Source organism: Lissotriton helveticus, chromosome 4_2 (assembly GCF_964261635.1).
Source record: "Lissotriton helveticus chromosome 4_2, aLisHel1.1, whole genome shotgun sequence".
Classification (NCBI taxonomy): Eukaryota; Metazoa; Chordata; class Amphibia; order Caudata; family Salamandridae; genus Lissotriton; species Lissotriton helveticus.
Genome location: NC_136064.1, coordinates 148954466 through 149026554, shown reverse-complemented (window position 1 = coordinate 149026554; position 72089 = coordinate 148954466). Strand labels below are relative to the sequence as shown.

The 72089-nt window shown below is 46.7% G+C and overlaps 1 protein-coding gene across 1 annotated transcript; it reads left to right on the top strand.

Moving 5' to 3' along the window:
• The first annotated feature begins 12869 nt into the window (after window positions 1-12869).
• On the top strand, window positions 12870-54445 carry LOC144751998 (vomeronasal type-2 receptor 26-like). Its single transcript, XM_078639957.1, has 3 exons — window positions 12870-13082; window positions 34753-34876; window positions 53535-54445. Exons 1-3 carry the CDS (start codon window positions 12870-12872, stop codon window positions 54443-54445), a joined length of 1248 nt encoding a protein of 415 aa, XP_078496083.1.
• Window positions 54446-72089: the final 17644 nt, after the last annotated feature.

Here is a 72089-nt window from a genome sequence, read left to right as displayed (position 1 = left end):
CAAATGTTCTACCACACAGTGTTGCAATCAGTCTCCTGGGTAACCCCATTCCCTTAGGTCCACTTGGGTTTAAAAGGGAGAAGAGGTTGCATGAGTTCACCCTCTCATGCATTTTTGAGGCCCTGGTCATCCCATCCCGAGATTTCGAGAATTCGTTAGCAAATGTATCTTTTTTTCACAAGCTTCATCTAAACACAGTGCTATATACAAGAATCATCTTGATAGAGAAGACGAAATAAAATGGTTCTAATTAATATTTTCACTCGATTCCTGTTGATTCTAATTTCAGATGCTGCACTATGTGAAGAGTGCTCGGTTTATCGTCAGCTCTGGAGAGGAAATCTTCTTTGATCAGAATGGTGATGTGCCGGCGGTGTTCGATTTTGTAAACATCCAGATCTCCTCAGAAGGTACCATCGGACTGGTGAAGGTGGCAACCTGTGATTTCACCTCTCCTGAAGGGAAGCAGATCAGGATAGAGGACAATGCCATGATGTGGAACACAAGAGACAGCCAGGTGAGAATCTTTGGGCAAGTAGTACCACCGGACACAAAGACCATATTGATGTGAATTATGATGATAAATCTATGGCGAGCGATAAGATGCATTTATTGTTTTCTTTTCTCACTTACACCTCTCAAGGAGATGTTCTTTTTATTTTAAAATGTCTTAAGCTGTCAAATTAGCAGGATATGATACAGTTGTTACTTATGTGTAAAAAGGTTATGGAAGATAAAGTGAACATCATGACCCATAAAGATGAAGAAATGTGCTAAGGAGGGATTTCAATGTGTTTTTGAATCTCATCCTGTTTCCTCCTTCACCGCTGGGTTTCCAGGTGTGAGAGCCAACATCAATGTTGTGGTATCGTATTATCACAAACAAATGGAGTGTAGGTTGCGACCATTTGAGGCACTGCATTTCCTTGGCCATGCAGTGACTGATTGTTTTTAACCATGTCATGTTTTTTACAAGCCACTCACTCAGGGAGGGATTCAGGTGTGTGGTAGAATGCTGTTCATCAGAGAACATGTGCTAGTATTAGGTAAGAACCATGTTTATAGAAGTGTTCTAAAGATGCTTAGGATGTGAATACAGTTCAAGTGTTCCTGCAACAAACTGCAAGTCTTTGGAGCCAAACTCCCATCCGCTCCTTGGTGCACTTTGCAACCACCACCAAAAATGAAATTGAGGATTTAGAAGGATAGTGGGACCTTCTCTAAAGAAGCTGTTGCTGCTCCACTTGGACTCCCAAATATATATATTTTCCCAGAGCCCTTGTGTTGTTTGTGTTCCAGTCACGGAGGAGCTGGCTTGGAAGTTCAGGCTTTACTCTTCCAATTGGAGGTAGATGAAAGCCGACTTCCATATGGCGGGAATTAATACGAGGTGGTATGGTAGACAAAAAAAATAAGTATTGGGATGCGGTTCAGGTTTGGCTGAGATTAATCCAAGTATTCCATTGGTTACTATTTGTATTCTTTATTGTGATGCCCTAAGTGTGATGAGTATTACAAGGGACCCATGCTCACTGTGCTGCTGAAACCCAGCTGTACTTAACAGAACAACCTAAGTAGGCTGTAACTGGTCTTTCATTGGTTGTATTCAGGTTCAGAGAGGATGACGAACTTTGATGCAGTTCTGAGTAACCAGCAGTGATTGAAATGTATTCAAGCCCTGTTTTACATTTTTCACTGTGGCACCCTTATAAGGCTCCCTTGTACAACACAGAGCCTTCTACCCTGTTGCAGATGTGAGAATGGACTATCTATCATAGGATATGTAGTAGAAGCATCCCCATGCACTACAAATCCCTAAGTCTTAACAATTTCTGAAACATCCCACAGATTAGATGTGTATTTAGATCATTACACATTAACTTTTTCAAAGAAATGAACAAGTTTCTACTTTTTACTAGAAGTGGGGGTAATGTTCCATTCCCCCCTTAGAATGTATGGAATTTGGCAACTCTGCAATGCTCCTGTAATGCTGAGTTCCACCCCATCATGCCAATCACCGTGTGGTGGAATTCATTCCCGCGAGGCTCCAGAAATGTGAGTGCAAGTGAGATTTACTATCACCAGATAGGCAGTGGCAAGCGCGTAGACTTGCTACCGCTCGAGTAGATTTTCTACTCGAGTGGCAGCAAAATCAACATGAATGGCCGCACGCTCTCGCAACCTACACTCGCACCTTTTGCTCCAACTTTGTGCTACTGACACTAAATTGCATATTTTCTAACTATCGCAGAGTTTTTTTTTAATGAAACTCTCTGAGTTGCACTCACCACTAACCTTCTTCAAGTAGGAGTTATTTTTGCAATAAATGCTGGTATGGCTATCTTAGGAAATCAAGAGTTGCACCAAAGCCTATCGGTATTCCCACTGGTCCATTCCATTAACACCTACTTAACACAAAGCATCAACAAGCTGATTGAGGTGTTTTATGGCTAAGAAAAGCACACCTTTCAAGCATAATACACTTTTAGCACTGGAAAGCACATACTGTGCACTGTTTGCATAGATTTCTGCCAGTTCCAATCACTCGAATCAGTAAACACGCTCTGGAAGAATATAATAATGAATATTATTTCCTACATGTAAAGCAGAATCACCACAATTATCACAGCAAAATTAGCAACGCAAGTATTAATAGTCTGAATAAAATGAGCATTCAAAACAATGTGTATCTCACAGTACTATGCACAAATATACTGCTATGAATCTCTAACTCTGTAAAGACTGTCCAAGCGTGCATGCTGACACCTCTAGCGGCGTTGTTTACTAGCACCTACAAAGCCGGCTCACCTATACTGTGTGCCCAAAAGGGCTACAGTTATAGTCTCTTCATGCTGGTGGATTTTTTAATGTATATCATCTCCTTTATAAGATCTTTGGGGGTTTTATGGTTATTAATGACCACCAACAACCCCAAACTATGATCACACTTCAGTGTTGTGAAAAGTCAAAGAGCCACTTTTCTAAAGATCATCATAATGCATCAAATTGGACACCCTTAGTTCACCCTTACCATAACCCAGCACCTTCACCTAGAATCATTCTCTTGCATTACAGCTCCAACCCCCTCACAGCTGGCTTTTGTACATGTTTTCGCTGAGCCATCCCACATATATAGACACACACATTTGTACTTGTCGTTTTTATTCCTCTCCAGAAGGACAGCTACACCCTCTCTAGAATACTGTTTGTGTGCTGACACCACCTGACAATTCCTGGCACTAACAAGCCAAAGCAATAAAGTAAACAAGCTCTGGCAAAACCAATATGCTTGATGTTGTAGTGTAGTTCCTATATTCCCAATAGGCTCTGCGCATTGGAATAATATATTCAGCAGTGTAGACGTAGGACTGAGGTTATCTAGGTCTCTACTGACTATATTAGACTTAAGGTTTGCCAGCTAGCTCAGAGGTCACTAGAAACTTTCTCGAATAGGCGAGGAGGAGTTTAACCTCCCTGGATAGACAAGAAGGGATTAGCTTCTGACAACCATAACACATGACAACTTTGCTCTCCCTGAATAAGAGTGTATCTCTAGAGTCGTGTGAAAACAATAGACAGCTATTTCACTCAGTCAAATGTGCGTACTTAGTTTCACCAGAATGCAGAGAAAAGAGAGACGGGCGTTTTCAATAAAAGGTGTTATTTATTGAGCAGTCTTCTTCCTCATACAAGAGAAATGAATTGCCACGATTGTAATACTCATGGTAAAGTAAAGTACGTACAGTAAAAGGAGGATTATAAAATAATACTATAAAAGCATTGATATGGTTTCTTAGCCATATGATACTTTAAAATAGATAAAATATATACATACATATATACATTGACTAATCGTACTCAACTGGTCCGTCTAACTATGCCTACCCCGGTGTACCTGACCTAAGCCTAATACGTGGGAAGGAGTAAGTAAGTAGCAGTTTAAGTTAAATTGGTTTTGCCAAGAATCTGACTCAAGAATTTTCTGTAAGGGTTTAGTCAGTTCCGTACCTGGGTAATAGAAAGCAGGAGGTTTGGTATCTCTCTCTCAGGACTCGATATCCCAGCAACCCGCAAGGGTAGGCTGGAAACGCCGGAGCTGGATTTCTCGGCAGGAGAAAAGACAGCGTCTTTCTCAGCGCGTCAAAGAGGAGGGGCAGCGTCCGTGGGCTCTCGCATCAGCTGGGCTTACGGGCAAGTAGATAGCTGCTCTGCTCCAGAATCACCACCGTGTGTTTGCTTAAGGCAACGTTGGTATATTTATACCTGAAAGGTGCCTGGGTTTGACGTAAGGTTGGACATAAGACGTCCCAGGTTGCTGGAGGCTTGGCTTTGTTTAGAGAACTCGGTGTTCTTTCTAGGGGGCCGGAGAAGTAGTCTTGCTTAATGTGACAGCATGTGCTACGACTGAATTATGGATATGATTATTATGCCGTTGTATGGATATTATTGATTATAACCGGACAAGGGCATAAAATAGGAATATCGATTCGGGTTTCCTAGATAAAACACTACACCCACTCCACGAATAAATGTCCATCATTACTAAACTAAGCAATAGTAAACATTTAAAAGGTGCATGTGTATACCCTCCCACCCCAAAATACATTTTTGCATTTGAAATGGTGTATGCGAAATACATGAAAATGATTATAGGTACTGTACGCTATTCAAGCAGTGTAATCATTCAAAAAATATGCATATATATAGCGGCATGGATGAATTGCGAAATTTACACATGAAATGGCTCTTAATACAGAAAAAAAGTGCGAGACCATTCCATCACATATAAATACAGTCATTTGTAAATATGCTAGAGGCTGAGGTAATATATTGTCTCTAGAGTTCCTAAAATAGAAGCTCTGTTCTCTAAGAATAGTTCTACTTCAAGCAGAGTACATGTGCCAAAAAAAGGTAAATATTTTGGAATCAGGGAAAAAAATAATTTCGCTTTCATGGGAGAGAGAAAACAATATAGTTCCAAATATGTTCAGTAGCTTTTGTTTAACAAAGCCGAAGGCCGAATTCAGAGTTCAGGGAACACTGTGTACTAGTTTGCTTTAAAGGTATTCTTTTTGTTCGGGGGAAAACATCATTTTAGACAGACTTTCAAAAAAGTGGTCTACCGCTTCAGGTGAAAGTTCGACCAAGTTGGAAAATGCCGCAACTGTGCAGTCGTGAGAATGATTGCTATCATCGATGGCAGGATCAGCAATGCTCACAGAAGGTCGTACCTGGGTGTTGTTGCTCTCATCTCGTACTTCACTACCCTATCGCAGTTGTGAAGTCTCAACGAATGCCGTCATCAGGATTGGTAACCGCTGGGGACAACACGATGCATGAGCCGTTACAGGACTTACAGGACTAGCAAAGTATCTGTATCCAATGGTACTGCTGATTGTAGTGTAAGACAGACGTCCAACACGCATTCTTCACCGCACAGCATACATCGTAGCACAGGTAAGATACAATTCTGCCAGATGGGTCTGAATGAAAGAAACCAGGTCATATTCAGATCTCTTAGCCGGGCTAATCCAAGGACTTTAGTTATGTGTTCCCGATAGCGTATAGCTAGGATCGTTTCTTCCATTGTTGCTGGAGTCTTGTCTGCGTTATGGCTTGCCATAACGAAGCAGGAGAATCAAAAATAAAATGCCTGCTACGAGTCCCAACAGGAGTGGTAGGCCGCCAAAGACAGAATGGACAAATTTAGGAAAAATGCCCAGAACTGTTGTGAAGGGTGTCAACAGTCCCGAAAAAATTGTCTTAAATATATGTGGGATACCGGTCGTATCAGACATATTTAGGATTTGGCTTAACATTTCTGCGAAATGTAGGAGGCAATTTGTTGATAAAAGTGTATGTATCTCTGCCGTTTTCCTTGCAACTTGAAGATCATACGTTTCTTTTGATGACGTCAAGGGCACAGTTGTCTGCAAAAGGACAGACTTCATTCTGCTTAAAGTATCAATTCGAATAGAAGAGATATTGAAAATGGGCAACATTTTTGCCTCCCTGTCTGGAGTGCTGTTTGGAAACAATACTTGCATACAGCAAGTGACCATGGAACTAACGCTAACTAGATAAGCTTTTCCTGGCACCATGCCACAACATCTGTGGTCCACTATTAGAATGTAGCTCCCGTTAGAAAGCCGTCTAAAGAATGGCTCTATTCGAGTTGCAGGTGTGCCATGCTGGTGACATGAAAGGTTATTTGAAGTCCCCCTCACAGGCCCCATGCAGGTTAATACCTTGACACAGAAGTATACCACCTAATGATTTTTTACAATTATTACCACTAAGAAATACATTCTGTTCCTTTTCACTATAACATGTGTGTGTGTAAGGTAATTTCCATGATGACTTAATGTACCCTTTACCCAACCTTTCATACTGGCCTGCTGGTATATATTCTTGACAGAATTTAAATTTGAAAGTTGTTATCGGAATAGTTATTATTCCGTGTATTATCCATTCAATGACAGGTCGTTCTGACATTGTCAATGGTAATCTCTCAAGTTTTTCAATGCTTAGAATTGTAATTTCCGCTCCTTTCTGTTCCAAGCTGATTTGTGTATCAGTAAGGTAAAGATAGAGAATAATGATGTTGTGTTGATTAAACGCCATGGCACGTAGCCTGCACGCAGATTTTGTAACGTCCAGCCAAGCAGTACAATAAAACGTAATTGGGACTGACCGTGTTGTAACATTATTAAGTCCTGCTCTATTATATCTATAGCAGATGATACAATGCTGTCCAGTGAATATATTATGGAAGACAGAGTCATTAACCCATTGTCCACAACAGAAAGTGATTTTTCCAAATTAATACGGTCAATTTCCCGTATTTTTTCTGTTGTTTCAATTTGCGTTTCTTTCCAAGCTTCGTTGTAAGCTGCGTATATACCGGCCGCTATGAAACGTTTTTGACGCTGTTTGCTTGGTCCCATTATGAAATCACGCAAGTCAGCACCTTCTTTAAGTAAAGTCAACTGTTGCTTAATTTCTGTCAGTGTGGATTTCTGTAGCCATTCGAGGCAGAGTTTTCCTACACTGTATGTTGTAACTATCCCTGGATGTTGTCTCTGGGAGTATCTAGGGTCTGGCCTGGTCAATTTGAACCCCTGTAATCTGTTCAGGAATCTATCTTGACAGCTATTTGTGTCTGTGGGCCAGATCAACAAATTTTTCCAATCAGGATGTGTTCTGTTTTGGTTTAAAATATGTGATACGTCTATCTCAACATCTGTAGTGCTATTACTGTCACGTGTTGGCTTTGGAATAGACGGTTTGTTTAAGTCTTTAATTTTGGCTAGGCCAAGACAGGTTGTCTGTTGAATTGTGTCATTCAAGAATATAATTTGTTCTGGGATCATGCAGGCTCTAAATAATGATTCTATACCTTGGACCTGCCAATCTCTGGTACCCCAGATGGTTTGTTTCAATATTGCCATCTTGGAGTGCCGGAGTCGCATGCATGCTGACCAGAAACCTCTTCCTTGTCGTGCATTTTCTTTCAAAGCATGTTCCATAGTAATCGTGTTCAAACGAGGGGTAATGGTTCTGACACTCAGTGATCATTCGGATTTTTGAGGAGTTGGTTTCTGTGCTTATGTGTCTACTCTTGAGTGTGTCTGCTCTTGTAATTTTCTTAACTCGAGTAGTGGCTTTGTGTAGTAATTCATCTGAGTAACCTCTTTTCTTGAAACGTGTTTGCATTTCCCTCAAGTTGAGATTAAAGTCTTTGTCATTGCTACAGTTTCTGCGTGCTCTTAAGAATTCACCATAGGGAATGGTGTTGATCTGGTGTGGTGGATGGGCACTGTCTGCATGTAGGATTGCATTGCAGGCGGTGCTCTTTCTAAAGAGTCTGCTGTTTAGTTTATTGTCGGAAATATATATTTCCAGATCGAGGAATTCTACTTTGTCTGAACTGGCTACAATGGTGAAACTCATGTCCCATGTATTTTGATTCAAATGTTTGTGAAAGTCCATTAAATGGTCATGCGTACCAGACCAGATTAAAAAGCAATCGTCTATGTATCTTCCCCAAAATACTATCGAATCTACAAATGTCGCACCTTTCGTTCCCCAAATCAGGTCTTTTTCGAGTGCACCCATGAACAAATTTGCGAAAGAAGGGGAAAATTTAGAGCTCATGGCTACACCTTTTATCTGTTTGTACCATGAGTTGTTAAACATTAATACATTGTTTTTGAGAATAAGTTCCTTCATGGAGGCCAGCATGTTAGTGTGTTGCCACATAGTGGCTGGTCGGTTTTGTAGGACCTTAGTTACTGTATCCAATCCTAACTCAGGTTTGATGCTAGTATATAAGGCCACCACATCCATGGTTGCTAGAATATTGCCTGGTTGCCACTGCAGATCGGAGAGAAGGCTCAAAATGTGCTTCGTGTCTTGGATAAACGACGGGAGATTGCGAACAAGGGGCCCTAAAAAAAGGTCTACGTACTCTGCTAATCTTTCAGTTGGCCCTCCTATACCGGATATAATAGGTCTGCTGGGAAGGAAGGGGAGGTTTTTGTGTACCTTTGGCAGGGTATAAAGCTAAGGGTAAGAGGGTTTGAAGATTTTCAGATAGAGATATTCATCCTCATTTAGTAAACCCTCCTCTTTCCATGTGAGAAGGAATCTGTTGATAACAGTAGTTAGTGAAGCAATGGGGTTGTGACCTAGCGGTTCATAGCATGTAGTGTCTTGTAGTTGACCCTGTATTTCTTCATAGTAGTCTTTCTTGTTCATGACAACAATGTTGCCCCCCTTGTCCGCTTCTCTAATGATTATGTCTTGGTCTTTGGTGAGGGTATTCAGCGCTGCCCGTTCCCCAGGTGTTAAATTGTCTTTGTATCTAAAGGTTCGTTGGTTTTTCACGTTGTCCAGTTTGTCTATATCTTCCAGTACTCTTTTGTGGAAATTGTCTATTGAATTCCCTCCTGGTAGGGTGGGGATCCATTTAGATTTTGATTTGAGCCCACTTACAATACTAAAATCAGACTCAATATTGAGTTCCTCTAGTAGTTTTTCCATATCGTAAGGAGTTTGTTCTTGGTCAGTTAAAGACAGAAGAAGTTGAGTGGTTTGAATATCGTTAATTGTTAACACACCAGGTTCAAACTGAGTCGGAATGTTTGTAGAAGTTTTCTTAGAAGTATCACAATTTGAAAAATGCTTTTTTAATTTCAAATTTCGCACAAATTTAAACAGATCAATTTTTAACTTGCATGTGTCAGTGTGAGCGTAAGGGTTAAAGTTCAAACCTTTGCTGAGCAGGGAGATCATGGTTGGGGATAATGATTTAGATGATAGATTGATTACTTGTACTTCCCCATCCTCATTGTCAACTATTTCTGGTTGTTCCCAGACCTGAGTTTCCTCCTGTAGTCTTCTACGTTTCCCCCTCGTGCCCCTGCGGGTTTTGGATCTTGGATGCGGTTGCCTCTCCTGATCCGTTGTATCTCGCATAAAAAAGGTGTGGTTTCACTATCTGTTCTGTTGGCATCATCTTCACTTACACTGAATGTGCTAAGAAATGTAGTGCTCGAAGAGGCCGAGCTAGCCTCAGTTTCGTTAGGTTTGTCTTTTCTTTTTTGTATTGGTTTCTTAATCATATAGCCATATTTTTTGTCATAGGTAAATATTCTGCCCTCAGTGTAATCAGCCTCGTCTCTTTTTAACTGTCTTGCTTTGCGGCTTTTGATCTCGTTCTGATGCTTCAATAGGACTTCATCTAATATGGTGTAGTTCTTTATCGTGGATTCAGGACGATTCAGATCTTTTATCTCCTGTTCTAAAGTGGCAATTTCGGCTTGAAGTTTGGTCAATTTGCGATCCGAACTCTAAATGAGAATGTCCATGAGGGTGTAGGAGTTGGTAGTGAGAGCCTCTTCCCATTTCCCTAGAAGATCACTATCTAAATCGTCATAGGTGGGGAAGATCTGTGCCCTTAGACCTCTGGGTATGCGTCTAAGTCTTGCATATTGTTTCAAGGTGGTGCCATCCCACTATTTTGAGTTTTCCTGTTTTTTCAATTTTTCAAGTCTTAGGAATTTATCCCTGAGACCTTCCTGCTTAGTGACACTAGGCGTACCTCTAGTAGTTGCTCTGTGTGTTGACATACCTTTAGCAAGGTTGTCGAAAAGCTCTTCAGCAGCTTTGTCTCGATTCATGATGAGGATGCAAATGCCTATCCTCAATTCTAGTTATGCAGTACTGCGCGGCGGCAGCCCTCCTCAATGACAGTATACAACAACAAAGAACAGGGTTTTAGGTAGAGGGAAATACTGGGCGCACTGCTCAACGGTAATGCGCAGGAGATATGTTGTTAGGCAGAAGGTGCATGCAGGTGAGGGGCAAATCCCTGTAACTCCTCAGAAATGTGTTTTGAGGACACACCGAATACAATGAAAGCAAAACCTGCTGCACACTAAATATAAAGTATCAGAAAAACAGATGTCTCAATGGACATAAAAGTTCAAATTTTCATAGGCGAAGAAGGGGACCACCAGTGTTTCGGCTCCTCTTTTATTGTTCATAGAAAGCCAGCCGACACGTGTTTCGTCTCAAGAAAAACACACTATTTCCGCGACTCCTCAGGGCTGGGAAGGATACAAAGTCAGGGATGGAGTACATGGCAGTTTGACAATGAAATAAGGTTTATATGGTGACTGTATATGGTGCAAAAGTGAAAGTGGGTTAATTGTGAAATGGTACACAGTAACACAGTAGTGGATGCACACAAACACCAACCCTAGTACCGGTGTGATCGTCGTCATAGTTGGTGCAGGAGAGGAAGTGGGTGGGCGGTGGGTATAAATGTGTGGTATCTTCAACAATTATTAAATTCACATCTTAATAAAACATTTTTAAAGTGACGCAAAGAGGGGTTGGTCATCAAGGCATGCGTGTCCTAAAAGCAAGTAAAGGTCATAATGTAGGGGAAATAGATGGTAAAGGTGGAGTGGAAACAAGTCCATGGGATTTGACTGGGAGTGTGCATCCTACCTGTAGGTTATGAATATCAAACCACAGGTCTGTAATGTCACAAAAGGGGAAGGAAACAGAAGAGAAAAGGAACATAAGGCTGAGTTCTACAGGGGGTAGTTGGAGAAATTACACAAATAGACCAATGCGCCCAAATTGGGAGCATGGTAATGGCGGCATAAGTCTAAAAGAGGGAATCTCACCGCAGTGCCGGTGATAATTCCGACCCGGCTCCGCTCGAGACCGGGTTTAGGTATTCGTCAGGTTACGTGTTGCGTATTTCGGAAGTACTGTTCTCCAGCGGGTATGTGGAGATACTGTAAAGAAAAATCAACCGTGTAAGGTTCTAATCAGGTGGAGTTCAAGGTTAACATTCTTTTTTTCTCTAGATCCTCATAACCCCAAAAAGTGGGTTGTTGTGTGACTCATCTTGGATCTATGGTATTGCTAAATAAAAAAATCTTCAGGGTGAGTTACTCAGGACTGTGTCTTTGTCCACATGTGTCAAGCGCGGGCAGAGTGGAGAATTCTAAGAAACATGTATCCCTGAAGCGGTAATCAATATGCCAGGTCGTAGTCCACGTAGAATATGAGTATAAAAGAAGAAGGGGGGTAATTCTCTACTCTGCCCGCGCTTCACACATGTGGACAAAGACACAGTCCTGAGTAACTCACCTGAAGATTTTTTAATTTAGCAATACCATAGATCCAAGGTGAGTTTCCTCCTGTAGTCTTCTACGTTTCCCCTTCGTGCCCCTGCGGGTTTTGGATCTTGGATGCGGTTGCCTCTCCTGATCCGTTGTATCAAGCCGAAATTGCCACTTTAGAACAGGAGATAAAAGATCTGAATCGTCCTGAATCCATGATAAAGAGCTACACCATATTAGATGAAGTCCTATTGAAGCATCAGAACGAGATCAAAAGCCGCAAAGCAAGACAGTTAAAAAGAGACGAGGCTGATTACACTGAGGGCAGAATATTTACCTATGACAAAAAATATGACTATATGATTAAGAAACCAATACAAAAAAGAAAAGACAAACCTAACGAAACTGAGGCTAGCTCGGCCTCTTCGAGCACTACATCTCTTAGCACAGTCAGTGTAAGTGAAGATGATGCCAACAGAACAGATAGTAAAACCACACCTTTTTTATGCGAGATACAACGGATCAGGAGAGGCAACCGCATCCAAGATCCAAAACCCGCAGGGGCAGGAGGGGGAAATGTAGAAGACTACAGGAGGAAACTCAGGTCTGGGAACAACCAGAAATAGTTGACAATGAGGATGGGGAAGTACAAGTAATCAATCTATCATCTAGAACATTATCCCCAACCATGATCTCCCTGCTCAGCAAAAGTTTGAACTTTAACCCTTACGCTCAAACTGACACATGCAAGTTAAAAATTGATCTGTTTAAATTTGTGCGAAATTTGAAATTTAAAAAGCATTTTTCAAATCGTGATACTTCTAATAAAACTTCTACAAACATTCCGACTCAGTTTGAACCTGGTGTGTTAACAATTAACGATATTCAAACCACTCAGCTTCTTCTGTCTTTAACTGACCAAGAACAAACTCCTTACGATATGGAAAAACTACTAGAGGAACTCAATATTGAGTCTGATTTTAGTATTGTAAGTGGGCTCAAATCAAAATCTAAATGGATCCCCACCCTACCAGGAGGGAATTCAATAGACAATTTCCACAAAAGAGTACTGGAAGATATAGACAAACTGGACAACGTGAAAAACCAACGAACGTTTATATACAAAGACAATTTAACATCTGGGGAACGGGCAGCGCTGAATACCCTCACCAAAGACCAAGACATTATCATTAGAGAAGCGGACAAGGGGGCAACATTGTTGTCATGAACAAGAAAGACTACTATGAAGAAATACTAGGTCAACTACAAGACACTACATGCTATGAACCGCTAGATCACAACCCCATTGCTTCACTAACTACTGTTATCAACAGATTCCTTCTCACATGGAAAGAGGAGGGTTTACTAAATGAGGATGAATATCTCTATCTGAAAATCTTCAAACCCTCTTACCCTTGGCTTTATACCCTGCCAAAGGTACACAAAAACCTCCCCTTCCCTTCCGGCAGACCTATTATATCCGGTATAGGGGGGCCAACTGAAAGATCAGCAGAGTACGTAGACCTTTTTTTAGGGCCCCTTGTTCGCAATCTCCCGTCGTTTATCCAAGACAAGAAGCACATTTTGAGCCTTCTCTCCGATCTGCAGTGGCAACCAGGCAATATTCTAGCAACCATGGATGTGGTGGCCTTATATACTAGCATCAAACCTGAGTTAGGATTGGATACAGTAACTAAGGTCCTACAAAACCGACCAGCCTCTATGTGGCAACACACTAACATGCTGGCCTCCATGATGGAACTCATTCTTAAAAACAATGTATTCATGTTCAACAACTCATGGTACAAACAGATAAAGGTGTAGCCATGGGCTCTAAATTTTCCCCTTCTTTCGCAAATTTGTTCATGGGTGCACTCGGAAAAGACCTGATTTGGGGGACGAAAGGTGCGACATTTGTAGATTCAATAGTATTTTGGGGAAGATACATAGACGATTGCTTTTTAATCTGGTCTGGTACGCATGACCATTTAATGGACTTTCACAAACATTTGAATCAAAATACATGGGACATGAGTTTCACCATTGTAACTAGTTCAGACAAAGTAGAATTCCTCGATCTGGAAATATATATTTCCGACAATAAACTAAACAGCAGACTCTTTAGAAAGAGCACCGCCTGCAATGCAATCCTACATGCAGACAGTGCCCATCCACCACACCAGATCAACACCATTCCCTATGGTGAATTCTTAAGAGCACGCAGAAACTGTAGCAATGACAAAGACTTTAATCTCAACTTGAGGGAAATGCAAACACGTTTCAAGAAAAGAGGTTACTCAGATGAATTACTACACAAAGCCACCACTCAAGTTAAGAAAATTACAAGAGCAGACACACTCAAGAGTAGACACATAAGCACAGAAACCAACTCCTCAAAAATCCGAATGATCACTGACTTCAACAGCCAACACAGATCACTTCGTAGAAGCTTCACTAAGCATTGGAGCATTTTAAGAGCTGATAAAAGCATCCAAGAATATATAGGAGAACACCCACAAATCACTTACAGAAGAGGTAGGACACTGCGAAATAGGCTCAGTCCTACTATTCCTCGAGACATAACAACTAACATTTGGCTAACAGCAAGAAACACAGGTTTCTTTAAATGTGGATTCCTCTCCATGTGCCGTTGGGCCAAACACAAGACAAAAGAATTTCACGACACAAAAGGAGCTAAATTCATTATCAAGACAAACATCAACTGCACTACACGTTTTGTAGTATACATTATTGAATGTGTCTGTAAGAAAATATATGTGGGCAGCACCATCCGCCCCCTGAAAGACAGAATAGCGGAACACATCCGAGCTATTCAAAAACAAGATCCCAGATATCCAGTGGCATTGCATGCGGCTGCGTGCTTTGACCAGAGTCTGGACAAAAGAGTATCCTTTTACGGGATAGACACAATACCACCAGGGATAAGAGGTGGCAATAGGGAACTGAGACTCAGACGGTTAGAAGCTATGTGGATTCTCCGTCTCCGGAGGGTAGACCACGGCTTGAACTTTGATCATGAGATGCAATATTTTCTAGGTGAATAATTAATACGTCTTCTGTTCAGGTCCCCTTTCCCTCAACCTGAGTGTAACTGAGCATTACTCACCTCTGAGAATTGCAGAATATACAAATGTATATGTCATTGCTACACTGAGATACCAGTAAGACATTGAGAAGTCCTTATCCAGAGGTAACTTAACTTATGAGGACTCGATAAGAGACTCACATGAGGCAATGCATAATGCATATATTGTACATGTTTTGATAAGAAAAATCTTCAGATCCTCATACATTCGCCTCACTTGGCATTGTCTGTCCACAATGAATGAACCATCATCTGCCATAAGTTCTTTAATGATGTTTGCTGTAAATCATGATATGCTCTATGGCAATAATGCTGTCATAATGTTGAAGAATTAATATATGCTCAATAGGAATAATGTTGTGATAATGTTGTAACTTTTAGCCTGTATGATCATTCAGATACACAATCAGAGACCTTTTTTGCTTGATCCCCTTTTTCTCTGTTCCATATTTAATCTAATCTCACATTACTTTGCATGCAATGACAATTATAGATATCTCACAAAGTCTGTGCATCCCCTCGCCGCTTTCACACTAAGTTTCATTTTTCCGTAACTTGTCTTCCAAGTCCAAGTTACTGAGTACCTTCGGTAAAACACGGCCAAAGTTTACGCTCTAGACTCTCTAATCCGGGTCCTTCACTAGGTCTATTTATATCACTTCCGGGTTATCTGACACGTGACCGCACCCGGAACCAAACCGTGAGCAACACCGCTGTTGGCGTTCTCCCGCACTACGGGTAAGTTAACGCTGCCGAGCATAATCGTTTTCTTGACAAGATAGAGGGAAATAAGCATTCAATATAGGTGGTAAGATACTTTCGTACTATTTAGGAAGTGGCATGGGTCATGCACGCTTTTCCGACCAGGCTCATCTACGGTACACTACTGTTGGCGTTTTTCTTCCCGCACTACGGGTAAGAAACCCCCTTTTAAGTACTACTCCTTTCGCACTACATAGACTAAGTAATACGGAGTTATTCTCAGTTAAACGCCCTACTAAGAAGAGACAGATCAAGGATCATTCCAGCCCTACCGATCACGATCGCATGCATATGCATAGATTTGAATTGGGCTAATAGCAAGAGACGCCAACCACCAACGACCTGGCTCTCTTCTAGTATATTCCTTAAATTAAGATCTTTAACTGCACTAGTATACTTTTTGAAATACCGGACATTACAAGTGATTGTATATGTTTACATATCTATTACATAGAGATGAGAAGAAACAATAGCCGCTAGAATTACATTCCGGCTTGTTCTTTTTTTTCACCCCTTCTTCTTTTATACTTATATTCTATGTGGACTACGACCTGGCATATTGATTACCGCTTCAGGGATACATGTTTCTTAGAATTCTTCACTCTGCCCGCGCTTCACACATGTGGACAAAGACACAGTCCTGAGTAAATCACCCTGAAGATTTTTTAATTTAGCAATACCATAGATCCAAGGTGAGTCACACAACAACCCACTTTTTGGGGTTATGAGGATCTAGAGAAAAAAAGAATGTTAACCTTGAACTCCACCTGATTAGAACCTTACACGGTTGATGTTTCTTTACAGTATCTCCACATACCCGCTGGAGAACAGTACTTCCGAAATACGCAACACATAACCTGTCGAATACCAAAACCCGGTCTCGAGCGGAGCCGGGTCAGAATTATCACCGGCACTGCGGTGAGATTCCCTCTTTTAGACTTATGCCGCCATTACCATGCTCCCAATTTGGGCGCATTGGTCTATTTGTGTAATTTCTCCAACTACCCCCCGTAGAACTCAGCCTTATGTTCCTTTTCTCTTCTGTTTCCTTCCCCTTTTGTAACATTACAGACCTGTGGTTTGATATTCATAACCTACAGGTAGGATGCACACTCCCAGTCAAATCCCATGGACTTGTTTCCACTCCACCTTTACCATCTATTTCCCCTACATTATGACTTTACTTGCTTTTAGGACACGCATGCCTTGATGACCAACCCCTCTTTGCGTCACTTTAATAATGTTTTATTAAGATGTGAATTTAATAATTGTTGAAGATACCACACATTTATACCCACCGCCGACCCACTTCCTCTCCTGCACCAACTATGACGACAATCACACCGGTACTAGGGTTGGTGTTTGTGTGCATCCACTACTGTGTTACTGTGTACCATTTCACAATTCAGCCAACCAGAAATTGCCAGTCCCAAAAGTTGGTAGCTGGTACTGTCCAAGTCGAACACTTCGAGCAACCCAGCAGGCAATTATCTCATCAAGGTGGCCGTTAATTTGTGTGTATCTGCCCTACGCTCAGGAACGATCTGACACACATGCTGAGATCTTACAAATCGTTTAGAGTTTTTTGGAAGCGGCTAAAAACCGGGGCTGTTCCCATCTTCCTTTTAATTAGTAAGGTCTGGCTTGTCTATCCTGTGCTGAGGAGCTGGGTAGCGCTTTGAAACCTTTCTGGTAGCATGCTCTTTATAAGTCAATTTATTTTACATTTAACATAACAATTATTACCATGGAGCAGGGTGACCCTCGACCCTGCTCCAGGGACGGGTCACTCCCCTTCCGCCTCAGCACCACCTGTGAGTGCTCTCCCCTGCTGCTGATGTCCTGACTGGGGTTTGAGCCTGTGCCCAGATCAACCGTGGTCTGTCTCCCGTTTTGGTATTATTGTTTGACTGTTGCATTTTCTGCTCTGTTCCTTCCCTTACTCCCCTCCGTAGCTGCACCCTCGCCCACCCACCCCCCACTCTCGCCTTCTGTGCCCAGCTGTTCCCGCCACTCCCATACGGCCACACCCCCCTCGCCGACCAGCTCCCACCTCCCAGCTGCTCCACCCTCAGACCTCGCCTCTTATGACGACCACCGCCAAGACGTGCAGTGGACGCGCGCAGCGGGCGCGCCGATTGCGCACCAAAGGCGCACCAAAGGCAAGCCCGTCAGCGCCCGTCCGTGCCTGGACCGCGCCCTGCGCCAGAACCCCTGGACCCCGGGGCCGCCAAAACACCGGACTGCACTACAACCCCAGCACCCTCCACGCCCTCAACCCAGGACGCATGCACTGCTGCTACTGGGCCACCCTGAAGTGCACCCAAGGATCCTTCACCTGCTGGAATTACAGCTTCACCAGCATCCGGCCCGCCAAACCATCATCCAGAGAACGCAATCACCTCCGATGCATCCTCCTCAACATCCGCTCGGCTTGCAAGCATGCCATCGAACTCTGGGACCTCCTCGACTCTACCGCCCCGACGTCTCCCTCCTGACGGAGACCTGGCTGAACACCACCTCAGGACCAGACATCGCTATAGCCATCCCAGAAGGCTACAAGATCTCCCGCAGAGACCGCACTAACGGAATGAGAGGGGGAATCGCCATCATCTACAAGAACACCCTCAGAGTCTCGATAAACACCGACAACACCCTCACCACCGCTGAGCACATGCACAGATCCACACCGACGCCCAACACCACCCTCAGAGGAACACTCGTATATAGACCACCCAGACCCCGACCACAGTTCAGTGACACCATCACCGACCTCCTCAGCACCCACGACCTCGCCTCCATGGACTTCATCCACCTGGGGGACCTGAATTTCCACCTCGAGGACAACAACGATGCCAACTCCACCGCCCTAATCGACAACCTCGACAACCTCGGACTCAAACAGCTCGTGACGACTCCCACGGCGCCGCTGGACACACACTGGACCCCATCTTCTCCTCAAGTCCCCACATCTCCTTCAACCACACAACTGAACCCCACTGGAACGACCACAGATGCATCCACTTCACCTTTAGGAAACCCACCACACACCACCGCACCCAACAGATTCCACGCCGCTGCTGGGGCAAGGTCACTGAGCACCAACTGACCACCACCCTCACCTTGAGACAACCCGCCGACACCACCGCCGCCAACACCGCCGCCATCAACCTCAAACAGTGGATCAACGATTGTGCCGACACCCTCGCCCCACTCAGAACACCTGCCGCCAGCCACACCAACAAGAAATCCACATGGTTTACCGAAGACCTCCGGACCTCCAAGCGCGCCTGCCGGAACCTGGAGAAGAGCTGGCTCCACGACCAAACACCTGACAGCTACACAGCCCACAAGAGCTCCACCCACAGACACCACTAACTCATCAGGGCCGCCAAGAGGACTGCCTTCAAGGACCGCCTAGACAGCAACACACACAACAGCAAAGAGCTCTTCAACATCGTGAAAGAACTCTCCAACCCCAGCTCCAACACCAACGATGTTCTCCCATCGCAAGACCTGTGTAACTCACTGGCTACCTTCTTTCACCGCAAGGTCACCGACATCCACGACAGCTTCAACACTGCCACCACCGCCTCCGCCGCCGAGTCCAACACCCATGCAACCACCACCCGCACCAACCGCCTGACCGCCTGGTCCAACGTCAACGACGAAGGCACCACCGTGACCATGAACTCCATCCACTCTGGATCCCCTTTTGACCCATGCCCACACCATGTTTTCAACAAAGCCAGCACAGCCATCGCACCCCATCTCCGGAAAACAATCAACATCTCCTTCAAGACAGCAACCTTCCCGGAGAGCTGGAAGCACGAAGAGATCAACGCCCTACTGAAGAAACCCAAGGCGGACCCCAAGGACCTCAAGAACTTCCGGGCCATCTCCCTGCTCTCTTTCCTAGCGAAAGTCAAGGAGAAGATCGTCAACAGCCAGCTGATCCGCTACCTCGAAGAGAACAATATCCTGGACTCCTCCCAATCCGGCTTCTGCAGCAACCACAACACCGAGACCACCCTCATTGCCTCCACAGATGACATCAGGATCCTCATGGACAAAGGATAAACAGCCGCCCTCATCCTTCTGGACTTATCAGCCGCCTTCGACACAGTCTGCCACTGCACCCTAACAGCACGCCTCCACGACGCCGGAATCCAAGAGAAGGCCCTGGCCTGGACCACATCCTTCCTCTCCTGCAGATCCCAGAGCATCCGCCTCCTACCCTTCCGCTCCCAGACCACGGAGATCATCTGCGGCATTCCACAAGGATCATCCCTCAGCCCGACACTGTTTAATATCTACATGGCACCACTCGCCCACGTCGCCGGAGAGCACAGCCTCAACATCATCTCCTACGCCAACGACACACAGCTGATCATCTCCCTTACTGAAGACCCCCACACCGCCAAAACCAACCTCACAGAGGAATGTAGGCCGTCTCCGAATGGATGAAGGAGAGCAGACTGAAGATGAATTCAGACAAGACGGCTCCACCCCCTCAGCCTGGGACGACTCCTGGTGGCCAGCATCGCTAGGAACACCCCCGGAACCCACAGACCATGCTCGCAATCTGGGGGTCATCCTCGACTCTGCCCTCTACATGACCAAGCAGGTCAACGCCGTCTCCGCTTCCTGCTGTAACACGCTCCGAATGCTCTGCAGGATTTTCAAGTGGATCCCCTCAGACACGAGGAAAACCGTTACCCAGGCCCTCGTCACCAGCAGACTGGACGCCCTCTACGCAGGAACAACAACCAAACTCCTAAGACAGCTCCAACACATCCAGAACGCCTCGGCACGACTAGTCCTCGATGTCCCCCGACGCAACCACATCACACCCCACCTGAGAGACCTACTTTGACTCCCCGTCAACAAGAGGATCACCTTCAAACTCCTCATCCACGCACACAAAGCCCTACACAACGCCGGACCAGCATACCTTACTGGTCAACTCAGCTGCTACACCCCCACCCGCAGCCTCCGCTTAGCCAACCTCACCCTTGCCACAGTTCCACCCATCCGGAAAACCACCGCCGGCAGATCCTTCTCCTACCTCGCCGCCAAGACCTGGAACACTCTCCCTACCGGCCTACGTCAGACCCAGGACCTGCTGACCTTCAGACGACTGCTCAAGACCTGGCTCTTCGAGTAGCAGCAGCCCCCCCACCCCCCAGCGCCTTGAGACCCTCGCTGGTATGTAGCGCGCTCTACAAATGTTTGATTGATTGATTGATTAAGGAACACTCTTTTAAGCCCCTCCCTTTTTACGATTTGGGAGATATCCAGAAACCTGCATATTAGCAAGAACCTCATTAAAATTATCGCTGTTTTAGCGGCAGGAAACTGCCGCTAAAACGGCGATACTGGGCTTGCTAATATGCGTTATAGAATTCCAATAGAAGCCCAAGTTATATGTCCTGCACATCTAACCTGGGCTTCTATGGGAATTTCCATAATGCATATTAGCAAGCCCATTATCGCAGTTTTTAGCGGCAGTTTCCTGCCGCTAAAACAGCGATAATTTTAACAAGTTTCTTGCTAATGTGCCCCCAGGTTTTTTACTTGAAATGTCTTTGCCAAATCTCAAAACGGGATTGGTAGGCACAAAAACATTATTTGTGGTTGCAAACCTTTTGATTTTGAATGGCAAAATTGCTTTGTACATCCAGCACCCAGTTTGTTGACTTCATAAGAATATCAGGTCACCCATGTGAAAAGAAATGCAGAAATGTTTCCCTTTGGTAGAGGCTCCCACACTATACACTTCTAACGCCTTGTGAATCAACAGACTCTAAAAGTGCTTAATTTGTGCCAGTGTTTCGCAATGCTTGGCCCCGGTACCTACTTCGTAACAACGCTTCTTTGACATTCATTTAAAATGAGTACATGAAGAGAGTACTTAATAATTAAATACATAAAAATTTTTACAGCTTCAGATAACCTGAAATAGTCTATACTGCACAGTTTAGGAGGATAACATCTTGTATGTCGTACAGAGACAGCTGAGGCTGTCACCATGATCTGTGCCGGGCAGACTTCTTGCAAAGGCCCCAGAGGAAAAGCATCTCTTAAACAGCTGGCTGCCAAGGCAGCCCACAAGAGTGGCACCTGCGACCCTGCCCACAGGTAGGTCGCCCCCCAGCCGCCGCACGGGCCTCCCGTGACGCTGTCCCCGCTGTCGCCTGGTGCCGCTTGAGACCCCTCAGGTGATCGCTGCTTGGTATTTGCTGCTCCGTGTTTCTTTCGTTTTTTGAAACTTGTTCCCCTTGTGCCTTGTGCCCCCTTTGCCTCTGTGACCCCTTGCCTTCTGTGACCCTCGTTCCCCGCTTGTCCCCCGCTCTCCCCATTCCCCTCTGTGACTTCGCCCCGCCGCTGCGTACCTGCATCCCCGCCCCCCCACCCCTCCCGCCGTCCCCATTCGCCGCCCTACTCCCACCTCCCAGCTGCTCCTCCCTACCTCAACCCCTCATATGGAGGCCGATGAAGCCGCACCAAAGGCAAGCCCGTCTGCGTCTGGACCGTGCCCAGCGCCGGAAACCCTGGACCCCGCCGGAGCCAGGGCACCCGACTACAAATACGACTCCGCCGCCCTCAACGCACTCAACACCGGACGACCGCCCGTCTGCTACCGAGCCACCCCAAAACGCACCCATGGACCCTTCACCTGTGAAACCTGCAAATTCACCTGCCTCCGCTCCTGCCCCCCGTCAGCCAGACCAAGTAACAACAACAACCACCTCAAGTGCATCCTCCTCAACACACGCTCCATCCACAAGCACGCTGTCGAACTCTGGGACCTCCTCAACTCAACAACACCAGACGTCGCCTTCCTCACTGAGACCTGGATGAACTCGGCCTCGGCCCCAGACATCGCCATAGCCATGCCCGACGGCTACAAGATCACCAGGAAGGACCGCACAAACCAAACCGGAGGAGGAATCGCTATCATTTACAAGAACACCATCAACGTCACGACCAACGCCAAGGACACACTCTCCGCCGCCGAACACCTACACTTCCAAATACACACCGCACACAATTCAGCGAAACCATCGCCGACTTCATCAGCCCGCACGCCCTAGCCTCACCAGAATACATCCTCCTAGGGGACCTGAACTTCCACCTAGAGAAAAACAACGACAACAACACCACTACCCTACTCGACAACCTGGCCAACCTCGGACTCAAGCAACTGGTTGACACACCCACCCACCTCGCTGGCCACATGCTCGGCCCCATCTTCTCCGCCAGCAACCACGCCTCCTTCAGCCACTCCACAGAACTACACAGGACCGATCACAGATGCATCCACTTCACCTTCAAAAAGAATACATCCCACCACCGCACACAACAAATCCCCCGCAGATGCTGGAGCAAAATCACCACAGACCAGCTCCTCTCATCACTAAGCCAGAACCCGCCAGCCTACACCGCTGACCCCATCAACGCAGCCCACAACCTCGCACAATGGATCGCCAATTGCGCCGACGACCTCGCTTCACTGAAGAACCCCCCAGGCAAGACCGGCAACAGAAAAACATCATTGTTCACAGACACCCTCAAAGAATCAAAGAAATCCTGCTGGACCCTTGAAAAAACCTGGCGCCACGATCGGACTTCAGAAAACATGAGAGCCCTCAAAAACGCCACCCGTGAACACCACCAGCTGATTCGCACCACCAAAAGGACATCTTTCAAAGTGCGACTGGACAAGAACACCCACAAGAGCAAGAAACTCTTCAGCATCGTCAAAGAGCTCTCCAACCCCAGCGCCAGCAACAACGACATCACACCGTCACAAAACCTCTGCAACTCCCTCGCCACATTCTTCCACCGAAAGATCGTGGATATACACCACAGCTTCGGACCCCAGATTCCGCCCCCAATCACAGAACCAACGACCCCCACCACCACCACCCTCAACGCATGGACACCCATCAGCACGGAAGACACCACCCACGTCATGAACACCATCCACTCCGGATCCCCCTCTGACCCATGTTCTCATCATATCTTCAACAAAGCCGACAGCATTATCACACCCCACCTCCGGGACGTCATAAACAGCTCCTTCACCTCAGCCACCTTCCCGGAGAGCTGGAAGCACGCAGAGATCAACGCCCTACTGAAAAAACCCACGGCGGACCCCAAAGACCTCAAGAACTTCGGCCCCATCTCTCTTCTTCCCTTCCCGGCCAAAGTCATCGAGAAGACCGTCAATAAACAGCTGACCGCCTTCCTTGAGACAAACAGTACGCTCGACCATTCCGGATTTCGAGCAAACCACAGCACCGAAACCGCCCTCATCGCAGCCACCGATGACATCAGGACCATGATGGACAACGGAGAAACAACTGCCCTCATTCTCCTAGACCTCTCGACAGCCTTTGACACCGTCTGTCCCCGCACCCTAATAACCCGCCTCTACAACCCTGGGATCCAAGGAAAGGCCCTGGACTGGATCACATCGTTCCTCTCCGACAGAACCCAGAGAGTCTGCCTCCCTCCCTTCCGCTGCAAGGCTTCCAAGATCATCTGCGGCGTACCCCAGGGCTCCTCACTCAGCCCAACCCTCTTCAATATCTACATGAGCCCCCTCGCCGCCATCGCACGAAAACACAACATCAACATCATTTCCTAAGCCGAAGACACCCAACTGATACTCTCCCTCAGCAAGGACCCAGCCACCGCCAAAACCAACCTCCAGAAAGGAATGAAAGACGTCACAGAATGGATGAAGCTCAGTCACCTGAAGCTGAACTCAGACAAGACGGAGGTCCTCATCCTCGGACAATCCCTCTTTGCCTGGGACGACTCCTGGTGGCCCACAGCACTGGGCTCCGCGCCTACTCCCACGGACCACGCACGTAACCTAGGATTCATCCTGGACTCCTCCCTATTGATGACCAGGCAAGTCAACGCCCTATTTTCATTCTGCTTCAACACCCTGCGCATGCTCCGAAAAATCTTCAGGTGGATCCCCACAGAAACCAGAAAGACCGTCACTCAGGCCCTCGTCACCAGCCAACTGGACTATGGGAACGCCCTCTACGCAGGTACCACAGCCAAACTACAGAAATGACTTCAGCGCATACAAAACGCCTCTGCCCGACTCATCCTCGACATCCCCCGCCACAGCCACATATCCGCCAACCTAACAAGAGGATCACGTTCAGGCTCCTCACCCACACACACAAAGCGCTCCATGACAAAGGATACGAATACCTCAATGATTGCCTCTCGTTCTACACCCCCACCCGCCAGCTCTGCTCTGCCAGCCTCGCCCTCGCCACCGTTCCACGGATCCACAGAACCACCGCTGGGGGAAGATCGTTCTCCTACCTGGCAGCAAAGACATGGAACTCACTCCCCGCATATCTTCGACTGACCTAGGACCTCACCCTCCGGAGGCACCTCAAGACCTGGCTATTCGAGCAATGACAGCACCCCTCCCTTTAGCGCCTTGAGACCCTCACGGGTGAGTAGCGCGCTCTATAAATGTACTGATTGATTGATTGATTGATTGATTGATTGATTGATCACCTCTACCAGCCAAGGGCATTGGCTCTCCACCAGATCCACCACTACCAGAAACTGTAGAAGTTCCTGAAAACATCCAATGGTCCTGGTATTTGCCAGCACTCGCAGGTGCAGTGGGTGTTGCCTCCTGAGAATTACCTAGGACCCTGGCACTTACTTTTGATAAATTCCATAGTCTGCTTTTTTGTCCTGATTGTAACTGTTCATCTTATATTGTACAACACTTAGGTCAATAAATCCCTACATGTGTTTAATCCAATTAAGACATAGATCATAAAAGTGCAATGCAGGGTAAAAATAACAGTAGATAACATTTTATTGTAAAAATAGGAATGCGGAGACCATGTCAGAAGTAGTTCAAACCTGGGAATATCAAGAGAGGGAATTATTTAATACCACTATTAGATGGATTCGTCACTAGAAGCTTCGCTCGAGGTAGACAGCGACCTACTTATCTAATCAACACTACGATTCCTGAATTCACATTATCCTATTCTTCCAATATATTCCTAAAAATTGTTTAAAATATAGAGTATCTAAAATGTATTATGGACAATACGGCCATCACGTTGAAACCCTTAGGACAGGTACTAATTGCCTTATAAAAGCAATTATTCTACACGTTTATGACAATTCCCCCCTCAGAATTCCCTCTTGTTAGCTTCAATCGAGTGCTGAATGGTAAATTATACAAATCAAAGAGCATCGACAGTTTCTCATCTGAACACAGGTTCATCCTTCTTATTCAAGCCCACAGAAATATGGCTAACGAGGAGCATAAAATAAAGAATTGATTTTTTAGAGAGGATGCAAGGCGGGGAGACACTTGAAATTAATTATGAGCAATACGCCCATCAAGTTGAAACCCCTAAAACAGTTGCAAATTACCTCATACATATATTTCTTTTTTTAACTGTTTCCCCCCTCAAAAAATCCCCTCTTATGAACTTTATAAAGTGCTGAGTAATAAATTGTGTGATCCAGTTTACCTCTAGGCCTAAAGAAATATGGCTAACAAAAAACATATAAATGGGTCATTACATTTTTGAGAAGTACACAGCAGGGCGGGGTTGGTTAAAATGGTAGCGTCATAAAAGAGGTAAAATACATCTTGATCTCTGTTCTTTATAAAAGCCACAAAAGAAGAATGGGTGGCGATCAGGCTGCTCAGAGCATTATTGCCCGGGTGTGGTGTTAGTTCGGTAAAATGGAACCTCTTTGAGGGGAAACCCAACATCAAAGAATTTTGGGGCATATTATCAATAACGGCGCTAAGATTATCGCCGCTTTAGCAGCAATAATGGGCTTGATAATATGAGAATTCCAATAGAAGCCCATGTTCGGGTGTGAACATGGGCTTCTATTGGAATTCTCAAGGGCATGTTATCAAGCCCATTATTGGAGCTTTAGCGACAGTTTCCTGCCGCTAAAGCAGCGATCATTTTAACGCCATTTCTTGGTAATATGCCCCCAAATTCATTTGGAGCCTCAACAGAATAAATCTATGCTGTGGATTCCTAACCTTTTCTTGATACAAGTTCTCTCCCTCTGGTAGAGGCGGGGTCGATTGGTATAATAACATTGCTGATACTTTCCTTTCTTTCATAATCTGCCATGGATAGAAATATTGCTTTTACTCTCATTTTTGAGAACTTCCAGCAAGAACCAGGGTTTGTGAATAGTTCGGCTGGTCCTATAGAAGTCAGAGTGGTCCTTATATACTGCAAACATGTGATTTTGTGTACATTATCCAACTTCAAACAATTTTTTTATAATAGTTTGGGTTAGGTTAGCCGTATCCCTTCTCCAAATGGAATGGCATAGCAGGATGGGTGCAAGCCTCATGGTTTCAGTCAAGCATCGCAAACCAAGTACTAGATGACAAATATAATTGAAGCCAGAGCCAGGAAGGGACTCATCCTTCTTTAAGAATCTATCCTCGCACTGTAAACCTTTTTTTTCTGGGGTCAATTGGTCTTGGTACTCATTTTCTAATGAATCTAGAAAATGGCTGCCATACTTCTCTCCATCACTAAAGCGCTGTTTTCCACCATGTTTGACCAGGGCTGTTTTTTATTAAACAATACCTCTCGATAGGGAAAGGTATCCTCCACATCCAGACTTCAGCTCCCTACATAAAAAGATGGCACCTGTGTTATCAATGCAAAATATTTAGATGAGTTTATCCTTGTAGAAGGCTGATTTAGTTCAAGTTTACAGGTTTATTCATTATTGATTCAGACCTCTACTGAGCTCAACAAACACAAAATGCATAAATATTGAACATGTATTCTTATACACTTTATAATAGCTTTAACAAACTCTTTAAAAACTTGAACAGGTTGTGACAAACACATTTGTGTGGCGGTGCCTTGCATAACCAGATTAAGTATTGCATAGAATGTACATAGTATCTGAAACGTGTGGGCTTCATAAACCGCCGCCGGCAGTCTACCAAGATCGAATCTGGACAGATTGACAAAACATGGGGTGGATCTTGTGCTCCTCCTGTACATAAGTCACAGATACCTGACCTGTTCCCTGGGATATTCCACCTGGAAGTGTCAGCTTTCAGTGGGGGGATTCCTAGTCGAACTGAGAGGGTGCAGCGCCGGACTCTCTGCTCTAACTGAAGAGGAAGCTATTGCTCGGGGGACTAATATTCTATGCTTTTCACGTCTTGGTTGTAGTGCTTTAGTTGAGTCACTGATCAATGTCCACTTCGAAGCTTAATCTTGGTGTCACGTTTTTTAAAAAGAGCTTCAAATGTTAAGATCCCGTTTGAAAGTAAACTGCAACGACTCGTCTCTAAAAGTCCCCAATTTTAAAATGTGCCTTAAAGCACCAGAGTCAGCGTGTAAAAGGTTAGAAGTCCATCTTAATATGTTAGAAATAGCTCTAGCGTTTGTGCTCACTAACGGAAACTCAAGGCGCAATGCTTGGCCCGGGACTGATTGGTTCGCTTTTAACAGTTTCCGTAGCATTTTGTAAGGTTTGGAAACAAAATTGCCCCAGATAAGTATATTCTTTCACGGTCTCAAATGGTTTACCTCCCAATGACCAAGTAAAAGGGCGGGATTGCTTTTTCCCTCTAAAAGGTCATACTTTGCTTTTTTAAATGTTTCGGACCAGAAAGTTTTCTTTTGCATATCAGTTACATTCATTTAGGTTTCTTTGAAGGCCAATTGGTGTGCAATATAGTATGACAATATCATCGGCACACATGAGGCTATAAGCACCGATGTGTGCTAGCTCTGGAGGGAGTTTGTTGGTTTGAAGGAAATACTCCAGAAGGTCGAATATTTAGATAGAAAATAGCAAAGGGGTGAGAAGGCGCCTTGTTTCAAGCCATTCGTCGTGGAATTAGTTCTGGTTCGGTCTTTCTCCCCCCATTTGGACTCTACACCATGTTGCTGTTTCAAAGCTATGATTATTGTGAGGAGATCACGGGGAATCCTGAGTCAATCCAACGTCTTCCTCAGCATTGGCCTATCCACGCTTTCCAAAGCAGCAGTGAAACAATAAAAGCACAGTAGAGGACACTACATACGTGTTGAGAACTGCTCGAAGGACTGCTACGTTGTCCCTTCCTGAGTGTTTGCCTGCGTCATAGGCCTCTCTCCACCTGAGGAAGCCCCGTCCTTCTGATGGTCCAAGACGCAGGCTGCAAAGATCTTCACTGGGGCATTAAGGAAGGTGATTTGGTGATATTCTCAGCGATATTCTCGTATTTCGCCGCTATCGCTGGATATTTTAGCACAATTGAGAATAGCATGTTTTCTCCGCTAAAATATCCAGTGATGGGCAGCGGGAAAAAAAAGTCGCTAATCGCATTTAGCGATAAATATCGCTAGTTGTTGGTAATATGCCCCAACGTTTTTCTCCATTGCGCTAAAATATCCAGCGATAGCGGCGAAATGCGAGAATATCACTGAGAATACAGTGATATTCTCGCATTAGCGACGAAATGCTCTTAGCCATGTTATCCACCGCCCATTGGATAACATGGCTAAGAACTGGTCAGAGCAGGCGTAATTTTATGGCGATAGCGGGTATATTTCCATCCCTACGCCAGCCTTGTTAATAGGCGATAGCGATGTTATCGACTGCTTTCAGTCGCTAACGGGTTGGGTACGCCCACTTTGCATGTCATTGGCGATAAATATCCTGAGATGCAAAGTAGGCCCCAAACCGCTCGCTATCGCCTTCAAGCTGTCGCTAACTGCTGTTAGCGACAGCTTGATAATAGGGCGATCGAATTTTCACCGCTTAGCGGCCGAAAATGGCCGCTAAACCGGTGAAAATTGCCTATCGCCCCCCTTGATAATATGACCCTTGTTTCTTCAACCGTGCAATCAACAGGGAGTCTTCCAGTATCAGGGCTAATTTTTCTGAATTATTTTCCTGCGATATTCCATGAAACAATTTGCAGGAATCTGCTTAGTGGGAGTTTTTGAGCTTTGCCCTGTTTATTGCAATTTACACCCAGGGATTTTCATTAGATTGTGACTCTACTTTTGTAGGGAAATGGATCCAGACTCGACACTCTCTATCCATCTTTAATTGAAATCATTAAAGATCCTTCAGAAACGTTCCTGTGAGATTCGGGGCCCAAGTATGGCTGACTCGTTTGATTAGGGCACTTGTTCTCATTCTTCGCTTTAACTTGTTATACTATGTCAGACGGTTTTTATGGAGAATATCCCTTTGTTTTAAAGTTGTGGATGGAATTACGTCAGATAGGAACTCAACAGTTGCCACCAATAGGAGGAGTTTATTTGGAAAGGAAACTCATTTTATTTCTGCAGTTGTAAGTGAATGAAGTAAGCACATTTGATGCAGTAAATTTACTATTTTCCTGAGGTTTCATTGAACGTTATCACTGGGGGACTAGTCTGTTAGTTCCAAGGTGCAGGAGACAATTTGTTCCGCAGTTCCGTGTGACTTTCTATGTCAGAGTTACTCGGGAGCTGAACATATTTAAAGCCAAAAAAGCAAAGATAAGGCCCTTGATAATATGCCCCTGTGTATTCAATACTATTCAGGGTATGTTGCGGTCTTGAAGAGGAAAAGACCCTTCCCACTGGACCCTGAAGAGACCCCGTGGAGGACAGACGGTTGAGGAGCCACCTCACCCAACGAAACCCTCGGAATGAGGATGCCTACAAACAGTGTTGAGCACAATCAATTACTTCTGGACAAGACTACTGTTGCAGAAGGATGAAAGAGTCTGTTGGAACCTGGGTGCGGTTTCATGTCAAAAAGTACCCAAAGGCAGAAGGGACAGAGTCGATGCCACACCAGGATGTCCAGGAGGCACGGAAGACGAAGGCCACTCGAGTTCAAGGAAGCAGGTCAGTTGATCAAGAGGCTTCAAGTACAGGTACAATGAATCAGCAGCTCTGCCTGAGCCACAGTGATGCTGAAGACGACAGAGTCCGTCCAACCAACCACGTCGGCACGGGTCAGTCATAGGGGGACAGACTCATCAACAGAATTTTTTGATGCACCTAACTCAGTTGACACAAGTTGATTGTGATGAAACAATACAACAATGCAATGCACAGGCGGTTCAGTTGCAGTTTATTCTACGAGGATGCTGGCCTCATCTCAATGAGAAGATAACTCAGGCCTTGAGAAAAAGCAAAACCACCACCTTATTTGCTGAGCCTTTTTGAGACCATGGAAGGCCAGGCTCTGCAGATCGGTCAGTCGTGTTACGGTGCCTGCGACTGCAGGGGAATGACTGTTTTACTCAAACGGAGATTCCTTTGGATGTCTTTAAATGTCCACCCGGCCCAGTAAAGAACCTGTATACAATACAGACACCGATGGTGCAGCAGGTGTGCAGGATGATCAGATCATAAGCAGATGGAGTCTTCTTGGTTGCAGGATCAGTCCCAAATCCAAGGATGATACTATCAGGCTGGCATGGTCAGCACAACTTAACGAGGATGAACAGAACGTCAAAGATGAAGTGGAGTTGGAGCTAAATCGAATCCCACAAACAAACTAGGGTTCCACTAACAGGTAAGTCCTTAAGTACCCTTAGGAAAGGGCTAGGATGATTCAGGGGTCCCTCCCAGAAGAGGGGCTGGACAGTGGAGAGGCTACTCCCATGTCCTTTGTTCAGTTTCACACGAGAGCGGGAACCAATGGTTTCTTGAGCTGGTTTTAACGGGAGTATGCAAGGAGGGAACCAAATGAGCCCTTCTGACAGACTATGTGGCACTGGCAAGTGCTCCCACCCTGGCCTAATACACTCAATCCTGTCTGGGAGATGGTTACAACTCCCTGATACAGGAAACCTAATTTCCTACCTTGCTCTGCTTTGGCTTGGCCTACCAGCAAGAGGGCAGAATCATGTCTGTGGTTGGCAGCAGCTCTATGTTGCTGTCAGGCTCTGTAAGATTGGTCCTGGGAGCATTGAGGGCTCCCAAGGGGCCCTATCGTGGATTTAATATTACATCCAACATCTGATATGGTGATGTTTGATACCCCTGGCAGGGAAAATTGACTATTACTGAATCAATACTCATTTCTTCCATTATTCTCCAAAGTTTAGGATGGCTAACACAGTTGAACGCGGCCATTAAATCCAGGAAAACCATGAAGGTCTGACCACCCTTAGCTGTAGTGTATTTTGCAGTAGTCAGGCTCAAATGAAGGGCACTGGTCGATCGTCCCTCAACCCCTTTCAAAGCCATACTGGGCTGGAATCAGGATGTTTTCCTCCCTTGCCCACTCTTCCAGTCTGTTTACCAGTAGGCAGCCCACCAATTTCTTGGTACTAACCAAAAGGGAGATAGGTCTATACTACTGCAGTTTTGCTTTGTCTCCCTTTTTGTAAATTGGAACAATAATGCTAGTTTTCCAGGAGGCTAGGGGACCAGACTTAGATATAGCGTTAAATACATTGATTAGGAGTGGGGCCCACAGGTCTTGGTGCTCTAGAAAAAAATCAATAGGAACCCCATCTAGACCCGGGACCTTTGCACTACTGCACTTACCCAACATGGTTCTTACTTCTTCCAGATTGAACAGCAAGTACTCCATTGGGACTGGCACTGCTATAACTGGGTCATTCGGGGATTCACCCTTTACCCAACAGATGTGTTCAAAGTGGGCCACCCAGGCATCCTCGCTGACATGGGTGTCCAATGATATCTAATTATTTTTTTTTAAGGAAGCATTTATTACTTTCCTGAATTCCCAACTATTTTTGGTGATTGCTGCTTGAGCCACATTTTCTCAACCACCTCCCATGTTAGGTATGCCTTGGTCAGGAATTTAACAGACGCTAGATTCCTGAGTTAAGGCAGAGTAAGCCCAATTTAAATTATTGCTATCCCTTGTTGTTAATATCGTGAAGCTGCCGTTGTGATATTTTCCCATGTTGTTTTCACAGTCACGCCTACTATGCATCTCATTATCGATGCGAGGCGAAGCGAGGCGTGTGAAAAACGGGAACTAAGTCAAGGAAACACAGGTTAGCGTGTTCTTGTAAATAATGTGATATAATTATCGCAGATTTTCGCCCGAAAAACATACGCTAAATCGGCGAAAATTGTATTGCTGGCCCTTGGTGATATGCCCCTTAGAGTCCATTTGGGTAATCTTACCTTGAAGATGGTCAGATTCTACTACAAAACGTATTGTGCACTTATACTCTGTATAAAGGTGTGTACCTACCTTATCAATTATTTCCAAATACTTGGAGGATAACATAAAATTCAGGCTATTTCCATATTTGTGATGTGTAAAATGATAACTTCCATCACCCAATGTGTCCACTGGAGCACAAACAATGTCCATTGAGTGTTTACATGGCTTGGTATTAAAATTACCTAGCCACAAAATATTGAGGCATTTTTTCGACAGAGCTCCACTGATTTTGTTAATCTCCTTTTCTAATGAAACCACCATTGATGACATGTTACCACCAAAATTCTAGTTATAAAAGTTTATCAGAAGCCACTCTCAATCCCCTTACCTTTCTAATAACAAAAATCTAAATGGGCAATGTATTTGATATTAAAATCTATAAACCACCTCTAGCTTTACCTGATGAAGAGCGGATTGCTTCCATTTGAAATGATCGATACTCATCTACAAATATTGGGTCTATTGCCCACGTCTCCTGTAAACATAGTATGTCCAGATTCTGCCAAAGGGACATCCACTGTACATTACCCAAATTTAGGTAAATGCCCGCAACATTCCAGGTTGCTAATTTTACCCTTGATTTACATTTGCCCATGAATACCTCTAGAGGCGTTGCTCCTCTTTGGTTTGTTGACTCAGTATGGTCAGCCAAGTTATATTTTGGGTCAGCAGGGCACAGTCAATTGCAAGACTCTTGATCTGTCAAAGGGGTGAAGTGATTCTCTACCCTTATTATTGTTCTAACAGAGATACTGGAGACTAAGTTGACAATGGTGGTAGCACAGGCCATACCAATAAGGCCCATCATGTGCTCAAAAGATGATGGTAAAGAGGATCTATAAAAATAATCCAAACGGAACACAGACATCTGGGTCCCAGAAAAAAGTCATTTGAAAATTCCCTAAGCAAATTCTTGGCCATAAATTGATCTTTGAAGTTAATGACTACATAATCGCTCCTTACCTCTTTTATGGAACGAACCACCCACCCCACTCTCTTTGCCATAATAATATGTCTGTTTAAGCCCTCGCCGCTACCTACACAGCTTCTAGCATGGGTCGTCAGCCAGTGGAGTGCTTATCCATAAGCTGTTACGTCACTTCCCTTTGCCCCTCTCTCAGCTCCAGATAATTTACCAGAACCAAGACGAACAGTGAGGTGGCTGAGGCGAAATCTAGTGTTTGATTTCCTACTTGGCCCTCCTGCTCCCCTACCTGTCAACAAAACTATACCCCTCTGTCTTCCCACTGTATTCATTTCCACTTAGACCAACATATGGTCTTGATAACGCCATTATTTTATCCCCTGCAATGGTATTATCAGAGTATGTGAGAGTTGAGGAGGGTTGGGAGTTTGGTTAGAAAACTGCCCCTCTCCTGTCCTCCTCCAATGAACGACGGTGCTCTGACAACTCAATCTCCTATGACAAAATGTTAGCTGCCCTTGAGAAAAAAGATTCAAGGGTGTTGACTATCTCCCCCCCGGCTGTTTGTTAGTCACCTTTTGATTAGCCGTTTTGGGTGATCGACTTCAAGGCTGGTTTAGGCAATAAACTCCCCCAAGTTGCACGGCTTAGTGGGGCGCCCAGCCCTGCATCATTCAGGTGATGACAGGCGTGGATGGGCTTGCCCTTTGCCCAGGCTTATCCCCTTGTGCCTCCCACGCCGCAGTCAGGATTCACGCTAATGAGCACGTTCGGCTGCAGGGGAAGATGGGAACTGTAGTCTGCCAGCAGAGCCCAGACTCTGTGGCATGGCTTCCCTCCTCTCCAGGCAAGTAACAGGATCATTGTGAAACAGTATGTTATGGTTGATTGTATCGAAGGCTGCAAAGCTGTCAAGCAGTGTCAAGAGTAAGGGATAAAGGGACATTGTTGCATATTTGTTGAGCAGCGGGTATGATTTGTTGCTAAGTGGTGTGATACAGGGGTGTACGGCATTATTTGCTTTGCTATGATGTGGTCTATTTTACATGACATAAGCTATGGTTTCAATTTCTCATTCTGAATCTGTATCCTAGGCTCCCAGTTCCTTCTGCAGTGAGAGTTGTCTCCCTGGGTTCAGACAGTCTGTGAGGAAAGGATGGCCTGTTTGCTGCTTTGAGTGTGTTCCCTGCTCTGCTGGTGAGATTTCAAATGAAATTGGTGAGTACCCTTCGAAGCTGATGCGCATGCGTCACTGGTGTTCCTAGAAGCGGGACGTGGTCATATTTGTAAAGAGACCAAACACTGCAAATCTAAGACTCAAGCAGGCCAATGTTAGGAAAATGACTACCTGTTTTTAGGAAAACTTCGACTTAGTCATAGTTCTACAATGTTTATTTTCCACAGATCACTGAATGTACAAGACACTTTAATTGTAGCTCCCCAGGACCCTATCTAATACATTGCTGAAATGGAGTTATTGCTCGTGGGTTACTACATCCTGGGATTAAGGGCACAGTGGTAACAGAAACACAGCTATTAAGTTATGTAAGATGTCACACACACACACACACACACAAACAGCACTCTGAAGAAAGACACTATAAATAAATGCATTTATTATTAATCAACCAATCAGGTGCCTAGTAAAGCGCGACTACTCACCAGTAATTATCTCAAGGCGGTAGGAGGAGGGGACTGCAGTTCCATGGAAGGTACAAGCGCAGCTCTTGAGGTCCCTCTGTGTTGATCTTGTCCTTCATGCTGAGCAAGGAGTCTAAGATTATGCTGAGGTTTTGTTGTGATCTGAGAGTGTGGGGGGGTTCCAAATTATTATTATTATTATTATTATTATTATTAAAATTTTATATAGCGCGCAGCTACCCTTGGGCATCCCAGCGCTTTCCAGACCCATTTAAGAAACGGTACGTTTAATGTAATCAAACAGGGAAGAGGTAAGTTTTAAGACCTTTGCGAAATCTCAGTGTGCAAGTCTCAGCGCGCATTTCAAAAGGAAGCGAGTTCCAGAGCTTTGCTGTGTGAACTGAGAACCTTCTCCCACCCGTCCTAGCTCTTTTAATTCTGGGGACTAAGAGAAGATGTTTTTGATCCGACCGCAGTGTTCTACTGGCTTTATATGGGACCACTAGGTTCCTCAATATTGGGGGGCCCTTACCCAGGAGGATTTTGTGGGCAGTGCAGAGTGCCTTGAATTTCACTCGTTCGCGCACTGGCAACCAGTGCAGTGCCTTCAGGGCGGGCCGGGCAGACTGTGATCTAGGAATGCCCATGAGTAACCTTGCCGCCGCATTCTGGACCTGTTGGAGTTTGTCTAGGGAGGATTCCGGGGCGCCCAGGAAGATGGAATTGCTAAAATCTAACCTAGATATAATCTGCCCCTGGATCAGCAGCTTCCTTGATGTTACAGGCAAAAGGGGGAGGATTTTCCGCGCTGACTGTAACAAAGCAAAGCACACTCCCGCGGTTTTCTTGGCGTGAGTCCTAAATGAAAGGTCTTGCTCTATCCACACCCCTAGACTCTTAATCAACTCTTTCGGGGTAGGCAAGTCTCCCATACAACTTGGCCAGCTGGACAGAGGGAGCAGGGGATTTTTACTCCCTAACAGCATTACCTCTGTTTTTGAGCCGTTCAACTTCAGGGCTGACTCGTCCATCCAGGTGTGGATTGCCGACAGGCAGGAGTGAAGTAAGTCAGGATTCTCTACCAGTTGGGATAAGGCGACCACCAACTGCGTATCGTCCGCGTAACTGACGATCTTGATGTCGTAGGGGGCCACCACACCCTCCAGGGGGGCCATATAGACATTGAATAATGTCGGACTGAGGGAAGAGCCCTGGGTGTCTCCAGGAGTTGTCCCAGGCGGAGCCAAGGATAAAGCCTTCAGTCTTCTCTGAGTTGACCTTGAAGCAGCTGTCCTTTATCCAGGTGACCACAGCCTTCATCCCATCGTGGAAGTTGTTCTTGACAACTGAGACTTCATTGGTGAGGGAGAGCTGGGTGTCGTCGGCATAGGCGATGATGTTGAGTCCATGGTTCCTGATGATGGCTATGAGCAGGGTCATGTAGATGTTGAAGAGAGTGGGGCTGAGGGATGATCACCTTAGGGACTTTGCAGCTGATTTCCGTGGGTTCAGTGTAAAACCGTGGTAGTCCATTCAGCCAGTGAGGAAGAAGCAGATCGGTTCCACAGCTTTGTCACGGATGCCGGTGGCACTTTGTCTTGTGCATAGGGTGTGATGGGAGATGGTATTGAATGCGACCGAGAGGTCCAGGAGGATGAGGGCAGAAGTTTTGCAATAGTCTGGGAGGGTGCAGATGTCATCTGTGGTGACAAGGAGGGTGGACTTGGTGCTGTAGTTGCTTCTGAAGCCAGATTAGGAGAGGTCCAGGATGTGGTTTGCTTTGATGAACTGAAAAGTTGGGCGTTCATGGCCTTCTTGGTTACCTTGGCTGGGAAGGGGAGCAGAGATATGGTCTGAAGCTCTTGAGGTCCAGCAGGTCAGCAGAGGATTTCTTCAACCGGGCGTTCATCTATGTGTGTTTCAAGTGGCAGAGTTGTGGAGCAGTAGATGCAGCAGAATTCAGGGTGATGGAGGTGCCATCTCCGTTGAAGATGTGGTGCAGCAGGGGTCCGAGGGTGCTCCAGAGCGGATGCTCTTCATGACCTTGAGGGTGTTGTCAGCAGCGAAGGGAGTCCAGCTGAGCAGGGTCTTCTGGGGTCCTGTGTTGTTGGGTGCGATGGGGAGAGAGGGTCTTGGGTATCGAGGCTGTTGAAACTGTAATATACATATCCTTAATCTTACAGTAGAAGAGGTTGCTCAGTTTGTTGCAGAGATCTTGCGAGGGTGGGATGTCTACTGTTTCTCTGCTGAGTTTGGCAAATTCTTTAATTACTCCAAATCATTATTTGCTATTTAGTGCATTGGCATTGACCCTTTCTGGAAGGGCCTTTTCTTTTTTGTTCTAATGATGTGGGGTTCGGTGACAGTAGGTTTGAAGGCTGAGTGGTCTTCCGGGGTCTTGTTGCTCCTTTGAATCTTCTGGAGTCGTCTAAAGTGCATCTGGACTCATGAATAGCAGGAGAGAACTAGCTGGCTGTTTTGGAGTGTTGCTTACCTGGGGCTTTCTTGAGGGGAGCCTGTGTCCTTCAGGAGGATACTAAAGACCTGGCTGTTCGAACAGTAGCGGCCGCCACCTCTCCCATCCAGTGCCTTGAGACCCTCTCGGGTATGTAGTGCGCTTAACAAATGACTGATTGATTGATTGTCAGCGCAGTTGGAGGTCCATTGGTGGATGTTGCGTGCTGATGTATTAGCGTCCATTGATGTGGGTTGTGTGTTTTTTTTGCTGAGGGAGGTGATGAGCTGTTCTTCTCTGACCTTGTGCCAATTTCTACAAGGGTGGCAGTGGGCATGGTGGTGTATGGTTGGTTTGTGAAGGAGAAATAGAAGCAGCATTTGTCAGTCCAGAGGAGTGGCTGAAGGTGCTGTTGTCCCTGACTGAGAAGATGAAGTCAAGCGTGTGTCTCGCTGAGTGGGTTGGGGAGGTGACCAATTGTTTGAGTCCAAAGATTAGACACTATAAATAAAAGCGTTTATTATGACAGGAACAACCTGCTTCTCAGTACATCTAAAATAGCTATACAGGAAGGAGATGTCATTCAGTAACAAGACATTTTGTGAGCAATAATAATAAAATAAACATTTCCAACATGGTTAAAATGTAATCTCAAATCCTAACACCCTAAAACCTACTCTTAAGCACGACACTAAGAGACCAACATGCAATCCAGAGTTTCTGAGTGAGAAGCAGTGCACTGCATACATTGTTGACAGCAGAAGCTGTCATTTTCAGCAGAGGCGTGAAGGTGGTTTTGCCTGTGAAGGGCACACACACTCTGCGGTAGCTCCTTTCCTCCCGGACTTGGCCTAATCAGTACGAACAAGATGATGCATCTTCGAAGTGTGCAAGCAGTAGATGTGACAGTCTTCTGGCAAAATCCCCTGGGATAATCTGGAAGGAGGATCCCTCTATTAATTGGTCAAATGGTGTTTCTTATTTACTAAATCTAATCAGAGATTAGTTTCTAACATGAGAGGACATCAATTCAGACTACATTGTTTTGACCCTGTGCCTGGACTTTGGGCCTCATTTACAAGGTCCTTGTGGTCCTTTAGTGTCTCCGGAGCATCACTTTGTTGATGCTCTGGTGGTGCAATGTGATGCAGCATATTTACAACAAAAAGGAAAAGCCACTTTATGCAGCTTTTCCCGTCCTTGTAAATTTGTGCCCCTTTCATGCAGAACAGTGCCTGAAAGGTGTGTTCTGAGGGTGTTGCTGTGGGTGTTCCCAGTCAAAACCCATGGAATTTGAAGCACTCTTGGATTTACGAGGAATCATAAAGGGGAGGCATAGTAGTGGCGCAACAAGGAAAAATACTTTTATTTATGCTTGTTTTTTCCTCTTTCTATGCATGCTGCTCTCTGAAGCATGCATAGAAAATAGAAACTCCCACCAACGCTTGCTTTGTGCAGGAAGGTGTCATCCCCACAGTGAAGGAACCCCTGTAACATGACCCAAGAGTGTCTGCATTTGCGCCGACTGTCGTTTGTGCACCGTGCGGGTAGAAGGACATGAATGTGCCATATCTTGTGCATCAAAAGTTTGTAAATGAGGCCCTCTCTTGTTATTGGACCTAGACATGAGGATAAGGAGACACCTCACGCAGACTTATGTTGCATCAGGTGTTCTATCCATGTCATCTGTAGGAAAGGTTGACCTTACAATGACACTGTATAAATGGAGAAAGATGAGATCCTTAATGATCAAAAATTGCGACTTCTTGAGTTAAAATGCTGATGGGGCCGACCTATAACAAAGTGAGAGGAATAAGACCTTAGGCAGCCTTTCGTCACTGTATGCCACGTCTATGGAATTATTTCCAGTTTTTTTATAAAACATTTTAAAATGTCCTCTGATCATGAAGCTACTCCCCCGTACCCAAGGGATTCATCAACCAATTTAGTCTCTTCTGAGGAAGGTTCCAGAATCCGAGGCGTGGACCAAGGTGGCTCCTTCATAGCTTCAAAGAGCGTGAATGGCGCAAGGTTCTTGATGCAGGCCCTTTCGGATATGCTTCTCACTTTACAAGGACGCCATTTGTAGAGTAACAAGTGCTGGGTTGATATGAAGAAATTGGTTCCCTCCTCTGATAGGCCTTGCTGTTGGTCTCATGGCTATGTGCAACTTGAGAATGCCAGTGACTAGAGCATTTAAATCTTGAGATGAGACAATGATTCATTGAGCGAAAATGTCCTTTTTTTGCTTGATCCCCTTCATTTATTTTTACTGGGTTGTGTTGCTTGTTGTTGCTTGTTGACTCTGTTGCTGCTTGTTGCTCTTCTCACTGGAGCACTAACATCTGGTGCCCAGTGGATGTGCTGACCCCTAAAGCAGGTAAGAACATGCTAATCTCAGATTGCCATATTTAACTCCCCTGTAAACCCATTACATATGCAATGCTGTGCTTTTAGCTCATTCATTGTTTTCGTACTTCTAAATACTATTTTCTCCAAGTTAAGCCTGAGCCTCAGCTGCCACAGGTTTGAAACATTGCAATTATTGTGTTGAGTCTATCAAGTTGGTTTCTTTATTGGTCGTAGTGCACTACCAAACAAAATTAATAATTCCCTTTCTAGAATCAATTTTCAGGTATTTTTCCATGTTCTTTAGCCGATACTTTTTCTGAGATAAGTTAGAAAGAAATTAGGTCTGGGTAATCATCCAGAATGGATTTTTTTCAAATGTGTATGGATCCTACAACCTTTTGCAAAAACAGCAGTTGATGGACAGAATGCAGAAAAATGTCATACATTCACCCTGGTAAGGAGATCTGGGCCTAAATTCATCGAATTTTTGCTCACCAGCCATTCCAGTTTGAACCCAGCCATATGCAAATCAGTCTTGACCCTATGCCCCATGGGAAAAGTCCAGCCCGAACTGCCAAGCCAGTTCCTCCTTGGACTGGAAACGAGCATCCTAGGACCGGTTTCAGGCTTTCAGCCCTCATCAGCCAGGATTGCTTGATTCCAGTGGCATGGAGAGCACGGGACTCACGTCTGAGCATACCCGTCCCACTCAGGGTGACAAATGCAAAAACAACAGTTGATGGACAGAATGTAGAACAATGTCATACATTCACCCCAGTACAGAGAACTGGGTGCAAATCTATTGTTTTTGTGCTCACCATGCCATTCCAGTTTGAACAAAGCCATATGCAAATCAGTCTTGACCCTGTGCCCCATGGGAACAGTCCAGCCCGAACTGCCAAGGCAGGTCCTCCCCGGACTGGAAACAAGCATCCTAGGACCGGTTTCAGGCTTTCATTCCTCATCAGCCAGGATAGCTTAATTCCAGTGTCATGGAGAGCAGAAACCGGTCCTAAGTTGGCAGGGTATGCCCAGACGTGGGTCCCTTGCTCACTTTGCCACTGGATTCAAGCCAGCATGGCTGATGACGGCTGATTAGCCAGAAACCGGTCCTCGGTAGCTTGTTTCCGATCCAGGGAAGACATCGTTTGGCAGTTGGGCTGGACCGTTCCCATGAGGCACAGGTCAGACTGATTTGCATATGACCCTGTCAGAACTGGGGTGGTGGAGTGAGCAAAGAATGATGATGGATTAAACCCAGATCAGTTGAATGGGGGTGAGTGCTTGTAATGTTCAACACTCCGTCCATCATCCCCTTTGGTTTTGCTTCCTACAACCTTTTGTCATATTTTTATTACCAATGGTATTCCATCGAGAGCCATTAGAGTCCTTGACATCAGTCCAGTGGTTGCTAAAATCCCCTGGTCAACATGATTAGACTACAACATTCTGCCAGTGGAGATAGATCATACGTGTTTTGTGTGTTCGCACCCTGTGTACAGGTCCCAGGTTTGGTATATGGGGCAGTTTTAAACTCAAAGACATTTGAATTGCTCAGAACACCAAACACTTCACTTCCTCACTCCTCTTGGTCTGGACATTTGACTGAGCAGTCTAGGGGGGTCAGTAGGTTTGGACATGGGTGAGAGGTTTCATGCTTGCTCAAAAATAGTATATGTAGAGCATGTGCTTGAAAAGTGTCTGAGTGTTCTTTGAAGCATTTTGCAGCAGAATCACAAATACACAGAAAGCATTTTCAGGAAAACTGTATCATACTGGTGAAGAAGAAGTGGGAGAGATCTTCTTATGGAGACTGGTATAAACTCCATTCCAATAGTTCATACAAGAAACAGCAAGAGCTCAGATTGCAGTAAGTGGAGGATCCCAAGGAAGCGATGGAAAGGGAAAAAGAAGATGTTGGCCATAGTATTGATCTGAAAGGAGAAAGAGCTTTCATTGACAAACATAACCCATTTGGGGCATATTTGAAAGACTTTGAGTGTAGAGCCAAGCATTGGATCAACAAGCATTGGAGATGCAATAGGTCTCGCACCATTAGAGTTAGTGCTTTTAGAATTGTTTATGGGTTTTTTTTGTAAATGTTTAGCATTTTTGTTTCCTGTAGCCAATGCTAAAGAATTACAAATAAAAAAAGCCATAAATATTTATAAAAGCTGTAACTGAAATGGTCTGAGAGCTATTGCACTGTGTGAGGGTGAGGTGTTGAGGGTGAGTGAGGGTGAGCGTGAGGGTGGGTGAGGGTGAGTGTGAGTGAGGGTGAGTGAGGGGTTGAGGGTGAGTGAGGGTGAGGGGTTGAGGGTGAGTGAGGGTGGGTGAGGGGTTGAGGTGAGTAAGGGTGAGTGAGGGTGAGTGAGGGTGAGTGAGGGTGAGTGAGGGTGAGTGAGGGTGAGGGGTTGAGGGTGAGTGAGGGTGAGGGTGGGTGAGGGTGAGTGAGGGTGAGGGGTTGAGTGTGAGTGAGGGTGAGGGGTTGAGGGTGAGTGAGGGTGAGGGATTGAGGGTGAGGGGTTGAGGGTGAGTGAGGGTGAGGGTGAGTGAGGGTGAGGGTGAGTGAGGGTGATGGTGAGGGGTTGAGGGTGAGTGAGGGTGAGGGTGAGTGAGGATGAGGTGTTGAGGGTGGGTGAGGGTGAGTGAGGGTGAGGGTGAGTGAGGGTGAGTGTGAGTGAGGGTGAGTGAGGGTGAGGGTGAGGGGTTGAGGGTGATTGAGGGTGAGGGGTTGAGGGTGAGGGTGAGTGAGGGTGAGGGTGAGTGAGGGTGAGGGGTTGAGGGTGAGTGAGGGTGAGGGTGAGGGGTTGAGGGTGGGTGAGGGTGAGTGAGGGTGAGGGTGAGGGGTTGAGGGTGAGTGAGGATGAGTGAGAGTGAGGGGTTGAGGGTGAGGGGTGAGGGTGAGTGAGGGTGAGTGAGGGTGAGTGAGGGGTTGAGGGTGAGTGAGGGGGAGTGAGGGTGAGGGTGAGTGAGGGTGAGGGTGAGTGAGGGTTTGAGGGTGAGTGAGGGTGAGGGGTTGAGGGTGAGTGAGGGTGAGTGAGGGTGAGGGTGAGGGGTTGAGGGTGAGTGAGGATGAGTGAGAGTGAGGGGTTGAGGGTGAGGGGTGAGGGTGAGTGAGGGTGAGTGAGGGTGAGTGAGGGGTTGAGGGTGAGTGAGGGGGAGTGAGGGTGAGGGTGAGTGAGGGTGAGGGTGAGTGAGGGTTTGAGGGTGAGTGAGGGTGAGGGGTTGAGGGTGAGTGAGGGTGAGGGCATTCACATGTACTGCGCGTGGGTGTCCTTCCTTTCCTGGAAATGCTAACTTTACTGTCTTAAAAGAAAGTGAAAGCAAAGCAGACTAAAGATCGAACAGAGATCGTCGGGGACTTTCCACTTCGACGCAAGTGTGGCTTTGTTCAGCTGTTAGGCAGAGGGTGTTTGTGGAGTGTGGGCGGGGCTACCTGTATTTGATGGGTGACATCACCTTTCGTAGGAGTTTGGAGCTTAACATTGGCCACAGGCTAAGCCAATAGGCCCTAGAGCCCTAGTCTTCAAACTTTTTAAGCCCCCGCGTCAATACATTTCATTAGGGCTCCCAGGCGAGCGTGGGAAAGGAGAGGAGGGGAGAGCAGCAGAAGAAGCCGAATGAGAGAGATCGAATGAGGAGAGAGGCGGGGCAGGAGCCCGCTTGTTAATAAATAATCCCCGGAGGTGGTGATATTTCCCGGGATTGTGACAGAACATTTCTCGCTGCACCAACACAAACAGAGGCAGCGAGAGACATGTCACCGGGGGAGGGGGCGGGTGTCTGCGCGCTGCTCCGGGGACAGCGGGGGAGGGGCGTGTGTGCGGTGCTGCTGGGGAAGGCATGCGGGGCTGCTGAGCAGGGACAAAGGCAGAACAAAAACGGAGGTTGGATGGGCAAAGGAAGAAAGAGGTGACACACGAACTGGAATAAATAAAACTAAAAAGTAGAAAATTGGGGATATTAAATAGAAAGGGGTGAAAGAGGGGGAGGCAGGAAAGTAAACGGAGAGCGGTGAGACAAAACGAAGACGACTTTCAGGAGGCGAGCGCGGGAAAGGAGAGGAGGGGAGAGCACGGCGGGCAGGGGTGGGGCGGAGAGGGGAGAGGTGCGACACGGCAGGCAGACAGGGGAGGAGAGTAGGAGGAGGAGGGGGGAAGAGAGTAGGGGAGGCACAGAAAGGTCTTCTGCTCGATGTTAATGATAGCCAAATGGCATATATATAACCCAGACGGGGCTTATTTACAAAGCCAGCGGGGATCTTCAAAGGGTGGCACAGCTCTTGCCCCGGTGGAGCAACAATGGGCAATGCAGCCGTCCAGGACTGTGTAGCTATGGAGAGCACAATATTATACCATTAGTTGCCCGAGGCTATGCCATGTTAGCTACAACTGTAGGGTGTTTGTAACACGAGCTCCAGACATTTGTTTCCACGCTCTAGGCATTGACAGTTATAGCCGCTCAGCAAAGCTTCGTGGTGCCTTTGTCTGGTGGAGCGCGGAGCGTAGATGATTTAAAAGGCAGCTGAGACATGCAGGATGAAAGAGGAGTGTCACTGTAGAATGCTGGAGATGAGAGGGACTGCCAGCCTAAGATCCAGGAGGCGAGAAAGACCGTCAGTGTGGAGTGCAGGATTCGAGAGAGACTGTCAGTGTGGAGTATAGGAATGAGAGAGCGTCAGTGTGGCATGCAGTATTCGAGAGAGACTGTCAGTGTGGAGTATAGGAATGAGAGAGAGCGTCAGTGTGGCGTGCAGGATTCGAGAGAGACTTGTCAGTGTGGAGTGCAGGAGGCGAGAGAGACCGTCAGTGTGGCGTGCAGGATGAGAGAGAGACTTGTCAGTATGGAGTGCAGGAGGCGAGAGAGACCGTCGGTGTGGCGTGCAGGGGACGTAAGATATTGTAATTGCTGGGTGTACGAGGCGTGGGAGACTGTCATGTAGGGTGGGTGCAGCAAATGAGAGAGATTGTCAGTGTGGCGTGCAGGATACGAGAGAGACTGTCAGTGTGGGATGCAGGAGATAGAGACACTGGAAACGAGAGACTGTCAATGAGGCGGGAGAAACGGTCATTGTGGGAAGCCGGAGTTGAAATAGACTCAGCGTGGGACGCCTGGGATAGGAGAGACTGTCGCTGTGAGATGCAGAAGATGAGAGGCAGTGTGAGTGCAGGTGTGTGGGTAGGAAAGGACGGCGTGTACGTCATGAGTGCGGGCACGGTTTCTGTGGGGTGAAAGGGAGAGGAGGGCTGCTGGTCTGGGAGGGTGGTCTGTTGGAAGAGGGGGTCGCCGTGGGAGGCACTGATGACGCAGTACTGAGGGAGAGAGTCCGTATTTGCACCGAGTGGTCGTCGGAGGTGTGAGGGCACAGGCCGCGGTGCCCGTGACATTGTGAGTGAGGATACGAAGCCGGATTTGACGGACGGGATTGTGACAGAACATTTCTCGCTGCACCAACACAAACAGAGGCAGCGAGAGACATGTCACCGGGGGAGGGAGCGGGTGTCTGCGCGCTGCTCCAGGGGACAGCGGGGGAGGGGCGTGTGTGCGGTGCTGCTGGGGAAGTGGAATAAATAAAAACTAAAAAGGAGAAAATTGGGGATATAAAATAGAAAGGGGTGAAAGAGGGGGAGGCAGGAAAGTAAACGGAGAGCGGTGAGACAAAACGAAGACAACTTTCAGGAGGCGAGCGTGGGAAAGGAGAGGAGGGGAGAGCACGGCGGGCAGGGGAGGGGGCGGAGAGGGGAGAGGTGCGACACGGCAGGCAGACAGGGGAGGAGAGTAGGAGGAGGAGGGGGGAGGAGAGTAGGGGAGGCACGGCCTAGCGGCCGTGCAATCAAGAAGTGAGGGGGCGGGAGAGTAGGCAAGGCAGGCGGCTGGGGGCATGTGCACGCGCTTTTAAGCTCAATGCTCATGCGCATTGAGCTTAAAAGTCACGGGCACTGCAAGGAATCGCCACGATTCCTTGCAAGTTGGACAAAGAGTGGATAAGCCCCCATAGTCTCGCAAGCTCGATGCGCATGCGCATCGACAGGCGAGACCTAAAAAGGAGGAAACATCCTTTACAACGCAACTTTTACCACGCAGTGCCTTTACGACGCAACTTTTACAACGCAAACCATTACAACGCATTGCGCTGGGGGGCGCTCTAGGATAGGGAATAAGTTTAATTTACTGTCCAACACCTTCCCTAGTGTCCACGGCGACTGGAGTTGGAATAGTAAATTAAACTATTCACTATCCAGCGCCCCAAAGCGCTCTGCGTTGTAAAGGTATGCGATGTAAAAACCGCGTTGTAAAGGCATGCGATGTAAAAGTATGCGTTGTAACGTCATACATCCTCAAAAAGGTTGGGGTGTTCGGTCTCCTAGAGCTCAACAGGAGGATTTCCACTGTTTGTGCTTTTTGGGGCTTAATCAATTATTTTTCATTTTAGGGGCTGTTTCCTCACCTTTTTGGTTCTTTATTGATTTTGTATTTAGGTTGTATTTGCATACATGATAAAATATCAACCTTGCAGTTGATGAGGATCCCTGTGGGGCAAATATATGTAGCAGAAACCCTAGGAGAGGGGTGTTCCGTGGGGAACGCTGCAAGACATACTGGTGATTAGGTAAGGTTTTCACCTTACGAATGCGTTTGACTAAGAAGTATTTGAACCCTTGGGGTTCAGCACCCCTGGCTCCAAGCAGGACTGCATCTAAGAAGTGGAATTATTCAGTTGTTTGTATCAAAATCTGCAGAAAGATCGAGAAGGATCAGAGCACCACTCTCACCATTGTGTTTGGGTGAGCGAGTCCTTCCCTGAAGTTCATTACTACTGATTTAGTTCTCCTCTGAGGGCTATAGCCAGACTTAGAGTCACTCAAGAGACACATTCCCTTCAAGGTAGCTAGAATATTGAGAGGTGGCCACCACTTCTGCAGTGTTAGTCATGGTGAGGAAGCCAGACATCAGCCTGCCGTTTGTTAGCTAGTCACGATATACATCGGGGGGCAGATTTACAAGCCCTCTGCGCCCCTTTTACGCCGCACTTTTGTGAGGTAGCGGCGGCGCAAAAGATGCGCCATGGTCATCTGGGAGATGAAAAAGGAGGCCTTCCTGCGCAGAGCGGGGGTGGCGGCGTTCCGGCGCCGGAACGCCTCCTAAAAGTGGCTGAGCAAAATCTACAAGATTTCACTTAGTCACTTTTGGGACCATGCTGCGTCAAAACCCTGCGCCTAATTGAAGCAGGCGTAAGGATTGACGCAGCATTGTGAAGATAGGGCACCCCAGAGCCTTGCTGGAGCTGCGTCGCCCTTGCGACGCAACTCCAGCAATGCGCCGCCCGCCATTACGGCACAGATACATCACGCATCTGTGCTGTTTTTGCCCCATGGTGCGCCACATTATAATTGCGCCGCATCCATGGTGGCGGAGGCATGGCGCACAATAAGTTGCACATCCCTGCTAATATGCAGGGATGTGCCAGTTATTGTAAATCTGCCCCTAAGTTTCTTAAGTAGAAGCGTAAGTATGGTGGTTATTGTAAACATCACCTGTTAGCAGGGTCACATGGGCAAATTTTGTGATTATTGTAACTGGTGTGGAATGGTCAATGTTTATGATTTCTTCAACGATAAAACCACTGTCGCTGTAACGGCATAATATCATCATCCTCGTTAATGATCCAAAACTTTCAAACCTCCTCATCCCAACTTCCATGTGGGACTCTTTTACTCAAGTGAAATCCATTTAGTCTTCAAAGATGGCGATTAGGCGGTGTGAGAAGGATAAGGGATAAGTTCTTGGTAGACTCAGGAGAGTTCTTTTGGAGAATTTTCAGCTGTGACAATATGAGTATGAAAGAAGGAGAAGTGTGCGCGTATTATGGAAGCTATGTAGCCCCTCCTTTGATGTAGAGAGCTGTTTGCTGGACAGAATTGGGTTGGTAATAATCTGCATACAGTTGTGGCTTTTGCTTTTGATGGGAAAAGATGTTGGAGAGCCATTTGTTGTGTGTGACTTTGGAGGAGTCCTTCTTACTGAGAACAGCGATCTTATCCAGGTCAGCGTTAGCAACTAAAAGATTTTCTGAAGCATTCAACTGATTTTTTCAAGGTGGACACTCCAGGATGGAGACTGGGAGCCACATGATCCCCTTGCCCATGACAGCCAGGGGATAAGCCTGTGGGGGCGAGAGCTCTATCTTCTAGAACCTCGAGTAGATGTGTTGAGAGGGAGATGCAGTGTCAAGGAATTTGTTCTGCCATCTGTTGAGATAAGAAGATGCTGTCGATGGTGAACTCGGGTGGCGTGTTGGCATTGGATGTAATGATTTTATCAGAGACATATAGTTGAGTATTGTGGTGGTTTTCCAAAAATAAACTTGGGCCTTGCGAGAAATTTATTGCAAAAAAAGTGTTGTTTGAAGGTCTTAGAGTTAGTAACGCAGACTTTAATAACGTTCGTAACATTTGTGTAAATTAGGATTTGTCCTGCTACCATACATGTAAGTGAAGGGGATGTAGGCAATGCCTCTTCACATCAGATTTTGAGGTGTAGCTGTAAGATCGTAGGGCCATATTATCAAGAAACAGCGATAACATTATAAGGGGCTTGATAATATGCCCTGGAGAATTCTCATAGAAGCCCAAGCTCTATGGGAATCCACAAGGGCATATTATCACGCCCCTTATCCCCGCTTTAGTGGCAGTTTCCTCCCGCGAAAGCGGCGATAATGTTATCGCCGGTCCTTGGTAATATGGCCCTTAGTAATTTATTGAAAACCCCTGTCTAGTGAGACGTCAGGTTATTAGAGAATAATGTAAGATCCCTGGAATGGACCAGTGATCACAGATTCATTGAACTCCGCGTACAGCCTATGTATGTTTGTAGTTTTTTTGTTATGGCCTTTTGGGTGAACAGTTGGGTTTTGGGCATAACATCGGTCCTAGTAATCTATCCCACTTGCACCTGGAGCTGCAGCGCAAACAGAGAAGCAGCCCAAACATTCTGTAACACAGTGGAGACATTGTGCCCACCCTGTGACTGGGAAATAAGCAACATGTCTCTCTAGGTTCCGAGGCCACCTAAGGGCGAGAACCCTGACCCGTACAACGTACTTCCTTATGGCGATTTCTTGCACCCGCTCCGAGGCCCAGACTTACTGAGCATTTTTATTGGCATTTTTAGTGGCCTTACATGCAATATGGCTCTATATAACACACAATCTTAAGTAAGATTTACAGAGCCACACTAAGGGCAATTTGCCCGGCCTGTGTGACTTTGTAAAAAAATAGAGCAGAGCGTAGCGGCGTTGGTGTTCAATGGGTGGAGCAGGGGCGTGGCCGTGCATCACCCATGAAGTTTAGTTCAGTAAATCGGTAAATCGGGGATTGCGTAAAAATGGTACGCCACCTCGACCATGGCGTAGTGAGGAGAAATATGTTCATATCTCCTTGTTACTTTTTCTTTCTATGCTTAATGCATTCTGCATCTTGCAGAGAAAGAGGTAACTGCCTTTAAGGAGTGTTTTTGGCCAGAAAGTACCTCTTCCTGCCTAAAAACAATCCTGCCTGTAACACAGACATCCTGCTATTATGAGGCAAGGTCACCTTCATTGTACTAGGCAGCGGCTAGCGAGCCTGCACAGGTAGAGCACTAAAGATGTCATATTTTATAGACATGGGGGCATTTGTATTAGAAAGTGGCGGAGCGCGGGTTACTACCAAAATCGCTAATGCTGTGTTCTATCACTTAGAAATGCAGGGATGCACCGCATTCACAAAAATACAGTGCACCATTGCATTTCTCGCTCTGCTGGTGCAAAATGTAGCTGTCTATCGCCAATGCGGGCACCCTTGCACCAAAGTGAAGGGTGCCTGTGTTGAGGGAATGATTGTGTATATGCAGGGAGGGCACCCTTCCTGCATATAAACAATCCAGAATGGTGATTTGTAACTTCTATGCTTGCGTTTTTGTGCAGCACACATAAAACCTGCAAATCGTCATTTTCTAAAGGATTATTTATGTGCAGGAAGGGACAATGCAGCACACGTGTGTGAGTACAGTAGAATTTGAGGATAAAATCACATTAAATAGAGCAGTGAATCTTTGGAAATGTGTGTTTGTGTGTTCCAAGAAAGTAAGCTGTTTCTCTTTAACAGAAATAATTGAAATATTGCTGTACATAGGGAAAGATAAACACTTGCACACTTTTAATCATAATAAAAATATCTACCTAATTTCTCTCTGGAAATGGCCCATACTACAAGTCACCCACTCTTAATAATTAGTTTAAATAGTGAATATACATTTTAGCACAATTTCCTGCACTTTCAGACATGTGTCTCATAACTTTTGTGATTTGATCCAGTCACTGAAAGTGCCAGAGAAGGTAGGTTGCCTAGTTGTGGGGGCTCAGTGTGCGGAGGTCTTGAGAATAAATTCCGGCGAGACAGACTCAGGCTTAAATTTTGTACCATACGGCACCCATTTATTACACCTAGGAAAGGAAGAATTGAACTAAATCCTCAGAGTCTGATAATGGCTCCTGCAACATTTTCTTCCATGTTGTGTCCAGCCAATCAAAGCACTCACTGCACAAGCACAAGGCGGCCTGAGAGTAAAAAAGCCCCATAGGCCAATCAGAATGCTTTATTTTTTTAAGTCCCTAAAACTCAATTGCCCAGTAATACAAATATTTCTCAAATACTACTGAACAGAATTACATCAAATTACAAAAAGCACCCTTTAGTGCTGTTCAGAAATCTAAATGGAAATTGCAGAGGGATTTAGCATTGGCTGACCCCCCCCCCCCCCTCACCCCCTGTTTTTGACAGATAACCCCAACACTTTTCAAGAAGAAGCTAACCAAAAAAAGAGCACCTTTTTGGAGCTTTTTGTGAAGATTTGTCAAAAAACTGCCAAAAGTATTAGCAAACCAATGGAAAAGCAGACCACAGTATACCTGTCAGGCTTAGAGTGCTGCATACAATATTGTGAAAAACGGAAGCCGTGAACTCTAGAAAGTTACCAAGTTTGGACAGCAGCTCCTACATAGCTCCTATATAGAGCACACTACAACACCAGACACACTCTGAATCTGGTCACCTCCAATCTTAGTTTTTCTAGAAAAGTTTGTAGGTATAGAATTAGCACAGCGCTATCCAGGCTGAGCTAGAAAATGACAAAGGTATTAAGCATACGATTAGCTAGTGTCATTCATGCAAAGCTGAAAAATAACAAAAGCCTTTTACCACTCTAGGCACTGTATTACAGATTTGGATTAGTAAAATACAATTTTTAAGCTTGGCTAGTCCATTATTGGAATTCCCCTTCACTAGAGTTTCTAATATTCCCCTGTAAACCTCACTCTGCCTAGGGAAACCTAGCAAACCTATACATTTTTGAAAACTAGACACCCAGAGAAATCCAGGATGGGTTGACTTGTGTGGCTCTAACCAGGGTCAGTTACTCAGATCACTTGCAAACCTCAAAGTTTCACACAAAAAAACATTTTCCTCACATTTCAGTAATTGGAATGTTCTGGAATCTGCATGGATCTATAAACTTCCACCCACCGCACATTCCCACAGGTCTCCCAATACAAATTGTACCTCACACAAGCGAAGTACCTGCGACAGGCAAGGGCCCAAAACGTATTGTGGAGAGATCAAATTTACCTATCACAAAACGACCTGGTTTTGCAAGGGGTGCACCTGGGTTTTCGGCCTCAGGCTCGGCGGTAATCAAGGGAAACCTACCAAACCCACAGCTTTTTGAAAACTAGACATCCTGGGGGGGTCCAAGGGGTATGGCTTACATGGATTCCCAAAAGTTTTCCCACCCAGAAGCCCCTGCAAACCTCAAATTTAGCTGAAAAAAACACTTTCCCCACACATGTTTGGGTGGGATCACTGTGCCGGCATAATTGTCCTACCACCCAGCGTTCCCCTTGGTCTCCTGAGTAAAATGATACTAAAGTTCAGTGCATGCAGACTGTCAAACTCCAGTTTATACGCACACACACTCGCCCTGGTTTCTAGTGGTTTTCTGCCCTTGCTTATATGCCGATGAAAATAAAAATATCTCTGAAACAGCCAAAATGTATGCCTAAAAAAAGGGAGCTACCCTTGCCTATGGGGCTTCTCACTGGCATGCCCATAAATATATCCCTGGTGCCAAGTGGGCTATTTGCCCCCCACATGGGAAGATAAGGGGCTACTGCCCTGGTCTGCTTCCCAGGGGGCAGAAAGATTGCAGGGGGTGGGGGCATTGGCATGCATATCTTGGGCAGCCCCCGCCCCAAAATTAAATAGGACAAATAATTCCTGGCATCTAGTGGACTTTTTGCCCTCTGGTGGGGCAGATTGTGGGCTACTGCCCCATCTGCCCCTCCCAGGGTAGTAAAAAGACAAGGGGGACATTGGCATGCTCATCCTGGACAGCCCTTACCCTTCAATCAAATATCAAAAAAATCCCACGTTCTATTGGGCTCTCGGCCCCGCTAGAGGGCAGATTAGGGACTACTGACCCCATCTGACCCGGGGTGGTCAGAAAGACGGGGATTTTGCTAGGGTGAGACATTGCATGCCCATCTTGGACAGCTCCACCCCTAAATCAAATTTAAAATTAATCCATGTCTTCTATTGCACTTTTAACCCCCCCGGGGGCAGATTGGGGGCTACTGACCATAAAGACTGGATCTTTGCTAGGGTGTGGGGGCATTGGCATGCCCATCCTGTGCAGCCCCCACCCCTAAATCAATTGTTTCAATGATCACTGGTGTCTAAGGTGCTTTCTGCCTCCCCGAGGGGCAGATAGGGGGCTACTGACCCCATCTGCCCCCCAGGGCGGCAGGAAGCCTGATTATGCCAGAGGTAATTGGGGGGACAAAGGGGCTTGCCCAGGGGGTTGCTCCACCCTCCTTGGTGGCTATTGGGTGGATGCACTAGGAAGGATTCCACCCCTTCCCAGCAATAGCTCTCCTAACTTTCTACATACTGGGTGCTGAGATAACCCCCTAAGCACATAGAAAGTGAAACTAAAATGAGCCTATTGGCTCGCTTCAGTTTCCATTCCTATGAAATGACGTGAGTGCGATGTGCGCTCTGATCGTCATTTCACAGAAACCAAACATGCACCTCAGGAGCTGGGGAAGCCCTCCCTAGGCTCCTGAGGCTGTTAGGGGGAAAAGGAAATCACTCTCGTGCCCACACCAGAGGGATTGCCAGTGTCATGTGATCGGATGGCTGGGAGCCATCCAACGCACATGAGCACTGGTGTATTGGACGGCTTCCGGCCATTCAACACACCAAAGGGGTTAAGCGTATCACTGCTGTCAGTGTGGTTAGTTAGCTGGTCAATGTTGCTAAATTCAAACTCAGTATTATTTCAGGTGACACAAAGTTAACATCACCAACCAAGATACATATTTCTTTCCAGATTCTGCACATTGCTGGCCTTGTCCTGAAGACCACTGGCCCAACGCAGGACGGACGGAATGTGAATTAACAACTCTGCAGTTCCTGTCCCTTGAAGAGCCTTTGGGGATCCTCTTTTCATCCTTGGGAAGCCTCCTCTTCCTAATCACCCTTTTTGTTCTCTGTGTCTTCAGGAGATTCCAAGATACACCAATTGTCAAAGCAAACAACAGAGGTCTCAGCTACGCGCTTCTAATTGCTCTCTTGCTTTGTTTCCTCTCCTCCTTCACCTTCATGGGGCATCCGTTGCAGGTGACCTGTATGCTCAGACAAAATTCTTTCATTATCATCTTTTCCATCAGCATTTCTACTGTCCTGGCAAAGACCATCACTGTGATTATAGCGTTCAATGCTCGCGATCCCACCAGCCGTTCTTCAAGGTGGCTTGGGTCCAGAATGCCCAGTGCAGTGGTCCTCCTGTGTTCATTTGCTCCAGTCCTGATTTGCACAGTCTGGCTGCTCCGTGATCCTCCATTCCCAGTGAAGATACAGATGGGTGACACCACCATCATCCAGTGTGACGAGGGCTCTGTTCTCTTCTTCTATCTGATGTTGGGATACCTGGGCTTGTTGGCCACTGTCAGCTTTGTGGTTGCATTTTATGCCCGTAATTTGCCCCAGAGTTTTAATGAGGCCAAGTTCCTCACCTTCAGCATGCTTGTGTTTCTGGCCGTCTGGGTCTCTTTCATCCCAGCGTATCTCAGCACACAGGGCAAGTATATGGTGGCCGTGGAGATCTTTGCCATCTTGTCATCAAGTGCAGGACTCTTAGGGTGTATCTTCATTCCCAAGTGTTATATTATCCTTTGGAGGCCGGATATAAACACCAAGCAATACTTGATGCAAAGGACCATCTGCAGCAAGAATACATAAAGTGAGATTTGCTTAGATCTCTTGAAATATAGGAAATGTGAATGTGAAGTCTTTCTTCCTGTAGCAGAGCTGCTCCTCTTTGGCATATGTGACTGCGGTCTCTTCTTCAGCATCGCCACTGCTAAGGGTGTTTTAATCAAAAATGGACTTCATGAGAAATACAAGGACATTGAAATATGTTTGTAGTTTTCTAAGTAAAATCTAAATGTAAGATCATTGATTTCATATTGGTTAATGAAGCATTTCTTTCACACAATCTTGTCTCTTGAGCTATGGATGTGTAACCAAAATAAACAAGCACTAGCACAGCATGTGAGAATGACGGGCATGCATAAACACAATGAGGTGTGGTTTAGGTTTGGCACATTTTGGATTAGAGAACACTATAAAGCGATAAAGGGACAGTATAGGCTCAAAGTACTATTGTGGGTATCTCAGCAGAATACTTGAATGCCTCCTTGTAATGCTGGGTGCTCAGTTGGAAACAAGATTATCAGCCATGTGGATATCATTTGCCACTGGAGGTTTGTCCTGCGTCATGAGAAACAAACTGAAAGGAAAGGACTATCAAGATGCAGTAGCGCAAGGGGACTTTGGGGTATATCTGTAAGAAGTAGGGCTCTGCTGTTTTGCCACAACATGGCGTTAGGAAGAGCTAGAGGTTGAAAAAACTGAGATTGCTAATTATGCACATCCAGTCGATAAAAAAAATAACGCTAATGTAAAAAAAATTATGTTCAGTCAATTAGCAACTAGTAAATGGATGCTAGCCATCCTAACATCACTTCTGTGTGCGTAGCAGGGAAAAAACACAAAAACTCAGGTACTTGTAAAAAAAAGTTCCATTACACTTACCTAAAAGCAGCAATGGAACAGCCAGGAGCGAGCACAGCAAAGGACAACAAACCCCTCAACCCCACAACCAGCCAGATGAGCTGCCAGAGTCCCTGGAGAAGAGGAAGTAGAAGAGGAAATGCAAGTTCAATCAGGAGGAGAATTCAATCTTGATCACGGCGGCGATGGATCACCAACACCACCTCTTCGTCAGCTCCAAAGTGTCATGGGGAGGAAAAAGACCATATGACAGTCCATAGTAAATAAGATGAACTGCGTTCCCGGAGTCAAGATGACAGTCACTGACTGTTAAAAGTGCTGGCTTGATTTTAGGTGCAAAACAAAGGAGAAAGTTGTAACAAAGCTCAATGCAGCATTGCAGACCGGAGATGGAAGTCCAGTGGCCCAGGAGGAGCTCAATCCCTTGGAGGAGCAAGTGTCCACAGTCATCCCTCGAATAGTTGGTGATTGGAGTTACGGGACAGGACAGTGCTAATTATGGCCAACTACATCAGCAACAAAGGGAGTCACAACTAAGGACAATGTAGGTAATTGTATTGCAATCCAGGTAGCTATGCCCCAGTGCTCTCCGACACTGTATGTAGGCCAAAGGGTAGTCAATATATTGGTGTAAGGCAGCGTCACAAGCATTCTAGCTGTGCTATCCTACCTGGAAAGAAAAGGGCATCCATGTACCATTTTTACAAGGTATGGTGCATTCCTGTCCTTTCTGCCAGTGCCGGTGCACAAACAGTAGACGATTGCCAAAGCAGGCCCCCTGCACCATTGGTCAAGGATACCTGCATTGGTGCTAGCCAGCTAAATGTGTACCAGCATAAAGTGAAGCACAGGGATGTGCTACAGTGTTGTAAAGTTAGCACAACTGTGCACGTTACTATTCACACAGCTTGGTGTAGCAAGATGGTTTCATGCTGTGAGCTGCGCCAAATGTCTATGAAAGATGCCCCTTTGTCCCATGAACATTACCCTAACCTTCAAATCCCTGGCATAATATTGGTATCTCACTGGAGAAACAACATGCCTGAGGGGTGGGGGATATGTGGGCCATGGTTAGTACCTACAAATAGGGACATTTCAATGGTGACGTTGACACTCCCCTAGAATAACCTTCATGGTAAGCAGCTATCCTGGAATGCAGGCTCAGCGCACACAGGTGTCAGCTGGCATCCTGGGGACCACCTGAACTCCTCTCATCTGCTAAATATAATGGGTGAATGCAAGCGATGTAGACCAGAAATAGCGCAGGGCATTAATGCAAACAAATCAGCAGTACTGAGCTGCATCATTGCAAAAACGCATGGATGGTCTGTATTTGCAAGAATATGTGCCACGCCTGTGCTCACCCTTGAACCTCTGCAAAAAGAACAGCCTGGCACCCATGCAGGAACCCTTGCACCATGGCGCAAGGCTGTCTGTTGGCACTTGGAAGTTTTGTATCCACGCGAGTGCAGAGGAAAACACATGGGGTGCTTTCCTGTGTTTGTGGAATGCACTGTGTTGTGCCATTTCTAAGTAAATATGCCTGTCGCAAGCTACATGTCACCATTCCCAGCACAACTACCATCGGGCCTGCTGTCTGACACATCACTCTATAACAGCCTGCCATTTCAGTCCATTGTATTTGGTCCTCATTCATGTAGTTGCATTAGGCACATATTAGTCAATGTGTGACAAGGGTGCGATCACTGTGCGGCAACAAGTCAGCTGCCATGACAAAATTTGGAACAGCCAGATGGGGCAAGGGTCTGATAATAATTATTGTGACACCCTTCAGATAACCAACTCTGGTCCAGATGAAATGGCTTGAACGTAAGTGATGGTAATCTGACTAGTGTGACTGGGCACATCCACTCAGACTAGGCACACAGTGGTATTGGTAACAATGCTCACATACTGTCATCTGAAAGGGAAATACAGAACCGCCAAAACACCTGCACTTCCAGGTCAACATTGATCCCAAGACCACCCTCAGAGGAACACTCATCTACCGACCCCCCGGACTCCGGCCACAGTTCAGCAACTTCATCAGCACGCACGCCCTCGCATCCATGGACTACATCCTCCTTGGAGACCTGAAATTCCACCTCGAGAACGCCAACGACAGCAACTCCACCACCCTGCTCGACAACCTCGCCAACCTTGGACTCAAACAGCTCGTCACAACTCCCACCCACTCTTCCAGACACAGGCTCGGCCCCATCTTCTCCACCAGCAACTACATTCACTTCAGCCACACCACCGAACTCCACTGGACCGACCACCGCTGCATCCACTTCACCTTCGAAAAACCCACCATGCCCCATCACCCAAAATGGACCCCCCATCGCAGATGTAACAAGATCACAGAAGACCAGCTAAATGCCACCCTTGCCTGAAACCCACCAGCCAAAACTGCCGACACCGACACTGCCGCCCCCAACCTCATTTAATGGATCAACCACTCAGCCAACACTCTTGCCCTGATCAAGAAACCCTCAAACAGACTCACCGACAGAAAAGCCATCTGGTCACTGCTGACCTCCGGGCATCCAAGCAGACCTGCCAAAGACTCAAGAACAGGTGGCACCACGAACAGACACCGGACAACAATGCAGCTTACAAGAACCCCATCAGCAGGCCCCACCAATTCATCTTAACCACCAAAAGAACCTCCTTCAATTAATGCATCGACAACAAGGCACACAGCAGTAAGTGTGGGCGCAAAATCCGTTCCGCTCGCGGATTTTCGACAATTTTGCGATCCGCGAATCTCGCGAAATTGCCAAAAAATTCGCGAATCCGTAAGTGGGCGGATTTTGGGCAGTTGAGCACAAACCGGTGGCGTCTTCTTGAATAAATATGAAGGGCAGGGTTTGTTCTGGCACGATGCTCCTGTCACAAAAATGAAACCTCAACAGGAAGCACTTACAGATATAAATAAAGCAGGTGCCCGAGTTGAAGCTCAAATTCAGTAACGCATTCATCAGCCCAAAAACAATTGTGAGCTTTGTCGAGGCAGGGCAGGTGTGCTTTATCCCCATATCTACCGTCGAAAATTAGCTGTGATGCTGGATAGAGGCCTCTGCATCTTTCACTTTCACGAGCGCAATCTCCATGAAGTTCCTGTGACCAGGAACTTCTTTCTCCTTGTCTGCTGCTCTGATCGATCTCTGACCTTTTATACACACAAGAGGCATGTGAACTCGGATAGAAAGCCCACCCGTTTGGCCTCGCCCACACACTCACAGTGTGCACCGTCTTCCCGCCTTTTACCCACTATGATGGACAGCTCACTCAAGGGGCCCCTGCGCCCTTCGGCGCGATGGCATAGTAACACACACATGGTCACTGGAGACAACTCTTCTGGCACTTTTCGCAGCTGTAGTGTAGGAAAAGCACTATACATTTACCCAACGAGGTAGCAATTACTGATTAGCCAGTAGAAAGTACTCCAGGTGAGTAAAGGTATCGCACAAAATGGTGGCGTCTTCTTGGATAAATATGAAGGGCAGGGTTCATTCTGGCACGATGCTCCTGTCACAAAAATTAAACATCAACAGGAAGCACTTACAGCAGGTGCCTGAGTTGAAGCTCAAGTACAGTTACGCATTCATCAGCCCAAAAACAATCGTGATCTTTGTCGAGGCTGGGCAGGTGTGCTATCTCCCCATATCTACCATAGAAAATTAGCTGTGATACTGGATAGAGGCCTTTGCATCCTTCACTTTCAAGAGCACAATCCCCGTGCAGTTCCTGTGTCCAGGAGCTTCGTTCCCCTCATCTGCTTCTCTGATCAGTCTCTGACTTTTTATACACACAAGAGGCATATGAACTTGCATAGAAGGCCCGCCCGTTTGGCCCAGCACACACACCAGTTGTGTGCACCGTCTTCCTGCCATTTACCCACTATCATGGACAGCTCACTCAAGGGACCCCTGCGCCCTTCGGCGCGATGGCATAGTAACACACACATGGTCACTGGAGACAACTCTTCTGGCAGGAAAAGCACTATACATTTACCCAACCTGGTAGCACTTACTGATTAGCCAGTAGAAATTACTCCAGTTGAGCAGAGGTATCGCACAAAATGATGGCGTATTCTTGGATCAATTAAATATGAAGGGCAAGGTTCATTCTGGCACTATGCTCCTGTCACACAAATTAAACCTCAACAGGAAGCACTTACAGATATAAATTAAGCAGGTTCCCGAGTTGAAGCTCAAATTCAGTAACGCATTCATCAGCCCAAAAACAATTGTGAGCTTTGTCGAGGCTGGGCAGGTGTGCTTTCTCCCCATATCTACCGTCAAAAATTAGCTGTGATGCTGGATAGAGGCCTCTGCATCCTTCACTTTCACGAGCGCAATCCCCATGCAGTTCCTGTGTCCAGGAGCTTCTTTCTCCTCGCCTGCTGCTCTGATCGGTCTCTAACCTTTTATACACAAAAGAGGCATGCGAACTCGCAAAGAAGGCCCGCCCGTTTGGCCCCAACCCCACACTAGCTGTGTGCACTGTCTTCCGGCCATTTACCCACTATGATGGACATCTCACTCAAGGGACCCCTGCGTCCTTCGGAGCGATGGCATAGTAACCCATAGTACCCAACGAGGTAGCACTTACTGATTAGCCAGTAGAAAGTACTCCAGTTGAGTAGAAGTATCGCACAAAACGATGGCGTATTTTTGGATAAAGGGCAGGGTTCATTCTGGCACGATGCTCCTGTCACAAAAATTAAACCTCAACAGGAAGTACTTACAGATAGGTGCCCGAGTTGAAGCTCAAATTCAGTAACGCATTCGTCAGCCCAAAAACAATCGTGATCTTTGTCGAGGGAGGGCAGGTGTGCTTTCTCCAAATATATATCATCGAAAATTAGCTGTGATGCTATATAAAGGCCTTTGCATCCTTCACTTTCACCACCGCAATCCCCGTTCAGTTCCTGATTCCAGGAGCTTCTTTCTCCTCGTCTGCTGCTCTGATCAGTCTCTGACCTTTTATACACAAAAGAGGCATGTTAACTTGCATAGAAGCCTGCCCGTTTGGCCCCGCCCACACACTAACTGTGTGCACGGTCTTCCCGTAATTTACCCACTATGATGGACAGCTCACTCCAGGGACCCCTGCACCCTTCGGCACGATGGCATAGTAACGCACACATGGTCACTGGAGACTACTCTTCTGGCACTTTCAGCATCTGTAGTGAAGGAAAAGCACTATACATTTACCCAACGAGGTAGCACTCACTGATTATGTATGTATGTATGTATTGCATACTTCTATAGCGCAAAAACTGTCACCCAAAGGGTATCCTGGCGCTTTGACTCTACCTGACCAATTACGCAATCAAAAGGTTGCACTGCCCTGGGGAAAAGATAAGTCTTCAACTTCAAATCATTTTTAAAGGATGAGAGTTCTCTCAGGCTCCTCAGAGACAGAGGGAGTGAGTTCCAAAGTTTAGCGGCCGTGTAGCCAAAAGAACGGCCACCCATCCGTAGCCTCTGGATTCTAGGAACTACCACCAAACATGCCGAGGAAGAACGTAGAGGTCTGGCGGTGGAGTACCATGAAAAAAGCTCTTGCAGCAAAACCGGCCCCTGACCATGAAGGGCCTTGAAAACTAAGCAAGATGCTTTAAAACAAATACACTGCTGGACAGGCAGCCAATGAAGATCTTTGAGTGCCAAAGAGGAGGAAGCAGAGCGCAACCGAGAAAGGGCAAGCTTAGCTGCCATATTCTGTATGCGCTGCAGCTTACTGATCAAGGTGCTAGGTGCGCCCAGAAGCAGTGCGTTGCAGTAGTCTAACCTACTGAGAATGATGCCACGCACTACCTCCGGTCTAGCCTGCGCCGGAAGCATGGGAAGGATCTTACGCAGAGTACGGAGCAACAGCATGCAGGTGGGGATTTTCTTATTGACAAAAGCATCCAGTTGTAAATTAGGGCCAAACATGACCCCCAGGTTGCGGGCGGAGTCCGCCGCCGCCACCGTGCCTAGGGAAGATGTTGGCCAGAAATCCGCCGGCAAAGGACGCGGGGTACGGTCTATAGAGCAATACAGCACCTCCGTCTTGGATCCATTGAACTGGAGGGAATTATGTCGCAACCAGTCCGCAGTAGCTGTCATACAATGATGGAAAGTCTCTTTAGACACAGTAACTTTGCCTTCAAAGGAAAAGATGAACTGCGTATTATCAGCATAATTGATTACCGAGATACCAAAAGATTTAATCAATGTAATCAGAGGCCGGAGATACAGATTGAATAATATAGGGCTGATTGCCGACCCCTGGGGCACTCCTTGCTCTACTCTTTTGATGCCAGATCTGAAAGGCTGCAGAGCCACCACCTGATGTCTGTTATGAAGGTAGGAAACTAGCCAATCCCGCGCCAACCCAGCTACCCCGATCTCTTCCAGTCTGCTGATAAGTATGGCGTGGCTGACCGTGTCGAACGCCGCCGACATGTCGAGGAGACTAGAAAATCTGCCCGACCAGTGTCGACCCGTGAACGAAGATAGTCCAGAACGACTACCAGCGCAGATTCCGTGCCATGGGCTGGCCGGAAGCTGAACTGCGCCATGTCTAGACAGATATTGGTTTCCAAAAAGCTGGACAGAGACTGAGTGACAAGTTTCTCCATGATCTTAACAGGAAAAGGGAGCAGCGAGATTGCCCTATAGTTCGCCGGGCAGGTAGGGTCCAATGTGGGCTTCTTTAAAAGAGGAGAGACCACTGCTAGTTTTCAACATTCAGGCACTGTGGCGGTACTGAAGGACTGGTGACAGATAGAATAAAGAGGAGGGAAGAGTTCCTCTTGGAACACCTTCCAAAATTTATGAGGCAGCGGGTCCATCGGAGAGCCCGATGAAACACCCTTCGCCAGAGCACAAAAAGTACTTCTACTGGCTAATCAGTAAGTGCTATTTGTGCAAAACTGCAAATCCGCGAGTTCGCAAATTTTTTCTCGAACTCTCGGATTTCCTTGCAATTTCGTGGACCACAAATTCGCAAACTTCACCCATACTCACGCAACAGCAAAGAGTTTTTCAACATCGTGAAGGAACTCTCCAACCCTAGCTCAACTCTAATGACATCCTGCCGTCCCAAGACCTCTGCGACTCCCTAGCCACCTTCTTCTACCGCAAGATCACAGACATCCACAACAGCTTCAGCATCCAGGCCACCCTACAACCGCCAACACCTCAGACTCACCCCCTCCAAGCTGCACCAACCTCTTCCTCTCCTGTACCCACATCAACGACAACGCACCATCAAAATTATGAAGACCATCCACTCTGGCTCACCTTCCGACCCCTTCCCGCACCACATCTTCAACAAAGCAAGCTCAATCATCACACCCCCATCTCCGGAAGATCCTCAACAACTCCTTTGAGACCGCCACCTTCCCGGAGAGCTGGAAGCATGCAGAGATCAACGCCTTTCCCAAGAAACAAAACGCGAACCCTAAGGACTTCAAGAACTTCCGACACATCTCCCTGCTCCCGTTCTCGGAGAAATCCGCCGGAATCCGCGACAAAGCCCTGGACTGGACCACCTCCTTCCTCATCGGCAGAACCCAGAGCATCCGTCTCCCTCCATTCCAATCTGAAGCCACCTAGATTTTCTGTGGCGTACCCCAAGGATCATTCCTCAGCCCGACCCTTTTCAACGTCTACATGGCACCTCTCGCCAACATCGTCCGATCGCACAACCTCAACATCGTATCATACACCGATGACACCCATCTGATCCTCTCCCTCACCAAAGACTGCACCACCCCCAAAGCCAACCTTCAAGAAGTAATGAAGGCCATCGCCGAATGGATGAAGAACAGCCGCCTGAAAATGAACTCGGACAAGACAGAGGTCCTCATCCTCAGCTCCTCCCCCTCCACCTGGGACGACTCCTGGTGGCCGGCCACACTGGTAGCTGCACCGACACGCACCGACCACGCATGCAACCTGGGCTTCATCCTAGACTTATCACTATCAATGACCCAGCAAGTCAACACTGTCTCTTCCTCCTCCTTTTACACCCTCCACATGCTCCACAATATCTACAGATGGATCCCCACTGGATCCAGAAGGACGGTCACCCAGGCCCTCGTCAGCAGCAGACTGGATTACGGCACCGCCTTCTATGCTGGAACCATGGCCAAACTCCAGAAACAACTACAGCACATATAGAATGCTTCTGCACGCCTCATCCTCAACATTCCACACCACAGCCACATCACAGCCCATCTGAAAGACCTGCACTGCCTCCCCGTCAACAAGGGGATCACCTTCAAGCTCCTCACCCATGCTCACAAGGCACTCCACAACACCGGACCTGCATACCTCAACAAGCAACTCACCTTCTACACCCCAAACGGCCAGCTCCACTCGGCCGACCTCTCCACCATCCCACGCATCCGCAGAACCACCGCTGGTGGCAGATCTTTGTTCCATCTCGCCGCCAAGACATGGAACACCCTCCCCATCCACCTGTGGTAGACCCATGACGTGGGTCTGTGCCTCTGCATAGAGTTGCCTTATAAAACTAATGATCCACATCTCCACCATGAATTTCCACAGCCTTGTGTGACAAACACAATCAAAGGCTGTGGAATGATCCATGAAGGAGAAGTACCGTGTCCCCTTCTTCACCCCTGTATATATCCTGATGACAGTGTTTAAATTTGAACACTGGTGGACAGTACTTAAACCTTTTTTGAAACCGTATTGTGTGTCTGCCAATGTGTTATTTTTTTCCAGTCAATTAAGTGGAAAACCCTCTATGGCCTTAGCAATAGCAATATTGTGGTTAAGACTTGTCTAAGGGTGGGCGCAAAATCCATTCCGCTCGCGGATTTTGCGGATTTTCTGCGATTTCGCGATCCGCGAATCTCGCGAAATTGCTGAAAAATCCACAAATCCGCTCCAGTAGAGGTATCAACACAGTGGCATCTTTGTAAATAAATATGCAGGCAGGATTCATTCTGGCACGATGCTCCTGTCACAAAAATTAAACCAAAACAGGAAGCACCTACAGCCCCGAACATTGTCCCAATGGGAGTGCCCTTCAGCGTCCTCCAATCGGTCTTGAACACATAGACCTGATGTTGCAGCCTTGCAACGGTCTCCGCCTGCTCTTTCTGCCAGGGGCCAGTTCCTGCAGTGTCATTGTGCTGGCATTTACTCTTTCAGTAAGTTTCTTGTTTTCTGCTCCAAGGAGGCCAAAATCTGTTCTAAGGAACCTTATCTGTTGCTCTAACACTGCTTAAGACTCTTTAATCTCCCTCAGTATAGCATCCAGATTATACTGTGAGGGTCTTATTATGGTGGGTGGGGGGCACTGGGTCCTCCGCAGTTCCCACTGGGGTGCTGTCTGCCCCGCAGTGCTGTGCTCTCCAAGTTTCTCCTGAGTTAGCTTGCCTTCCTTTGGTGTGCCCCATGTCGCGATGGCCTGCAGTCCAGAGGGGCTGTATCGGGCACTAGTTTTTACCGTTCAGTGCGATATTCGGGTAGCAACTACTGCCCTCCGCACTTCCTCACCTGCCCACTCGTGAGCGACTGCAGCAGGAGTAAATCAGACTGATCCTTATGGCGCAGGCCACACGTGTTGAGAGTGAAGCTTGCCCTGTCATATCATAGATTTTGTCGGTCGTGAGCTTTGGGGCCACTGTGAATAGTGTGTACTTCCAGTAATGACCCCCCACTTCCTGTAGCCTGTGTTCATTTGTGTATCACTAACAGAGCCCACACTGATCCATGCAGGTCTGCCCTCCACAAGGGAACAACGCTGTTCTTCCGTTCCCAATAGAACAGGCAAGACAGTGCTTGTTATCACCGACACAGTGCCCCGTAACCTGTCCCACCCATGCAGTCTCAGGCCGGCTCAATTTACCGAGGTGTGCACGTGTCTCAATACTCTATGTGGGACAGAGACATAGTTCCCGCTGTAGGCTGTGCACTAAGCTGTCCTATTCCAGGTGGGCCTGTCTGGTATCTTGCAGCGTCCCTTGTGAGTGCAAGTCATTCCATCCCAAGGTCCCACTGTCTGCCTCCGCTGTATCTGCCCCAACGTATACATCGGAGGGCCCAATCAAGCTCCGTGGTTTCCGAGGGGGTCATGCTGCCGCAGCTGATGAGCGTCGTGGGATGCCGTCTGTCAAACGCTGCAGTTGTGCACTCGGGGATCAGTCCCAGAGCCCAGTTTGGGGCCTCTGAGGCACCTCTATTCTCGTAGAGCAGCACCAGCACCACACTGGATTCTTGGCTGGTAAGTACACAGCAAAAGTCCCTTCAGCCATCCCTCCACCTCGCTCACCATCTTCCTTGGAGTGGTAGACTGCTCAGATGGGGGCAGGCGGCCTGTGCTCCTCTGAGACTTTGTGGCACAAACCGGGCCCGCTGCAGCCAGGCACCCCACTGTCTGGTCCAGCAGCCCACTGGTGTTGGTTTCAGGCTCTGGGTCATCACCATTCTTTAGACTCAGGTATTCCTTTGTGATGTCATCCGATCTGCCGATGCCACCCGCCGTCTCCCTCATACTGCTAGTGGGTGCAGCGGGCCTGATGATCTGCCATTTTCTTTGGTGAAGTTAGCTGTGCTGGGGGTAGTTCAGCTTTGCGGCAACCTCACAGCTCACAAATGGGAGTTCTGAGCACCCACGGTGTCTGGTTTGATTTTTGGTGAAGAGCCTGGGCCAAGTAAAGTGATGATGTGACGGGTCTTTTATGCCCCTTTCATGCGATTGCCATTTTTGGAGGTTGACCACGCCCCCCTCTTGCACTGCCCTTTTATGGACATATTCTGTATTCTAATAAAGTTTTTTGAATTTTAATTGAATTGAGTTGGGTCTATTGCTAGATGTTGAAAATATTGCTGTTGTTACTGATACTGAGAAAGGATGTAAAGATCCACACATCACTATCTTGACAGATCTTGACAGATATTAAACACATTGCTTTATAAACAAGAGGCATGTGAACTTGCATAGAAGCCCCGCCCGTTTGGCCCCGTACCACACACACTAGGGTATGCAACATCTTCCCGCCCTTTCCTCACTTTCATGGACAGCTCACTGGAGGGACCTCCGTGCCTTTCGGCGCGGTGGCAAAGTTACAGACACACTTGGGCACATATTTGTGCAAATGGCAAAAAAATCCGCGAGTTCGTGGGAAAATCCGCGAACTCGCAGATTCTTTTGCCATTTTGCGCAAATTTGCGGACCGCAAATCCGCAAAATTCGCCAATGCTTAGACTTGTTCCCCTTCTTATAAATCATAACTCTGGGGCTCTGGGGATCGTGGGTGAACCTGAGTCCGCCCGCCATTCCCGCGGTGTGTTTGGACCGGCCCTCAGATATGCGGCAGTCCCACACCTTGAATTAGGATGCGACTGCCACCATGGCGGTGGCATTCTCCAATTTAACAATGCGGAGGGTGTTGCTGACAGCAACACCAGCCGTGATTTTAAAATTGCATGTCTAGCATTTCACTGCAACACATGGCAGGCACCACACTACAGTGAAATTTAGGGAGTACCACAGGTACCCCCCAAGTGCTACACACCTCCCTCAGACACAAGGGGGGCCCGCAATGGGCCCCTGGACCCAATCCCCATTAGTCTTTCCATGGGTGCGATGCCGCCATGGAAAGGCTTTTCAGTCCCCACATCCTAATATGGCGGATGGTGCTAGGCACCACCACCAAATTAGTGGCCTAGCTCCGCCTGGCAGGCAATCGTAATGATTGCTACCGGTGGAAAAGCGGAGGAGGGACTTTGCGTCCACCTTGATACCCACCGCCATCATAATATGGCAGGGGTAAGTCTTATGATGACCCAGTAGTGGTGATTGTTCCATCATTGTAATGAGCCCTTCTGATTTAAGTTTTCCAGGAAGTAGGTGGTCCTAGGGCTACAGAGATATTATAGACATTTGTAAGCAGGGGGGCCAAAAGGTCAGGCTGCTCTTTGTATAGGTCCAGGGGGGTAAAGTCAGGGCTGGGGGCCTTCCCTTTGTTGCTCTCCTCCAGTGCTCTCTCCACTTCATACAGGGCCACAAATTGAAGAGGGTTGTATTGGGAGATTTGCGGTTCTACATGTTGTATACTATGCCGTGCTGCATACTTGGGTCCTTTTGATGGTTATGCTTCATATATGGCTGAAGAATAAGTTAGCCAGGGTTCTTCTTCTGTGTGACCTTCCTCAGACGGCTCATTCGGGCCCTTAAAATAGCTATAGTTTGCTATCCTTTAGGGAGCTAGCCTGTGTCAGTTTCTCCCAGGCTGCTTCTCTAATATGCTTTTTCCTATTTGCCAAGGTCTGTTTAAAGTATACACGGACCAATTTAACAGCATGCACATCCTTTGAAAGAAGTTTTAGTTCTTGCTGAAGGTGTTTTCTTGCACTTGTACACTTGAAATCAAACCAACCTCCCTTGTGTCCTCTAGTCGGGGTTAAATGCGGGTCACCGCTTGTTTCACGCTGCGAGTGACAGCAGAATATGAATTAATAATATTATGAGGGTTGGCCAAATAACAGATGGTAGAAAAGTAGGAAGATCTACTTTCTCTCATTTGATAGTAACCCCATTTGTTTTATAAATAATTGGGTCAAAGGCTGTCTTGGTTGTGTCCATCAACCTTGTGGGTAAAAACATTCTGATTCCTAGCACAGCATGGTCACTATACCGTGAGAAACTAACCTCAAAATCACTCATTTCTGATTCTAAAGGTTCTAACAAGATATTAAACTCTATAGTGGACTCATAATCATTCCTGGAAAAAGTAGGGACTAAGGTATTACTCCTGTTCACCTCCCTATTTTGTATTCTCAGACTTAGTTTTATTATTCGAGTATTCAGGGCTGTGCCATAGGTGTCGTCGGCAAAATGCACAAAGGGTTCACCTTTTATGTTTGTAACACTACAGCCCGCAACGGGCCCCCAAATGCCAAAGACCACATGCTGTTCCACGGCGGAAAACCCGCCGTGGAAAAGCATGTTTCCCTATGCATCCTAATATGGCTGGCGGTGTCTGATAGACACCGTCACCGTATTAGAGCTTTTCCGCAGCGGTCTCGTGGCAGAAAAGCGGCGGACGGTCTAGCCTTCAGCAGATGACCCCCCGCCATCCTAATTCGGCGGGGGTCATTTCTCTGACCGCAGCGGTTAATCTGCATCCTCCGGGCCGGCGGTGGCTTCCGCCGGCCCGGAGGATGCGGATTAACCGCAATCGTAATCGGCCCCTTAGTGTGGCATCTGACTTTCTGAGGTTTTAGGAACTCGTGCTGCTCCAGCCAAGCGTGGTTCATTGGCACCAATCTCCTAAGCCCGATGTGGTGATGCTGCCTATCTGTGGGATGATCTGTTTTTTTTCTGTTTACTCATTTGTCTGAGAGTTACGTGTCTGTGATCTTTCAAAAAGTTGCTTCAAGCCTGGGTCGCAGGGCATGCCTCACCACGTACTTCTGACTCGGGGTTGAAGGGGCATTTCAACAACGGTGATGCCAGTTCTTTTACACATGAAGTACATTGATATCATATTGTCCGATATTAACACCCCTGCATTAAATGGAAAAAAACCCCTACTTAGGAACTTGTTACTTACAATTGTCAACTTAATGTCAACAGGGCTGACACCTTCAGTTACGGTCCCTACTGTCATTTTGAGAACTACGAAAACACAGTGGATCTTTAACTTTCACCTAGAAATTACAAGACAAAGACCGGAGCAAAATAAGATATTACTGGGGCCACTGGAGGCAGAATTTCTTATTTCTTGATAAATATCTTGGGCCAGGTGTACAAAAGACTGGTTCCAAAATACTGGCTGGAATTTGTGACAAGTATACTTGCAACTAGTATAGTATGTTGTGTTCCAGCCTATGAACTATTAGATTGGTTCTCAAAATACTAAATCATAGTGGGATGCAATTCAACCTACCTCTTGAATAATTTTGAGGAATGTTGCCAATTGTGACCAACTTTGATCTGCAGCCATCATAGGGATGGTGGACTGCTGGGTTCAGCAGACCACCATGGCTGTGATTGCTTTTAAATAAAGGAAAATAAGATGCATTTAAAAGAAAATTAAATATTCAAGTACGATTGCCAGTGGCTGAGATGAATTCAATCATTCCATCCATCACCTTGTTGTTTTTTGCAGAGTAATGCAAGGCCGCAATATGCGTACCCTTGAGCTACTTTCGATTTATCAAGCCATGCAGGCCACACAAGGAGGCTTTGCATCCTCAAAAGATGAGACCTGCAGGTGGTTGAAGAGGACACCTCCAGAGGTCAAAAAAGAGACCTGTGAGAGGTCAGAGAAGATGACCTATGAGAGGTCAGAGAATATGACCTGTGAGAGGTCAGAGAAGATGACCTATAAGAGGTCAGAGAAGATGACCTGCGAGAGGTTAGAGGAGATGACCTGTGAGAGGTCGGAGAGAAGATTTGCGAGAAGTCGAAGAAAGAAGACCTAGGAAAGGTTGTGAAATGAAGAAGGTCACAACAGGAGGTCTGGTTCCTGGACGAGAAGAAAGCATTGTCCTAGGGGTAGGACATGGCTAGGAAGACCCGTGTAAAGTGCACATCACATGGAGCCGCCTGCTCAAAAAAAGAAGATGTGTAAGACAAGAGGAGACCAGATCGCATCGTGAAGTGAAAGAAGAGGAAAATGAAGAAGTGTGGCACAAGTTCACAGTGTAATGAGTCCAAATAAAGAAGAAGAGAGGAGTGTGTGATAGACGCCTGGCACACCACATACTATGAGTGTTATTGAGGTCAAGTGCATCTCCAAGAGTAACTCCAGAGCTGTTGGACATCTAGAGTGAAGAACTGTACCTACGCAACACCCCAAGGTTATTGAGGTATAAGTGACAACGTTAGAGGCTGGCTGTCTAGACGTCTTCGGTTACACCATGCATACCTGAAGCCTGTGGAAGTGAGCATCCTGGACCATTTGTACCATCCACCTTTGGGGTCGCACGTGAGACTGGATTGTGGTCCTGCTCAGACATCCTGAGTGACCTTGGTCGTAGGGTCTAGAAGAGGATCTGACCAATAATCACCAGATGGTGGTGATCCAGTGGCCAGGGCCACAGGGATTCCCGGTGAAAGCGGAATCCTGATACGAGAGGTGAGTCTGCAGCAGCTCCCCAGGTGGTCCCAGGAAGCAGAAAGATCTACCCCAAAGACTGTCCTGTCAATGCTGGTGCTCCAGAGTCTGGAAGGCAGTAAACATCCAATCTGAAAACAACCACATTCAAGGACGATCGAGTAAATTGGAAGTGAGATTTGCAGCAATTTCTCCAGGGGCCTAAAGTATGGCATTGGAGTGACAAAGTGAAGTCCACACATTCCCATGGAAGCCTGGTGAAAAGGACCTCAGGGGACTCCCATGAGAGGGGAGTCCTGGCATGAGAGGGGAATTCTGGTGAGAGAAGGATGTCGGAAGCTGCTCCACCATCAGGCAGCTGCAAGACTGCAGCATCTGAGAAAGCCTCATTAACAGTGACCAGGATGCCATCAGTCTTAGGAGGTTTGCTGTTCATGGAGCACAGATGTCATTTGAAAATATTTTTTCCACAGACTTCACTATTGCTCAATTTGCTCCCTCACAGCATGCAGTGTTTATAGACTTGGTATATAGATTCACACAAATTGAGTCCAGGGAGGACAGGATAGACCACAGTGCACCGCTGAGCGGTTCCAATTAGAGCTGGTGATCTCAGCTGCAATTGTACACTCATCCGGTCCAGGATCAGCCAAAAAGACTCTATGGAGTTTTATGTTGTTGTTAAGTTATCTCACACAGGTTGGACTTGTTCTTCCCTTTTTAATTAAGTTTGGGAGGAATCAAGTGTTTCTTGTACCAGCCACTCCCCGAGGGCTGATTTACATTACCACCCCATACCCATCCATCACTGGTGTCGCAGAACATGTGACCCTGGTAACAAAAAGGGCCATACGCATGTGCCCTGGGATAATTCCAGATACCATCTATCTGTGTTCTGTGTCTTCATTATCAGAATATGGGGGCCTAGGGCCCCAACACTTTACAGCACTGTCTAGTGCCAAGTGGTCTACAAATAGGTTCAATCCACCTCTTCGACGGACAGGCATAGCCGAAATGACTCATATGCCCGTTAACATACCGTGCATGTAGTGCCATGGCTAGGCTACCCCACCCTCTTTTGGCAGAATTACATCACTGGTAAGGTGCTGAGCCGGAACTGTAGGTGCAGTTTCCTGACTGTCGGTACAGACAAGCAGTCCAGGAAGGGTTTGAACCTTAAGTTGTGCTTAAGGTCCAATAAAGCTCTTTAAGTTGGACTTTTGAAAGGATATTCATGAAGGGTTTATGTTTCAAATGTCTCAAAAGCCCTTTTCCATTAAAAGTGACCTAAGGCAGGATGGCCATTTGATCTTGTTTCCCTTATCCAGGGCCACTGTCTCTTTAAAGGCACAATGGTAGCTATCAAGAGCCAGGTGGATCTCAGTCTGTGCCAGTATTGGATCAGTCCATGTTTGGCCATGTTTGTGATTGCTTTACCCCAATGTCCTAGTGCAGGGCAAGAATGGGAGTGCTCATAGGTAAGTTTGAGATAGATCTTTGGAAATGTTTTCACCAGTAGACAAGGGTGCGTGCCCCATGTGACCCCATAATTCAGCCCCATACAGGGATCTCCCCACTGCCTTAGATTCATGAATACTGAGTGCTGGGTAGAGTTGTCTAGTTTTAGAGGACTGATAAAGTCTTAGTACACCTGAAGCATAGTGAGATTGGCTAAGGTCACTCTTCTTAATTTGAGAAAGCCAG

Bases quoted from the DNA above. Each gene is read 5' to 3' on its own strand.
- LOC144751998 (XM_078639957.1), top strand. From the start codon at position 12,870: ATGAACAAGAAAGACTACTATGAAGAAATACTAGGTCAACTACAAGAC. The intron at 13,083-34,752 runs GTACACAAAAAC...TCTGTATCCTAG, and splicing joins GGCTTTATACCCTGCCAAAG to GCTCCCAGTTCCTTCTGCAG. The intron at 34,877-53,534 runs GTGAGTACCCTT...ATTTCTTTCCAG, and splicing joins TGAGATTTCAAATGAAATTG to ATTCTGCACATTGCTGGCCT.